This window comes from Scyliorhinus canicula, chromosome 1 (genome assembly GCF_902713615.1).
Source record: "Scyliorhinus canicula chromosome 1, sScyCan1.1, whole genome shotgun sequence".
NCBI lineage: Eukaryota > Metazoa > Chordata > Chondrichthyes > Carcharhiniformes > Scyliorhinidae > Scyliorhinus > Scyliorhinus canicula.
This window is the reverse complement of record NC_052146.1, coordinates 157,115,905-157,187,993: the sequence shown is the minus strand read 5'-3', so window position 1 is coordinate 157,187,993 and position 72,089 is coordinate 157,115,905. Positions and strand designations below refer to the sequence as shown.

Below are 72,089 nucleotides of genomic sequence, written 5' to 3'. Positions count from 1 at the left end.
TGGAAGTGAGGGTTTAAGTGTGTCGGTGCTGATCCGATGGGCCGAAATGGCCTCCTTCGGTACTGTATGTTCAAAAGAAAAATGGAGTTTAATCCAGACAAATGTGAGGTAATGCATTTTGGTAGGTCTAACATAGAATGGAAATGTACAGGAGATGGCAAAACTCTTAGGAATATAGAAACCCAGAGAGATTTGGGCGTTCAAAGTGGCAACACAAGTGGACAAGGTAGTCAAGAAAGCATGTGGAATGCTTGCCTTCATTGGACGGGGCATTGAGTATAAAAACTGACAAGTCATGCTACAGTTATACAGAACCTTAAGGTAAGGCCGCACTTGGAATATTGCGCACAATTCTGGTTGCCACACTATCAGAAAGATTTGGAGGCTTTGGAGAGGGTGCAGAGGAGGTCTACCAGGTTGTTGCCTGAACTGGAGGGTGTTAGCTATGCGGAGAGGCTGAATAGATTCGGACTCTTTTCATGAGAACAACGGAGATTGAGGGGTGACCTGAGAGAGGTCTACAAGAATATGAGAGGCATGGATAGAGTGGATGGGCAGACATTCTTTCCCAGGGTGGAGGGGTCAATCACTTTTAGGTTTAAGGTCCGTGGTGAAAAGTTTAGAGGAGATGTGCGAGGCAGGTCTTTTATGATGTGTGCCCGCAACGCGCTGCCAGGGGAGGGTGTGGAAGCAGATACATTAACGGCGTTCAAAAGGCATCTTGACAAATGCATGGCTAGGATGGGTATAGCGGAATATGGCACAAGGAAGTGCGGAGGGTTTAGGCCAAGGGTGGTATCATGACTGGTACAGACTTGGAGGGCCAAAGGGCCTGTTCCGGTGCTGTATTGTTCTTTGTTCAGAACAAAGTTTTCTGTATCTATTGTTGGAAGTTGGATAAGCAGTCGTATAATTTAGTGCCAGTGGAGGAGTCGAGAGAGGCGGGGCTAAGGTAGAGTTGTGTCATCAGCATACATGTGAAAATTAAGGCTGTGTTTCTGGATGATGCCACTAAGGGCAATCAGAGTGGCTCCAGGTTAGACATGTGAGCGACACCAGAGGTGGTGGTACAGGAGGGGGAATAGAGGTGATTGAGATTAAACAGGTAAGAATGGAGCTGAACAAATGCATATCCATCCAGCCAGAAAGGCAATGGAGAATCATGGGAGGAAAATGGTGTGATCAACCATGGCAAAGATGGACTTCTGGTGGCGACCATGGAGTGAGCGGTCACACATTTGGCAGCTCCTGCTCGTGGTGGTCTTTTTGTGGCCTTCACACCAGTTTGTTGCAGGAATTTTGCAGAGGAAAGGTGCAGAAGTAAGAACAGAGGAAATTGACCCCTAGTTTATGGAGCTGCGGTCCAGAAGTACTGATCCCTGTGGAACACCACTAGTCACAACCTTCCATTCAAAAAAACATCCTTCTACTGCTATGCCCTGCCTTCTGTGACTGATGTACCATCAATTGAACGCGAAACAAGTTGCTGAACAAAAGTATGGCTTTAATATACTAGATGTTAGCCCTGCGGTCGATTAGAGTAGAAGGACGACCGCCGGGAGTACTGGGTATTTATACCCCGCCCTGGAGGCGGGGTTAACTCAGCCTCTCGACCAATCGGGGAGCCGTCACATGACTGGTCTCAACCAACCGGTCGAGAGGCACATGACCGACCAGGGCCAATGGTAAGCCGGTGTTCTGCACCAATGGCAGACAGCTACGCAAATCATACCACCACAGTGACTGAGCCAGTTCTGTATCCATCTTGCCACCTCACCTTTGATCCCGTGTGACTTCACCTTTTGTACCAGTCTGCCATGAGACACTTTGTCAAAGGCTTCACTGAAGTCCATATAAACAACAGCTACTTCCCTCCCCTCATCAATCATCTTTGTCACCTCCTCAAAAAACTCGATCAGACTTCCGGTTGCGGCTATGCGGAGCTAAACCGCACGTTCGGCAGCTCCCGCCAGGAACGGACTTTGGGGCTCTTTTCTGGGCCCCCAGCGGTACTTGATCGACGGTTCCTGACGTGGGAAGGTGTCAGCAGCAGATCCCCAGTTTTCTATGGTCTGGACCAGGAGTGGGGCCAGCAAAATAGCGGTGGCAGCGCCTAGGAAAAAGCGGGGGAAGAAAAACAAGATGGCAGCCGGCGGAGGCCTCGAGGAATGGAGGCAGTGGGCACGGGAGCAGCAGGAGACTCTCCAGCACTGCTTTCGGGAGCTCAAAGTGGAGCCGCTAGAATCGTTGAAGGCTACTACAGACAAGCTGCTGGCGACGCAGACAGCCCAGGGGGTGGAGATCTGGGAGCTCCGACAACAAGCCTCCGAAAGAGAGGATGAGGCCTCGGCCCTCGCGGTAAAGGTGGAGATGCATGAGGCGCTCCACAAGAAGTGGCAGGAGCGGTTCGAGGAGATGGAGAACCGGTCAAGGCGGAAACATTTGCGGATCCTGGGCCTCCGGAGGGGCTGGCGGGGTCAGACCTGGGGGCCTATATGGTCATCTTGCTGAACTCGCTGATGGGAGCTGGGTCCTTTCAGGGGCCCCTGGAGCTGGAGGGGGCCCACGAATACTGGCCAGGAGGCCCAAGCCGAATGAGCCGCCACCGGCGGTGCTGGTGCGATTCCACCGGTTCGTTGACCGGGAGTGCGTGCTTCGGTGGGCCAAGAAGGAGCGGAGCAGCAAGTGGGAGAACACAGTGGTGCAGGTCTACCAGGACTGGAGTGCGGAGGTGGCTAAGCGGAGGGCCGGGTACAACCGGACGAAGGGGGTGCTCCACAGAAAGAGTGTGAAGTTTGGCATGTTACAGCCGGCGTTTGTGGGTCACCTACAAGGACCAGCACTTTTACTTCGAGTCCCCAGAGGAGGCGTGGGCCTTTGCGCAGGCCGAGAAGTTGCACTCTAACTGAGGGTCGGGGTCAGGGTTTGTAGGTAACTGTGTTAAATTTTGGTGGGGGGGGTTCTCTGTTTTATGCTGGTTGTGTGTTGTTTCTAGGGCGGGTGGGGCGCTGTCTTTTTGCGTGGGATCGGTGGATGGGCTCGAGTCGGGGGGGGTAGACGTGGAGTGTGGGGAGCTGGTGGTGGGGGCCGACAATGGGAGCTACCCTAGAGGAGGCGGGGCTGGGCAGGGTGAAAGCGCGGGTTTTTCTCTTGTTTCCTGCGCTGAGGGTTGATGAGGGTGGGGTCGGAGCTGAGAAGCGCGGGCTTTTTTTTCCCCACGCGAGAGTGGGAGTTGGAGCAGCCCTGCGATGGCTGTCCGCGAAGGTCGTAATCTTCGAGTGGTGTAGCGGGTGATGGCCAAGATGGCGGCCCCCGTTGATCGCACGTGGCGGGCGGTGAGGAAGATGGCATCCAAGATGGCCTCCCCCATGATTCACACGTGGCGAGCGGCGAGGAAAATGGCGCCCAAGATGGCGGCCCCCGTGAGTCGCACATGTTGTGTGGAGGCGGAGTCGGCAGACACGCTGCGGGCCTGAGAGTCGGAGAAGCGAGTGTTCGAGTTAGAGTTTGAGTTTTTTGACTTGGCCAAGCAGACCTTAGCGAAGTGTCCTTTTCGCCCGTAGCTGCTGCAGCTCGCGTTGCGCGCCTGGCATTGCTGCCGAGGGTGTTGGGGCTGGCCGCAAAAATGGCATGGTAGTCCTCCGTGGTGGGCGGGTGGCCGCGCGGCGCAGGCCTGGGGCAGCCTTTGGTCGGGGGTCCACGATGGGGTCGCGTGATTGGCTGGGAACGCAGTTAGGCTTTGGAAAGCGACCTCCAGTGAGGTTGCCAGTTTTAACGTGTCCCCTAGGTCCTGGGCCCCTTTCTCAAGAAGACGCTGCCGCACATAATGTGAGTGGACCCCCGCAACGTACACGTCTCGGACGGCGAGTTCCATGTGCTGAGTGGCTGTCACGGCCTGGTAATTACAGTCGCGTGCTGGGGCTTTGAGGTCGCGTAGATAGTCATCTAGCGACTCCCCAGGGCGCTGGCGTCGAGTTGTGAAGATGTGTCGCGCGTAGACTTCGTTTACGGGCCGCACGTACAGGCGGTCGAGTATCGCGAGGGCCTCAGTATAAGAGTCAGCTTCATCAAGTTGAGTAGAAATACGATGGCTCACCCGGAACAAGGGAGCACTGCAAGCAACCACCCAGTACCGTCTCTGGGTGAAGGGAGACCCTGCAGTGCAGGGGCCTACCCACATGACACAGTGGGCGGCCACACTGGGTGCCCCCTGGACAAAGGAAAACCCCGAAATGCAGGGACCCGACTGCATGGAGAGAGTAGTGACAGCGGCCATCCTGGACGGCCCCTGAACAAAGGGAAGCCCCGGAGTGCAGGGGCGCGTCCACCAGGTAAGTATGGCTAATCCCACCAGGATAGTCACCTGGAACGTAAGGGGACTCAACGGCCCAGTGAAAAGATCCAGAGTCTTCACCCACCTAAGAAACATGAAAGCCGACATGGTCTTCCTCCAAGAGACACACCTGAGAGAGCAGGAGCGACTGCGGGTAAGAAAGGGCTGGGTGGGACAGACCTACCATTCCTGTTACGGGACGAGAGCCAGGGGGTGACAATACTGATCAGCAAGAGGACGATGTTGAGGGCAATGAAGACGGTTACGGACCAAGGGGGACGTTTCGTCATGGTCAGAGGGGCCCTGAACAGGGCACCAGTAGTACTAGTTAACGTGTAAGCTCCCAACTGGGCGATGCAAACTTCATTAAAAAGACCATGGCGGAAATCCCCGACGTAGCGACACAGCGACACACTGACTAATCATGGCAGGGGACTTCAACTGTGTACAGGATCCAACGATTGACAGATCAAACCTCAAAACAGGGAAGGCTTCAAACATGGCAAAGGAACTCAGTCGTTTTATGGAACAGATGGGGGCGGTGGACCCCTGGAGGTTCATCCACTCGGGGGAAAAGGAATTCTCCTTCTTCTCCACAGTACACAACGTGTACACCAGAATTCACTTCTTTGTGGTGGGGAAAACGGCGCTTCCATGGTTGATTAAAACAGAGTACTTGGTGACGGGCAGGACCCAACGCTCCACATGGAGGTTGGGCACTGCACGACAAGCCGACAAGGCTTTCAATGAAATGGTATCACAGGCCATAGCGGAGTATACGGAGAACGACCAAAACGGGGAGGTCTCACCCTCCACATTTTGGAAAGCGCTAAAGGCCGTAGTTAGAGGGGAAATTATCACTTTCAAAGCGCAAAGAGTTAGGGCGGAAAGGGCGGCTAGGCAGCAACTGGTCGACTCCATACTGGAGGTAGGCCGTAAATACTCCGAGGCCCCGACCGTAGAGCTCCTGGCGGAAAGGAAAGAGCTACAAAGGAAAGCAGGGCACGAACTCCGCAAGGCACGTGGGAATCTAAATGAACACGTGGACAAGGCCAGCCGTCTGCTGGCACACCAGCTGGGAAAGCAGGCAGCCACCAGAGAAATTGCACAAATCAGGGATACCAGAGGCACTTTACAACCAGAAAAGATCAACAAAACCTTCAAGGCCTTCTACCAAGAGCTGTACACCTCAGATCCCCATGGGGGAGTCGGGGATTAAAGGGTTCCTTGATGGACTGGACATACCAGCCGTGGGGGAGGGCAGAAAATGGGGTCAGGAAGCACCACTAGCACTGGGAGAGATCATGGACAGCATTAGCTCCATGCAGGCGGGGAAGGCGCCGGGACCGGACGGGTGCCCAGCCAACTTCTATAAAACATTTCCACTGGCCCCGCACCTGCGGGAGATGTTCACAGACTCGCTAGCTAGGGGCACACTGCCGCTAACACGAGCACAGGCCTCAATCTCACTGATACCTAAGAAAGACAAAGTCCCAATGGAATGTGGGTCATAGAGACTCATCTCACTGCTGAACGCAGACGCCAAAATATTGGCCAAAACCCTCGTCAAAAGGTGAGAAGACTGTGTACAAGAGGTGGTCGCAGAGGACCAAACGGGCTTTGTCAAAGGTACATAGAACATAGAACATAGAACGATACAGCGCAGTACAGGCCCTTCGGCCCACGATGTTGCACCGACATGGGAAGTCAAAAACTAAAGGCCATCTAACCTACACTATGCCATTATCATCCATATGCTTATCCAATAAACTTCTAAATGCCCTCAATATTGGCGAGTTCACTACTGTTGCAGGTAGGGCATTCCACGGCCTCACCACTCTTTGCGTAAAAAACCTACCTCTGACGTCTGTCCTATATCTATTACCCCACAATTTAAGGCTATGTCCCCTCGTGCTAGCCACCTCCATCCGCGGGAGAAGGCTCTCACTGTCCACCCTATCTAACCCTCTGATCATTTTGTATACCTCTATTAAGTCACCTCTTAACCTTCTTCTCTCTAACGAGAACAACCTCAAGTCCATCAGCCTTTCCTCATAAGATTTTCCCTCCATACCAGGCAACATCCTGGTAAATCTCCTCTGCACCCGTTCCAAAGCTTCCACGTCCTTCCTATAATGAGGCGACCAGAACTGTACGCAATACTCCAAATGCGGCCGTACTAGAGTTTTGTACAGCTGCAACATGACCTCATGGCTCCGGAACTCAATCCCTCTACCAATAAAGGCCAACACACCATAGGCCTTCTTCACAACCCAACTGCTAGGCAGCTCACAGCGAACATCAGGCGCCTGCTGAACGTACTAATGACCTCATCCGGGGAGAGAACACCAAAGGTAATCATCTCCCTAGATGCAGAAAGGGCCTTCGACAGAGTTGAGTGGAAATACCTCATAGAGGTACTGGAGCGGTTCGGGCTTGGAACAAGGTTCACCTCCTGGGTAAAACTCCAACACAACGTCCCCATGGCGAGTGTATGAACAAACATCACCAACTCCCAATACTTCCAGCTGCACAGGGGCACCAGACAAGGATGCCCACTGACCCCGCTGCTGTTCACCCTAGCAATTGAACCACTAGCAATCGCGCTGAGAGCAGCAAAAAGCTGGAGGGGGATCCGAAGGGGAGGCAGAGAGCACAGAGTTGCACTCGATGCAGATGACCTTTTCCTCTACATTTCAGACCCACAAAGCAGCATGGAAGGAATCATCGCGCTCCTGAAAGAGTTTGGCACCTTCTTGGGCTACAAACTCAACATGAGTAAAAGCGAGATCTTCCCGGTACACTTACAAGGAAGGGGGGGGGGGGGGGGTCAGCACTAACGGGACTGCCGTTTAAACAAGCCCGACACAAATTCCACTACCTGGGGATCCAAATAGCCCATGACTGGAAAGGGATTCACAAATGGAACCTCACCAGTCTGACAGCGGAAGTAAAAAAGGATCTGCAAAGATGGAACACACTCCCGCTCTCCCTCTCGGGGAGAGTCCAGACGATCAAAATGAACGTACTGCCCAGGTACCTCTTTCTACTTAGATCTATACCGATCTATATCTCCAAGGCCTTTTTCAAAGCACTGGAGAAACTAATCATGGCGTTCGTATGGGGCGGGGGAGGGGTGGGGGGGAGGGGGGGGGGGGAATGCTAGGATCCCAAAGAAGCTTTACAAAAGACAAAGTCCAGGGGAGGGCTAGCCCTCCCAAACCTACAATTCTACCACTGGGCGGCGATGGCCGAGTGTGTAAGGGGATGGATCATGGAGCCAGAAGCCGAGTGGGTGCGAGCGGAGGAGACCTCCTGCAAAGGGAGCTCTCTCCAGGCCCTCGCCACGGTGGCATCCCATCCCCACCAGAAAAACACTCCAGCAGCCCGGTGGTGATAGCCACCTTCAAATCCTGGAACCAACTACGGCAACAATTTGGCCTGACCAAAATGTCGGATAAAGCTCCCATCTGCAACAACCATAGGTTCGTCCCAGCGCTCACTGACGCCATCTTTAAAAAGTGGAGACAGGACGGGGGGGGGGGGGGACACTGACAGTCAGGGACCTATACATGGATGGCAGGATCGCAACAATGGATGAACTGACGGAGAGATTTCAGTTAGCTAGGGGAAATGAACTAAGGACCTGTAGCTTAAAACCCTCCTCAGGAAGGAGGGGGGAGGGGGGGGGGGGGGGGGGGGAGGGGTGTGGCAAGGGGGGGGGGGAGGGGGGGAAGAAGGAAAAAGTGGAGGCACAGAACAATGGGGGGGGGGGACCTGGGAGGGGGGGGGCGGGGGGAGACGAGGGAACACAAACTGGAAAGAGAGCACAAGAAATGACAACAAGCATGGTAAACACAGCAACAGAGAGTAAGAAAGTACAGGAGGGAGAAATGACGACCGGACGAAGCAGAGGCGAACGCACAACAACAGCAGCGAAGGCCGACCGGGAGAAGAAAGCAACAACATCAGGGGCGCCACCCAGGCGCCCACCCCCCTGCTACCCAGTTCCATTTTTTGTATTGCCGTGGGTATGTTCACTCTCTTTGTACTGGACAAAAAAAATGTAGAAAAATGAAAGAATGCACAAGACGGGCGTACAGATGTATTGTGATTGTCTCCCCAGTACCTAAATGTATATATACCCACCCAGTTTCCCCCCCACGACATGTTTTTCTTTACTTGTTAATCACGTGATTTTGCTAACTGTGTAGTGTTGTTTTTATGTTGTGTACGATATCTTCTCAGTTTTTTATTTCTCTTTTGTGTATATCTGTAAATATACTATGTTTGAAAACCCAATAAAAATATTTATATTAAAAAAATAATTTGTAGATAGATCTGGATGGGCACCACTCTTGGTGCAGCCATGCAGTGTAACTGTTGGTCGGTGCTGTTGTCATCTTCCATATAGTAAGCCCTGTTACGTAGGGGGCAGTCACGCCTGATGGGTCTGAGGGCGGGTAGATTCTCGCAGGGCCTCCCTAGTCAGTGATTGTAACCCTGTTCCTCACGGTCGGGGGAAAATGCCCTGTGGCGTTCATGGCTTCAATTATGGTGGCACGTGTTCCTCCAGTAGGTGTCCCACTGCGGGCGGCCGGCTTCCTCAGGTTGAGCTGAGTGTGATTGGCCCTTGTACAGGGCCCCAGACTGAGAACCATCATCCCCTGGAGTTCCTGGACCCCTTGTTCGAGGTTTTCTCTGGATATGGCTATCTCCACCGCACATTGAAGGCCCAGGTGGGCCTCAGCTACTAATTTCCATTGCATGGCCGCATCATGAAGTCCACTCACCAAGCGGTCCTGGAGTGTCTCATTTAATGATGCTCCAGATTCGCAACTCTCAGCCAGATTTCAGGTCGGGCCAGGAACATAGAACATACAGTGCAGAAGTCGGCCATTTGGCCCATCAAGTCTGCACCGACCCACTTACGCCCTCACTTCCACCCTATCCCCGTAACCCAATAAGCACTCTTAACCTTTTTTTGGACACTAAGGGCAATTTAGCCTGGCCAATCCACCTAACCTGCACGCCTTTGGACTGTGGGAGAAAACAGGAGCACCTGGAGGAAACCCACGCAGACACGGGGAGAATGTGCAGACTCGGCACAGGCAGTGACCCAGCGGGGAATTGAACCTGGGACCCTGGCGCTGTGAAGGCCACAGTGCTATCCACTTGTGCGACCGTGCTGCTCGCAGGAAGTCACTCACCGACTCGCCCTGGGCCTGGGTCTGAGCAGTCGTGTGGAACCGGAAACGACGTACGATGAGCGGTGGTTTCAAGTCGAAATGCTCCTCCACTAGGGTGACCAAGGCAGTGAACGACCGGGTATCTGGGGGGTTAGGGTGAGTCAGGCACTTTATCACACAGTAGGTAGTTCTTCCGCAAGCTGCTAGCAATACTACACTTTGTCTCTCATCGCCGGTAATCGCAGTCATTCAAAACAAATATATAATACGTTCTACGTATTGCCCTTAATCTTCTGTATCTGTGTTCAAATATTCCAGCGTTCCAATACGAGGCATTTTGGTAGTTAGTAATGGGGCCTCCCAAAACTTAAATGGGGTGAACTGAGCGCATAGCAACCGGTGTTGATGGCAGCTCCTTCCCATCATCGTTAACAGTTTTGAATCCGCGATAAGCAAAACGCATAGACGATGATTAGAGATTAACAAACAAGCTTTATGAAAATTAAAATCGCTTATTGTCACGAGTAGGCTTCAATGAAGTTACTGTGAAAAGCCCCTAGTCACCACATTCCGGCGCCTGTTCGGGGAGGCTGTTACGGGAATTGAACTGTGCTGCTGGCCTGCTTGGTCTGCTTTAAAAGCCAGCGATTTAGCCCTGAGCTAAACAGCCCCTTTTATTAAGGGGGCAGCACGGTAGCACAGTGGTTAGCACCGTTGCTTCACAGCACCAGGGTCCCAGGTTCGATTCCCGGCTTGGGTCACTGTCTGTGTAGAGTCTGCATGTTCTCCCTGGGTCTGTGTGGGTATCCTCCGGGTGCTCCAGTTTCCTCCCACAAGTCCCAAAAGACGTGCTGTTAGGTAATTTGGACATTCTGAATTCTCCCTCTGTGTACCCGAGCAGGCGCCAGAATGTGGCGACTTGGAGCTTTTCACAGTAACTTCATTGAAGTGTTAATGTAAGCCTACTTGTGATAATAATGCAGATTATTATTATTATTACAATACAACCCCAAAACTCCTCCACCCCCACAAGGGTCTCCTTCCCCGACTGGCACACAGGCCGGGGTTTTTTAAGGGGACTGCCCTACCCTCTTAAAAGAGAAGCTCATATTCCAGCGAGGTCACGGAAAACCATATAGTCCTGATCCCGGGAACTCCATTGGGGATAGAAACTAGCGATTGGTCTATCAGCAAAATCCCAAACTACCATTCATAGAAACATAGAAAATAAGTGCAGGAGTAGGCCATCCAGCAAATCGAGCCTGCACCACCATTCAATATGATCATTGCTGTATCCCACTCCCACTTTCTCTCCATACCCCTTGATTCTTTAGCCACAAGGGCCACATCCAGCTCCTTCTTGAATATATCCAATGAACCGGCCTCAACAGCTTTCTGTGGTAGAGAATGCCACAAGTTCACAATTCTCTGAGAGTTCTTCCCCATCTCAGTCCTGAATGGCCTACCCCTTATTCTTAGGCTGTGACCCCAACATCGGGACCATTCTTCCCGCATTCAGTGACTATTCCACTATGCCACCCAGTCTCATTGCACCTTCCCCTTTTCCTGAACTTCCACCATTCAGATAATCTGCCTTCCTGTTTTTGCCACCAAAGTGGATAACCTCACATTTACCCACATTATATTGCATTTGCCAAGTATTTGCCCACTCAGCCAGCCTGTCCATGTCACCCTGCAGCCAGTTTGCATCCTCCTCACCGCTCACATTGCCACCCAGCTTAGAGTCGTCTGCAGATTTGGAGATATTGCATGCAATTCCTTCGTCCAAATCATTAATGTGTATTGTGAACAGCTGGGGTACCAGCACTGAACCCTGCGGTACCCCATTAGTCACTGCCTGCCACTCTTTAAGGACCCATTTATTCCCACTCTCTGCTTCCTGTCTGCCAAACAGTTCTCTATTCAATACATTACCCCCAATACCATGAACTTTAATTTTGCTCACAAATCTCTTGTGTGTTGGACCTTGTCAAATGCCTTTTGAAAGTCCAGATACACAACATCCACTTGTTCACCCTTGTCCACTCTACTGGTCACATCCTCAAAAAATTCCAGATTTGTCAAGCATGATTTCCCTTTAGTGAATCCATGCTGACTTGGACCGCTCCTGTCCCCACTTTCCAAATGCTAAGTTATTTCACCCTTAATAATTGGCTCCAGCACTTTCCCCACCACTGACGTCAGGCTTTCCTCACCACCTGCTGTCTCTGCATGCCAACCTTCAGCGACTGTTCCACCATGACACCCAGGTCTCGTACTTCCCCTTTTCTTAAACTGTCAGCATTCAGATAATAATCTGCTTCCTCTTTTTGCCACCAAAGTGGGTAACCTCACATTTACCCACATTATATTGCATTTGCCAAGGTATTGGCCCGCTCAGCTAGCCTGTCCAAGTCACCCTGCGGCCTCTTTGCAAGCTCCTCACAGCACACATTGCCACCCAGCTTAGTGTCCTCTGCAGATTTGGAGATATGCAATTCCTTTGTCCAAATCATTAATGTATATTGTGAACAGCTGTGTCAGTTCTCTTACTCGAGAAGGTAGAACAATTAGTACCATTTTTTCTCTGGATGTATAAATGCTTTACATGCAGAGAGATAGGCTTTCAGCAAGGCTGATAAAATTCAGAGAGCTCTGAGACATCGGACATAGCAACCAAATTGTAAAGGTTTTTTGTCATAGAATCATAGAATTTACAGTGCAGAAGGCCATTCGGCCCATCGGATCTGCACCAGCCCTTGGAAAGAGCACCCTACTTAAGCCAACGCCTCCACCTTATCCCTGTCACCCAGTAATCCCACCTAATCTATTTGGACACTAAGGGGCAATTTAGCATGGCAAATCCACCCAACCTGCACATCTTTGGACTGTGGAGGAAACCGGAGCATCCGGAGGAAACCCACGCAGACACGGGGGGAAAGTGAAAACTCCACACAGACAGTCGGCTGAGGCTGGAAATGAACCCGGGTCCCTGGAGCAGTGAGGCAGCAGTGCTAACCCCTGTGCCGCCCTATCATCGTGATTAATCAGGATTCATTACAAAATCTCAAACTTTGAGCAGCTGATGAAAGTAAATGAGGCAGCTTCCATCTCAAATGCTCATGTATGTTTTGATGTAGATTCTGAGGAACAGAATATGATCGAGCAAGTGGTTGGTGGCGGTAACGTGAGTGACCATGATGCACCTTGCTTCTGGAATGGAGAATCAGAGCCAGGGACTACATGAGGGGTTGTCGTCGAGCATCCAGCACCTTCAGGTGCAGTTGGAGGAGTCCAGCCACGTGCAGGAGCAGGAGATGATGCTGAACATGCGTGCTACCTAGGCCAACACCGCACAGATAGGCCTCCACTTAGGCATCACCAGCCACAGCCGCAGTGGGTAACCCCTGTCACCCAGGAGCCAATCCCTCAGCCAAGTATGCCTCAAACATGTCAGGAATCTTCGAGTGTGTCGCGATGAAGGCATTGTGTACACTGCCCAGGTATGGGATGCAGAAGTGCATGAGGCCCAGCTCATGGTCACATATCAGCTGCACGTTCATCAAGTTGGATCACCTTTCGGTTTGTATAGAGCGGCCTGTCATCTGCAGGTGCTCGTAGGGGTGCATGCATCCTGTCAATCACCCCCTGGACCTGGGGCATCCCGTCGATGGCGGCGAGCCCCTATTCGGGCACCCTGGTTGGCTCGGTCCACATTTAAATGGATGTATTTGTGATGAATGTATTACTATAACAATTCACCATGTGCTTATCTGTATTACGGGGTTGGTTTAGCACAGCGGGCTAAAATCGCTGGCTTTGAAAGCAGACCAGCAGCACGGTTCAATTCCCGTACCAGCCTCCCCGAACAGGGGCCGGAATGTGGCGACTAGGGGCTTTTCACAGTTACTTCATTGAAGCCTACTCGTGACAATAAGTGATTTTCATTTTCATTACGCTGTTGCCCATGTGGGCTCCACCTATGGACCATTGTATGGTATTATCTATAATGTAGCATGCTGGGGCCTGTGTGGGCTCCGCCCCTGACTCCGCCCCTTGAGGGGAGGTATAAAGAGCAGTCGCCCTGTAGGCAGCTCCCACTAACAGACCAGTCACAGGCAGGCACTGTTCTAGTTGATTAAAGCCACAGGTTACTTCAACACTGGTTTCGTGTGAATTGATGGTCGCATCAATTTAATCAACTACAATGCCATTATGGAATAGGCCCTCAAACCTGACCGATTGGAACTCGAACCGCAGGCCGCGGAGGCGAAAGAAATGTTTTCGCACTGGCTCCGCTGTTTCAAGGCCTACCTTGCCACCTCCTCCTCACCTTCCACCTCCGATGAACAGAAGCTGAGTCTCCTCCATGCACGGGTGAGCCATCGAATCTCTGTTCAACTCGAGGCAGCCTCCACCTATGCAGACACCCTCGCGATGCTAGAGCGCCTCTACGTAAGGCCCGTGAATGAGGTATACGCGTGGCACCTCCTCACCACTCACCGCCAGAATTCCGGGGAATCGCTGGAAGAGTACCTACGCGACCTCAAAGTCCTTGCACGAAGCTGCAATTACCAGGCCGTTACGGCCACACAACATATGGACCTTGCCATCCGTGACATTTATGTGGCTGGAGTCGGGTCCAACTACGTGAGATAACGCCGACTCGAAAAAGGTGCCCTAGACCTGGAAGAGACGGTAAAACTAGCCTCCTCTCCGAAAGTAGCGTTCCAAAGCCTTAACGCGTTCCCGTCCGACCACGCGATCCCTCGTGGACCCCTGACCAAAGAATACCCAGGCCTGTGCTGCGAGGCAGCACGGCCACCATGGGGGGGCTACCCTGTTATTTCTGCGGCCAGCCTCAACACCCCAGGCAACGCTGCTCGGCCCGGAACGCGAACTGCAGTGACTGCGGGAGAAAAGGACATTTTGCTAAAGTTTGCCTGGCCAACTCTAAAAACTCTAAATCGCAGGCCCGACCCTCAGGCTGACAGGCCCGCAGATCCCGCAGTGAGGCAGCGTGCCTGCCGGCTCCACTCCCCCGGACGCATCATCGGCCTCGTGTTGCCCGTGGGGGCAGCCATCACCAAGCCAACACAACACGAGCGACTCATGGGGGCAGCCATCTTGGCCATCCTCGCCCACGGGGCCCGCTACGTGCGATTCATGGGGGCTGCCATCTTGGACGCCATCTTCCTCACTGCCCGACACGTCCGATGACGGGGGCCGCCATCTTGGCTGCCATCTGCAACACCACCCGACACATGCGACCAAACTTGGGACCGCCCCAGCACCTTCGACCACACTGGCTACCCGCAACTCAGCGCGGTCACCCTTGACCAGTCGCGACCCAAACACCTTTGGCGCTCTATGATGACCGTCCGAGTAAATGGAAACGAGACACCTTGCCTCTTCGACTCCGGGAGCACAGAGAGCTTCATTCATCCAGACATGGTAAGATGCTGCTCGCTCCCAATCCTCCCGGCGCACCAAACCATCTCCCTCACCTCCGGGTGCACTCGGTGCTGGTCCGAGGGTGCACTACCGCAACCTTAGCAATACAGGGCGCCGAGTACGCTCAATACAGGGCGCCGGGTATTCCTATTTTAAATTATATGTGCTCCCAGCCCTCTGCGCTCCTCTTCTATTGGGATTAGATTTCAAATGCAACCTCAGGAGTCTAACCCTGATGTTCGGGGGGGCCCCTACCCCCACTCACCATATGCAGCCTCGCGACCCTAAAGGTCGTCCCTCCCCCACTCTTCGCAAACCTCACCGCTGACTGCAAACCAGTCGCTACCAGAAGCAGGCGGTATAGCATACAGGACAGGACTTTTATCAGGTCCGAGGTCCAGCGACTCTTGCGGGAGGGAGTCATGGAGGCCAGCAATAGCCCCTGGAGAGCTCAGGTGGTCGTCGTCAGGACCGGGGAACAGAACCGGATGGTTGTAGATTACAGCCAAGCCATAAACCGGTACACGCAACTCGATGCGTACCCCCTTCCCCGGATTGCAGACATGGTTAACCAGATCGCACACTACCTGGTGTTCTCCATCGTGGATCTAAAGTCTGCATACCACCAGCTCCCAATCCGCCCGGAGGACCGCCACTACACGGCTTTTGAGGCAGACGGTCGCCTTTTCCACTTCCTCCGGGTCCCCTTTGGCGTCACGAACGGGGTCTCGGTTTTCCAAAGAACGATGGACCGAATGGTGGACCAGTACGGGCTGCGGGCCATATTTCCGTACTTGGACAATGTCACCATCTGCGGCCATGATCAGCAGGACCACGATGCCAACCTCCAGTGATTTCTCCAAACTGCCCAAACCCTTAACCTCACTTATAACAAGGAGAAATGCGTTTTCAGCACGACCAGATGAGCCATCCTCGGATACGTCGTGGAAAACGGGGTCCTAGGACCCGACCCCGACCGTATGCGCCTATCCTGAAACTCCCCCTTCCCCACTGCCCCAAGGCCCTGAAAAGGTGCCTCGGGTTCTTTTCGTATTACGCCCAGTGGGTCCCCAACTATGTAGACAAAGCCCGCCCACTAATCTTCCCACTGACGGCTGAGGCCCGCCAGGCCTTCAGCTGCATCAAGGCAGACATTGCCAAATCCGCGATGCACGCAGTGGACGAGTCAGTCCCCTTCCAGGTGGAGAGTGATGCATCAGAGGTCGCCCTCACCACTACCCTGAATCAGGCAGGCAGGCCCGTAGCATTTTTTTCACGAATCCTCCCCACCTCCAAAATTCAACAATCCTCAGTCGAAAAGGAGGCCCAAGCCATCGTGGAAGCCGTGTGGCACTGGAGGCACTACCTCGCTGGTAGGAGGTTTACCCTCGTCATCGACCAACGATCGGTAGCCTTCATGTTCGATAATACGCAGCGGGGCAAAATCAAGAACGATAAGATCTTGAGGTGGAGGATCGAACTCTCCACCTATAATTACGATATAGTCTATCATCCTGGGAAGCTCAACGAGCTCCCATTTGCCCTGTCCCGCGGCACATGCGCCAGCGCGCAAGATGACCGACTCCAGGCTATCCACGATGACCTCTGCCACCTGGGGGTCACCCGGCTTCTCCACTGCATCAAGGCCCACAACCTGCCCCACTCCACTGAGGAGGTCAGGGCCATGACCAGGGACTGCTCGATCTGCGCGGAGTGCAAGCCGCACTTCTATCGACCGGATAAGGCCCACCTGGTAAAGGCACCCCGGCCCTTTGAGCGCCTCAGTATCAATTTCAAAGGGCCCCTTCCCTCCAACAACCACAACACATATTTCCTCAACATCATCGATGAGTTCTCCCCTTCCCCTTTGCAATCCCCTGCCCTGACATGACCGACGCCACCCTCATTAAAGCCCTACATAGCGTCTTCACCCTCTTTGGTTTCCCCACGTATGTTCACAGTGACCGAGGCTCGTCGTTCATGAACGACGAACTGCGTCAGTACCTTCTCAGTAAGGGCATCGCCTCGAGCAGGACTACCAGTTATAACCCCCGGGGAAACGGGCAGGTGGAGAGGGAGAACGCGATGGTCTGGAGACCGTCCTCCTGGCCCTACGGTCTAGGAATCTCCTGGTCACCCTCTGGCAGGAGGTCCTCCCTGATGCGCTCCATTCTATTAGGTCCCTACTTTGTACGGCCACAAACGAGACCCCTCATGACCGCTTGTTTGTTTTCCCCAGGAAATCCACCTCCATGGTCTCGCTTCCATCCTGACTGAAGACACCGGTGCCCGTCCTACTCCGCAAACACGTCAGGCGCCATAAGTCCGAACCCCTGGTCGAGAGGGTCCAGCTCCTACACTCCAACCCCCAGAACGCATACATCGAACACCCCGACGGCCGACAGGATACGGTTTCCCTCTGGGACCTGGCACCCGCAGGTTCCACTACCACCCCATCTTACCCCACCCAACCTACGCTGACCATCGCCCCCACCCCTACGTGGCACCCGCACCCCCTCCCGCCCGCCATTCCCCCTTCACCGACCCACAGGAATGAAGCTCCAGAAGGCACGCTCCCGGAGTCCACGTCTGTACCCGGACTGGTGCCCTCACTACTGATGCCAGCACGGATGAGTTTGATGCCCGAGCCAGCAATAACGCCAGAGCTTCGGCGTTCGCAGCGCACAATCCATGCGCCGGGCAGGCTGAACTTATGAACCCGTCACCTCCGCCGGACTTCATTTTCTTAACAGGAGGTGAATGTGGTGAATGTATTGCTGTAACAATTCACCCCGTGATTATCTGTATTATGCTGTTGCCCATGTGGGCTCTACCTATGGACCATTGTATGGTATTACCTATAATGTAGCATGCTGGGGCCTGTGTGGGCTCCGCCCCTGACTCCACCCCTTGATGGGAGGTATAAAGAGCAGTCACCCTGTCGGCGGCTCCCACTAACAGACCAGCTGCAGGCAGGCACTGTTCTAGTTGACTAAAGCCACAGTTCACTTCTATTCCTGGTTTTGTGTGAATTGATGGTCGCATCAGAGCCACCGGGGCACATAGCACTTCCATAATGGCGCAAATTCACCTGTGCACCAAGGTCAGTAAGATCCCACTGGGCGCCTGGAAGGACCCCCTTTATGTAAATGTTCAGGCCGACTGTCACCTTGATGGCCATGGGAAGGGGGAGTTCTCCCCATACCCCCGCGGTGCCAGGTGTGCCATCATATGGCAGATGTGTCGCACTGTCTCCCTGCTCAGCTGGAGTCTTCGGCGGCATGCCCTGTCCAGCCGAATGACAGGCGCTGCCAGTACATGGGAGGCCTCATACGGTGCCTCCTTTGCACCTCCTCCTCCTGGTGTGTTGGACAGCCGGCTCTCCATCCTGGGCAGTTGCCTCCTCTTCCTCTGCAGCACCCTCTGCAGCACCTTCTGACCGACGCCACCCTCATTGAAGCTCTACATAGCGTCTTCACCCTCTTTGGTTTCCCCACGTATGTTCACAGTGACCGAGGCTCGTCGTTCATGAACGACGAACTGCGTCAGTACCTTCTCAGTAAGGGCATCCTTGCAGGGTGCGGCAATAGCGGTCCGGGATTGGACACCGCCCCACTCCCGTGGGGGTGGCCCCGGCCACTTGCCCACCCCCCCCCCCCCCCCCCCCGATGTCCCGGCAGGGCCAGGCTAGTGTCCAGCCCGGCAGCCCATGGTCATGCCTCTCTGTGTCCTGTCTCCTCTCTCTCCCTCATCAGCCATGATGCCTGCTTCATAATTTTTAAAAGCACAAGTGTACTGTGTCATCGGGAACTTGGCCCGATCCATCGGAGGAGGAGGATCGTGGATGCAGCGGAGAATACCGGGTCAGGCCCACTAATGATATGCAAACGGTGTTTACTGTATGTGAGTTCTGGAACGCATTGGCGCCGCTGTTGAGGTGACGGAGAATTGCGATTTGGGTTCAAATCGGTGCCTGCCGATTTTGGCATCGGAACCTATTCTCCGCCCAATCACGTTTCATGATTTCACCATCAGCCGATGGAGAATCGCACCCTCTGAGTCTGAGGAATGAAAGCGGTTCTGTGGAGTTGTCCAGAATGGGGGCCTGCCGAATTGCCTGCACCTTGTCTTCGACTGGGTGAAGCCCGTTTCAGTCCATGTGGTAACCGAGGTATGTAACCTCCCGGGCGTGGAAAGCACACCTCACCCTGTGGAGTCTAACCCCAGCGGCCGAAAACAGCAGAGCACCTCTTATACTTGTTTTCAAATCTGACCCAACATGCCAACAATAGTACTGAAAACTTGTGCTTGAGAATCAGTCACATCCCTCGCTACATTCCAATACATCCACAACACCCAGCAATGTGGAACACTGCCTGGTATGTCCTGCCATTAAAAGCAGGACAAATCCAGTCCGGCCAATTACCACCCCATCAGTCTACTCTCGATCATTAGAAAACGGATGAAAGCTGCATTGACACTGTGTTAGATTTCTTTGTTGCCGCAAAGAGGAAAGATATGGAAGTGCCCACACTCTGGATTCTTGTAAAACACGATGGGAGGTTGATTAAAAATGAAATGAAAATCACTTATTGTCACGAGTAGGCGTCAATTAAGTTACTGTGAAAAGCCCCTAGTCGCCACATTCCGGCGTCTGTCCGGGGAGGCTGGTACGGGAATCAAACCGTGCTGCTGGCCTGCTTTCAAAGCCAGCGATTTAGCCCAGTGAGCTAAACCAGCCCCTGATTAAGAGATGTGGCTCAAGACAATCAATGATGGTAAACTATCCAAGTCCACGCAAACACTCTGCTGATGTCACAACACATCACATGATGCTTTACCAGTGGGAATATATTCCCCGATACATAACACAGCTCTACCAAGTGACATATACACAACAACATCCTGCTCAGTTTGGATCCCGGCAGGCCACTCAGCTCCTTGTCTACATTACAGACTTAGTACAAACGTGGACAAAAGAGCTAAACTGAAAGATGAGGTGAGGCTACATGTGACCAAGTGCGGTATCAAAGAGTTTTAACAAAGTTGAAATCATTCGGATTCAAGGAGAAAACTAACGGCTGTGTTATGGCACCATGGGCGAGTACATGGTCAATTCCAGTCCCACAGGCTCCAGAGTCCCAGCACAAGGGACTTAACCAATAATATCTCGGATGGTTCGGTCAATTCCAAAGTGGTTGGCCTGGTGGGGAATGGCAAAGTAGTTGAGGGTGTGAGGCACGATCAATTGGACAAAGACAATAGTTGAATCCACCTGAGGCTTTATTGCTATAAGATGTGTGGCCTCCCACAGCAGCTGGCGAATTGGCTGCTAGCTGGAGGACACGCATATTTATACAGCAGGCAGGGGCTACCGGCAAACCTGTAGTATAGGTCCTACCTTACATCGCCTAATACAGGTGCAACAGTGGTTTACCACATTCACCTCCAGTTAAAACTGAGTCCGGCAGGGGTGGTGGAGAACTATATACAACAATGAATTAATATTTACAGTATTTGATCAATAAAATGCCTTTTGAAGTCTGGTGCCAGTTAGAGATTTAACCGATCCGGTGCCTTGATGTTCCGCTGGGATTGACATAGCGGAGTCGGCGATATCGGTGCTAGTCTGATGTTCGGTGACTCCGGGAGCGTGCCGAAATCCTCTTCATCCTCGGGCATGGGCTGAGGAAGGACGGATGGTCCTGGTGGGGTTAATGCTGGGAGTGCCGGGGGAGGGGAGGGTGGCACCAGGCTGGAGAGGTGGGTGTGTGTAGAACCTGCTGGTGCCAGGACCCTGAGGGAGACAGTATCTTGGCGGCCCTGGGGTACGCCACGTAATCATACTGGGGGTTGGCATGGAGCAATTGCACCCTTTCCACCAACGGGTGCGCCTTGTGGAGTCGGAAGTGCCTACGGAGCAGGACTGGTCCTGGAGCTGCGAGCCAAGTCGGGAGTGACACCCCGGATGTGGACTTCTTGGGGAAGGCTAAAGGACATTCATGGGGTGTATTCTTAGTAGCGGTGCACAGTAGTGACTGAATGGAGTGGAGTGCATCAGGGAGGACCTCCTGCCAGCGGGGGGGCTGGGAGATTCCTGGACCGTAGGGCCAGTTGGACGGCCCTCCATACTGTCCCGTTCTCCCTCTCTATCTGCCCGTTTCCCCAGGGATTATAGCTGGTCATCCTGCTGGATGCAATACCCCTGCTGAGCAGGAACTGACACAGCTCATCACTCATGAATGAGGATCCCCTGTCACTGTGGATATAGGCGGGGAAACCGAACAGAGCGAAGATAATGTTTAGGGCTTTGATGACGTTGGCAGACGTCATATCGGGGCGAAGGTGAACCTGGAGTACTCATCGACCACACTGAGAATATATGTGTTTCGGTCGGTGGAGGGGAGGGGCCCTTTGAAATCCAGGCTGAGGCGCTCAAAGGGGCAGGAGGGTTTCACCAGGTGCGCACGGTCCGGCCGGTAGAAATGCAGCTTGCATTTCGCACAGACCTGGCAGTCTCTGGTGACTGTCCGTACTTCCTCGACGGAGTAGGGCAGATTGCGGGCCTTAATAAAGTGGTACAACCGTGTGACCCCCAGGTGACAAAGGCTGTTGTGTAGGGCCCGGAGTCAGTCTGCTTGTGCGCTGGCACATGTACCTCGGGATAGGGTATCTGGGGGCTCGTTGAGTTTGCCGGGGTGATACAAAATCTCGTAATTATAGGTAGAGAGCTCGATCCTCCACTGCAAGATTTTATTGTTTTTGATCTTGCCCCCACTGTGTGTTATTGAACATGAAAGCTACCGACCGTTGGTCAGTGAGGAGAGTGAATCTCCTGCCGGCCAGGTAATGCCTCCAATGCCGCACAGCTTCAACGATAGCCTGGGCCTCTTTTTCAACGGATGAGTGCTAAATTTCTGAGGTATGAAGGGTGCGGGAAAAGAATGCCAAGGGTCTGCCTGCCTGGTTGAAGGTGGCGGTTAGGGCGATGTCCGATGCGTCGCTCTCTATTGAAAGGACAGTGTCTCGTCTACTATGTGCATCCCGGCCGTGGCGATATCAGTTCTGATACGGGCGAAGGCCTGTTGCGTCACAGCCGTCAGGGGAAAGTGGGTGGACTGAATGAGTGGGCGGGCCTTGTCCGCATAGTTTGGGACCCACTGGGTGTAGTACAAGAAGAACCCCAGGCAACGTTTGAGGGCCTTGGGGCAGTGAGGGATGGGAAGCTCCATGAGGGGGCGCATGCAGTCAGGATCGGGCCCCAGAACTCCGTTCTGGACCACATAGCCGAGGATGGCTAAACGGGTCGTGCTAAACACGCACTTCTCCTTGTTGTAGGTGAGGTTGAGGAGAGTGGCGGTGCGGAGAAATTTGGCGAGGTTGGCATCGTGGGCCTGCTGGTCATGGCCGCAGATGGTGACGTTGTCTAGGTACAGGAAGGTGGCCCGCAAACCGTACCGGTCAACCATTCGGTCCATCTCCCTTTGGAAGACCGAGACCCTGTTAGTGAAGCCGAAGGGAACCTGAGGAAGTGATAGAGACGACCGTCCGCCTCGAAAGCGGTGTATGGGCGGTCCGATTTACGAATGGGGAACTGGTGGTAGGTGGATTTGAGGTCTACCATTGAGAAGACCCGGTACTGTGCAATCTGATTGACCATAACAGTTATGCGTGGGAGGGGGTACGCGTCGAGCTATGTGTACCGATTGATGGTCTGACTGTAATCCACGACCATTCTGTGTTTCTCCCCAGTTTGAAACGACTACCACTTGGGCTCTCAGGGGCTGTTGCTGGCCTCGGGGGAGGAGGGAGGTCTGTTGGGGAGGGAGTTGTTAAGGGTAGAAAAAAGGGAACAATTATATTAAACTGTATGAGTTGCGATATGTGTTTTGCAAGATTGTGTGCATTTTGTATACTTTCGTTTGGAATAAAAATATATATATTTTGAATTGTTCTGTTTTAAATTGTCCCTTTCAAATTCTGCATTCTGTCCAGCCTGACTCCTTAAATTCTGAAATTTTTGCCCATATGCTTCAGGAAACAATTTATATGCATCCAGAATAGCCTTGTCTCATAATCCTTAGACTTCCACTCTGAGAAGGTAGCTTAAACTTCCCCTGCTCGCCCTGTCAGTTCACTCTGCAGGCGTAATGTCCACTTGGCTTTTGGCCACTCCATTTGGGTTGCTATTTTCTCCAAAGCTCGAAGAAATATTTCTACTGGGAGAAGGAGGTGGTATTTGCACTATGTTAATATTTTCCTTGTTATGTACATTGTTTATTTTGTTGCTCTTACAATGCCAAAGAAATACCTCAATAAAATGTTTATTAAAAAACAAAAAAAAGAAACGTTTCTACTTCCTCCTCCCTTCTCAGGGAGAGCGCGTATAAATGTAAACATATCACCACTGAGTTCCGTTCTAGGATTAAGCTCCCCTCTACATTCTCCCCGTGTCTGCATGAGTCTCATCCCCCACAACCCAAAGATGTGTAGGGTGTCATGTTAGGTGCACTGGTCTAACACTGGCTGCAACAGGATGCAGCTTAGATCAGAAAGATACTCCAGACCTTGAAGTTAGTGCAATCAGGTTTATTGAACTAATAGCACAGTGATGTACCATCAATTGAACGCGAGATGAGTTGCTGAACAAAAGTATGGCTTTAATCTACAAGATGTTAGCCCTGCGGTCGATTACAGTAGAAGGACGACCGCCGGGAGTACTGGGTATTTATACCCCGCCCTGGAGGCGGGGTTAACTCAGCCTCTCGACCAATCGGGGAGCCGTCACATGACTGGTCTCAACCAACCGGTCGAGAGGCACATGACTGACCAGGGCCAATGGTAAGCCGGTGTTCTGCACCAATGGTAGGCAGCTATGCTAATCATACCACCACACACAGTTAGCACAGTTCTCTGTGAGTTCGACTCTCTGCTAACTTAAGTGTGGTTACTCTGTCTGACTGAACCACGTGCTAGAGGTGTGAGATTGTAACAACACCCTTGACTGAATCTCTAGGTGTTCATCAGTGGAAAGGGGTGGAGTGTGTGTTCCTCGTGTCTTTTATAGTCAGATCCCACCCCTGAGTGTCCTGCCTGCTTATTGGTCATGTCCTGTTCTGTATGTCCATTAGCTGCTTGTCTGGATATCATTATATGTGTGTGTGCGTGTGTGTGTGTGTGTCTGCATATGACGACATCTCCCCTTTTTTTATGCTTGGATAACATAAGGGCTGTTTCGCACAAGGCTAAATCGCAGGCTTTGAAAGCAGACCAAGTAGGCCAGCAGCACGGTTCAATTCCTGTAACAGCCTCCCTGAACAGGTGCCGGAATGTGGTGACTAGGGGCTTTTCACAGTAACTTCATTTGAAGCCTACTCATGACAATAAGTGATTTTCATTTTTCATTCATATGTGAGCATATTTACAAGAATAGGCCAATATTAACATATATACATGCAGTAGATGGGAACATATGTACATGTGAAGACAGCTGTCTATGCGACATAGCAAACAGAACAAATGTTCATAAGTCCAGCCTCTGTGTCTTGCGTCTGATCCTGGTCGACTGCCGGAGAGGTGGTGGTGGGGACGACAGTGCCTTGATGGGTGGGATTGAAGCCTGACTGGTGGCCTTGTGGGTCGAGGTATCAGGAGGTGGCAAAACAACAGAAGGAAATGGAGAAGAATGTGGTTGCGGGCAGGCAACTTTGTGCAGTGCCCGTCTGTTTCGTCGCACAACAGAACCATCAGCCAGACACACAACATACGGGCGGGGGGCAGCCTGTCGAACAACGACAAGATCCATCAGGGATCTTTACCTGAACACTGTCTGACGGGGATAGCACGGGCAAATCGGTGGCATGAGAATCATAGCCCTGTTTTTGTCGGTCTTGGAGTTGCTGTACCTTCTGCAGCACCAGGAGGTGATCCAGGTTGGGCACGAGTATTGCTGGAAGTGTTTATCAGGACTTTAGCCAGCGATATGCCAGTGGACAGTGGGGTCGCCCTGTACGCAAGCAGTGCAAGGTGAATGTCAGATGCCGAATGGAGCGGGACAGTGTATCGGCAATGATTAGCTCCTTGCCAGGCATGTAGACCGGGTCAAAGTCGTAACTTCTGAGTTTGAGGAGGATGTGCTGCAACTGCGGCATCATGTCTTTAAGGTCCTTGTGGATAATGTGGACCAGGGACCTGTGATCCGTCTGGACTGTGAATGTCGGCAGGCCGTAGACATAGTCGTGAAACTTGAGAATGCCAGTGAGAAGGCCCAGGCATTCCTTCTCTATTTGTGCATACCTTTGTTCGGTGGGCGTCATTGCCCTTGATGCGCAGGCAACCAGTGCCCAAAATGAAGTGTCATCGTGTTGCAGCAGAACCGCACCGATGCCATCCTGGCTCGCATCTGTCGAGATTTTTGTCTCCCTGTCTGGGTCGAAAAATGCCAACACGGGTGCAGTGGTGAGCTTGGCTTTCAGCTCCAACCACTCTGCCTGATGGGCCGCTTTTCACTTGAAGGCAGTGGACTTCTTCACGAGGTTTCATAGGGCCGTGGTGTGTGAGGCCATGTTTGGGATGAACTTGCCCAGAAAATTGACCATGTCCAGGAAGTGCAATACCGCCTTCTTGTCTTCCGGGACCTTCATGGCTGCGATGGCCTTGACCTTGTCTGTGTCGGGGCACATGCCCTGCTGAGAGATCTGGTCTCCTAGGAACTGGAGTGTCAACATGCCAAAGCAATATATGGACCTGTTCAGCTTCAGGCCATTGGCATGGACACGGTGGAATAACTGCTGGAGATGGGAAACATGCTCCTCAGGGGTCATGGACCATATGATGACGTCGTCCACGTACGAACGAACCCCTGCAATGCCTCCATCATCTGCTCCTTGATGCGATGAAATGTCTCCGACGCCGAGACGATGCCGAACGGCATACGGTTATAGCAGTACCTGCCACATGGTCTGTTGAAGGTGCAGAGCCTTCTGCTGAACTCATCCAGCTGGATTTGCCTGAATCCATGTGACGCATCTAACTTCGTGAAAAACGGTACATGTGCCATCTCACTGGTGAGTTCCTCCCGCTTCGGGATGGGGTCGTGTTCACGCATTATATTCTGGTTGAGATCTTTGGGATGAATGCAGATGCGCAGGTCTCCAGAGGGGTTTTTAACCACCACCATCGAGCTGACCCAGCCAGTCGGTTCGGTTGATCCCCTGCTGCTGCAGCTCCATGAGATGTTCCTTCAGGTGCTCTTTAAGCGGAGCTGGGACCTGGCGTGGTGCATGGACCACTGGCTTGGCATCAGGTCGCAGTAGGATCTTGTATCGATATGGCAAAGTGCCCATTCTGTCAAACACATCTGGATACCGAGCGAGGATGTTGTCAATGCCAGTTTGAAGATCCAAATTGGAGGATGTCGTTGAATAAACCCACTGCACCAGGTTTAGCTTTACGCAGGCATGCGCGCCCAGCAGGGATGCCCTGTCTGGTTTGACACTTTGGAACCTTAGCCGTGCATGGGTACTCCGGTTGGAGACGAGTAGATGGCAGGACCCCAGTTATAGTCCAGGAGCTGGCAGAAGCACCAGTGTCCAGTTTAAACTGGATGGAGCAGCGGTTGACCTGCATCACCGCACACCATTCGTCCTCCGAATCCACAGCGAGGATGGGCTGAATGTGAGATGAGTTAGGTGTGGCATGTTCACGTGTAGCAATGATGCCCACTCAGTAGGCGGATTCCAGGCACTCGTCCTCTGGATCCGCTGTACTGCCAGGATCAGAATCCAGTAATCGTTGTTGCACATTCTGGACGTGCCGTCGTCGGAATTGGGAGCGCTGGCCTGTGACTGGTGGTGCAGACCTGCACAAGGCTGCATAGTGTCCAGGCTTCCCGCAGTTTAAACATCGCCTGCCTCTTGCAGGGTGCTGCCCCTTTAAATGGTCGTTGCCACAGTTCGGGCACGTCATGACGTCGGCGTCGTGGCACAGTGTATGTCACCGCGCATGCGTAGTGCGGTTGGCAGACGTCTGCACCTTACGCAGTGTGGGTGTCGGCCGCTTCGTTATCCCATTCGCATCGCGCATGTGTGGGGCTCCGGGAAAAGTGCGCGAGATGGCCGCTGTCTTCAATGCTGAGGCGCTGCATCTGGGAGATGGCCTGCACACCCACTGCCTCGTGGGAGGTAAGTTTCTTATTTTCAGCCGATTTGTATTAGGAATACCGATTTTTTGAGTGCTCATGCACTGTACATGTTTCAATGGCGACTGGCAGGGTTATATGCTTAATTTTTAAGAGCTGCTCTCTCAGAGGATCAGAGTGAACTCCAAACACGGTTTGGTCTCTGATCATGGAGTCAGCAATATCACCAAAGTTGCAGGACACCGCTAGCAGGTGGAGGTTAGTTAAGAAGGCATTGAAAGATTAATCTTTACCTTGAAGACGTTATTTGAATATATGGCGCTCGAAGATTTCATTGGTGTCCACTTCACAGTGACTATCGAACTTGTCCAGGATGGTCTGAAACTTTGTCTTGTCCTGGCCTTCGGTGAAGTTAAACGAGTTGAAGAGTTTGATGGCTTGATCACCCTCTGTTGAGAAGAGAAGCACGGTCTTTCTTGCATCAGACGCACCCTCGAGGTCTGAGGCTTCGATGTACAGCAGAAACTTTTGCTTGAATATCCACCAGTTGGCACTGAGATTGCCGGAGGTCCTGAGCTGGTGAGGAGCCTGAATCTTCTCCATGGTGCCGGGATACATTTGCTGGTCCTCACGGAATGGACTGAGGTAAGCCACCTTAAATTAGTAGTCTTCTGGTATCATGTCGTGTTTGGTACACTGGTCTAACACTGGCTGCAACTGATACTCCAGACCTTGAAGATAGTGCAATCAAGTTTATTGAACTAATAGCACAGTTAGCACAGTTTTCTGTAAGTTCGATTCTCTGCTGGCTTACGTGTGGTTACTCTGTCTGACCGAACCAAACTAGCTCTTAGCCGTGTGGTGGAGGTGTGAGATTGTAACAACACCCTTGACTAACTCTCTAGATATTCATCAGTGGAAAGAGGCGGAGTGTGAGTGCCTCGTATCTTTTATAGTCAGATCCCAGCTCTGAGTGTCCTGCCTGTTCATTGGTCATGTCCTGTTCTCTGTGTCCATTTGTTGTTTGTCTGTATATCATTATGTGTGTGTGTGTGTGCCTGCATATCATGACACAGGGCAGGTGGATTGGCCTCACTAAATTGCCCTTTAATTGGGGAGAAAAAGAATTGGTCACTCTAAATTTATAAAATAAAAAACACTATATATGAAAAGAAAAACCCTGGGTAACGGGTTGGGGGTGTTGCCCATGTCTGCATGGGGTTGCGATTTCCATGGGTGGGGGCTGTGGAGTGTGGGGGACCCTCAACTTAACATGAGATTTGCACACTCTTTAGAAAGTGTGTCCCAATCTCCAAGGAGCCGATCTTGCCAGTGTCTTTAGTTCCCCAATCCAGAAAAAATTCCCTTCCTGGGGGTATGGAGCTGCCTCCTTGAAATGCTGCAGTACATAATAATAATCTTTATTATTGCCACAAGTAGGCTTACATCAACACTGCAATGAGGTTACTGTGAAAATCCCCTAGTCGCCACATTCCGGCACCTGTTCGGGTACACTGAGGGAGAATTCAGAATGTCCAAATTACCTAACAGCACGTCTTTCAGGACTTGTGGGAGGAAACTGGAGCACCCGGAGGAAACCCACGCAGACACGGGGAGAACCTGCAGACTCTGCACAGTGACCCAAATCGGGAATCAATCTCGGGTCCCTGGCGCTTTGAGGCAATAGTGCTAACCACTGTGCTACCGTGCCGCCCTGTGTACGTACACCCACCATGCTGTTAGGGAAGGAGTTCCAGGATTTTGACCCAGCGACAAAAAAGGAACGGTGATACATTTCGTGATGTGTTGGGCACTCTGGATCAGTAGAGACTGCGTTTACCTCAGCAGTAACACATACAGGCTACCAACACTTGTAATAGTACAACGCTGTCTTATTAAGCTAGGAACTGTTGAACATACTTTCACTGTGGGTCGCCACTATGTTAGATTAAACTGAAGACCTATGCCTTGCCTATCCTGACCAGTCTAGACTATCAGCACATGGTGAAGATCTGTGCTACAAACTGCGAGCTCTGTCCTTCTCAGAGGCTGCATCCCGAATGAGCGGGAAAACTAGTGCCCTCTGGCTTTATAGTGAGTGTGCTCTAACTGGTGATTGGCTGCTGTGTTGTGTGTGTTGATTGGTCTTGCATTGTGTCAGTCAGTGTGTGTCTGCACCATTATATAGTAATGTGTATATTATGACATCCCCCCTTTTATAAAAAAATGTATGGTTGTGGTAATAAATAATGTGTGGTGAGAATGTTCTTAACCACGTGTGGTATGTGAAGGCATATTTACAAGGCTATATACATAAACACTAAACTATTTACATTGGAAGGTGTCTAGTGCAGGTGGACAATATGCAACAAAAGAGTAACTAGATCAACATTATATACAAATCAGTGAATCGATTAAACAAAGCAACGAAACAATTCAGAAAGTCCATGAATTCAAAAAGTTCATAAATTTAGTCTCTGAGGCGGGCGTCGAATTCTGCTTGACCGCCTCAAGGGTGGGTCAAGAGCCGCCGGTTCTGGAACGGGCTGGACTGTGTCAGAGTCAGAGGGTGGCAGAGTGACAGGGAGCTCTGCAAAGTCCATGGCGGGGTCATCATGATGGTGAGGCAGGACCTGAAGATCACGTGGCGAGCGCGGGATGAGACACAGTGCATGCCGATTGCGTTGCAGTAGAGAGCCATCCGGTAGACAAACCAGGAATGAACGGGGGGCCACTTGTCGGAGCACGACAGCGGTGGCGGACCAGCCACCATCTGGAAGATGGACGTGGACGTTGCCATCGGGAGCCAGAACAGGGAGATCAGTTGCACGGGAGTCGTAGGCCGCTTTGTGCTGGGCACGTGTTAGCTGCATCCGGCGAAGGACCGGAATGTGGTCGGGGTCTGGGACATGGATGGACGGCACCATCGTCCGCAGCATGCGATTCATGAGTAGTTGAGCCAGTGACAGGCCAGTGGACAAGGGGGCGGAGCGGTAGGCAAGCAAGGCAAAGTAAAAATCAGAACCAGCATCGGCCGCCTTGCATAGGAGCCGTTTGACGATATGTACTCCCTTCTCTGCTTTGCCATTGGATTGGGGGTACAGGGGAATGGACGTGACATGTACAAAATTGTACCGTCTGGCAAAGTTGGACCACTCTTGACTGGCGAAGCAGGGGCCATTGTCGGACATCCAGGTGATGGTGTTATCAGGCATCTGCTGCCCTTGTCTCTCTAGATAGTAGAAGCCACGGGTTTCGAAGGTGCTTCCGAGGGAGCCTTAGTGAGTTGCTACATTGCATCTTGTAAATGGTACACTCCGCTGCTACTGTACATTGAACATAGAACAGTACAGCACAGAACAGGCCCTTCGGCCCTCGATGTTGTGCCGAGCCATGATCACCCTACTCAAACCCACGTATCCACCCTATACCCGTAACCCAACAACCCCCCCCCCCCCTCCCTCCCCCTTAACCTTACTTTTTAGGACACTACGGGCAATTTAGCATGGCCAATCCACCTAACCTGCACATCTTTGGACTGTGGGAGGAAACCGGAGCACCCGGAGGAAACCCACGCACACACGGGGAGGACGTGCAGACTCCGCACAGACAGTGACCCAGCCGGGAATCGAACCTGGGACCCTGGAGCTGTGAAGCATTTATGCTAACCACCATGCTACCGTGCTGCCCTCAAAGTTGGAGTGAAGGTTTAAGGGCGCAGATGAAGTGTCAATTACATGGACTGCTTTGTCCTGGAGTGTCGAGGCAGAGTATGATCAAAGAACATCAAACCTGTTGGACAATTACAGAGGCTGATACTCCTGCCCTCTGGGTCCCCTTTCTTGCCTCACTTGGAATCATACCCTCCTGTCCTTGACCATTGACCAAATCAGAAAACACTATTGTAAGAGATGTGACTGCCTACTGGTACAAAGCATCGAGATAACTTTACCACCCCCTGATGTGTTGCAGTGTCTGCAGCTCAGCCTCCAGCTCAATGACTCTGGACCAAAGCTCCTCAAGCCACAAACACTTACTGCAGACATGTTTACCCCGGATGACAATATTATCCAGGAGCTCCCACATGCTGCAGCCTTGACATATCACCTGTCCTGCCATCTTTAATGTGTTTTAAGTAATAACTTAATTATATTATTTACTTATTTATGGTGCTTTTTCAATATATTTTATTAACTTTACCACCAGTGTTTGTATTATTTTAAACCTTAGGGATAGGCTGCACGGTTGCACTGTGGTTAGCACTGCTGCCTCACAGTGCCAGGGATCCATTCTCGATTCCAATCTCCAGCAACAGTGTGTGAAGTTTGCACATTCTTCCTGTGCCTGCATGGGTTTTCTCCGGATGCTCTGGTTTTCTCCCACTGTCCAAAGATGTACACGTTAGGTGGATTGGCCATGATAAATTGTGCCTCAGGGTAGGGTTGCAGGAATAGGGTGGGGCATAGGGCCCAGATGGGGTGGCCTTTCGAAAGGTTGTTACAGACTTGGTGCAGACTCAATGGGCCAAACAGTAGGGATTCTATGAGGATTCTATGAGCAAAACTTACCCACTTACCAGATACTTACCAAATAGCTAACTCCTTCCTCTGGAGTAGAATAAGAACCAATTCCTACAGGGCGAAAGAGACAGATAAAGAGAAAGATCTCCTCTTTCTCCCACATTTAACCAAACTCCCTCTCTCGGCAAACTCCAAAGGGGCTTTCTTCTGGCCTCGTTACGCTCTTACTCAAGCAAAACAAAGCCAATAAATAGCGGAAGAGGCCAAAAACGAGAACCATGTCAGGTGCCAAACAGATTGCGATGCAACCGACCTGCTCCCATAGGCAAAATCGGGATCGTGCCGTAGCAAGGCAAGAAACCAATTTTCACCACTTAAGCCCCAATTTCTATACAATCAACGAGAGTCACCGCATATCCAATGGCCTCCCATCATTCAACAGCCTCCCCAGCAAGCACTGACATTGGCGCCGATTAGTACTCCTTTTGAAAAATGTGAACCTGGCGAGAGGGTTTCAGTGGGGAGCTGAGGAGGTGAGTAGCCATGTTTACTCACAGGCAAAGTGCCCGGGGTGTTGGACTTCCTGTCTCTGTGCTCGATGGGGTGTGAGGGACCCTCAGCTAGGGGTGGGGGACCCTCCGCAAGGGTGAGCCGCCATAGGAGGGTGGGGTCGCTGGGGAACAACCGCTTGTGGTATCACCATGCCAACCCATGGATCATTTACCCATTCCAGGGGCAATCCTTGTATCTGCCCCAACGACCACCCATAACCCCCACCAACTGCCGAGGCCTCTGGCTGTGTGGCTGAACACTATTGCTAATAGGGAATTGGCAATCTTGGTTAAATGAGCACTTCACACATCCCAAGTGGATTCCCATGGGTGGGCAGGCCATGTAGCACATGGGAGTCATTGCCTAGCATCCCAATCACACCTTGATGCATGGACACTGTGTTTGAACAATGCGGGAGGCAACACCACACACGCAGCAGCCAACATAGAACATAGAACATAGAACAGTACAGCACAGAACAGGCCCTTCGGCCCTCGATGTTGTGCCGAGCAATGATCACCCTACTCAAACCCACGTATCCACCCTATACCCGTAACCCAACAACCCCCCCTTAACCTTACATTTTAGGACACTACGGGCAATTTAGCATGGCCAATCCACCTAACCCGCACATATTTGGACTGTGGGAGGAAACCGGAGCACCCGGAGGAAACCCATGCACACACGGGGAGGACGTGCAGACTCCGCACAGACAGTGACCCAGCCGGGAATCGAACCTGGGACCCTGGAGCTGTGAAACATTTATGCTAGCCACCATGCTACTGTGCTGCCCCATCTGAACATCCAGGAGATGGGACACCGCTCCTGGGGCATGTCCATGCCTAGGGTGCATGGGTGATTAGGGGAGGGGGGTGCCTCGCGGGATGGGCCAAGGGTTCGTAGGTCACCCCTCGAAAGAACGTGATAGAGGCATCATAATGGTTGTGCACAAATGTGTTTAATATGCTTTACAATCCCTCACTCTCCCGATGGTGCTGCCCCCATTATATTACTTTCCGGAATATATATATCACGCTTTGAACCAGCCAACTTGATGAAATAAATAATAGTCTTCTTTTAAAGATTAACTAATTTATTGAGTAATATAAGTAATATTATGTGAATCCTTTGTACTTAATACTCAACTAATAAAAGAAATAAAATACAGTAAAGATAATTAAATAACTATAGAATGTAATAACCTATAACTTATAACTTCTCTCTTTCTAGGTCATGTCTGTTCACTCTCCTGAAGCACACTCTGTCAGAAAGAGTGGGAAAGTTGTTCTTATATCAGGAAAGTAGGACGAATCTCAAACGCGCAATAAAGAGGGCTAAAAGGGGTCATGAAATATCTTTGGCTAACAGGATTAAGGAAAATCCCAAAGCCTTTTATTCGTATGTAAGGAGCAAGAGGGTAACTAGAGAAAGGATTGGCCCACTCAAAGACAAAAGAGGGAATTTATGCGTGGACTCAGAGGAAATGGGTGAGATTCTTAATGAGTACTTTGCATCGGTATTCACAAAGGAGAGGGACAAGACGGATGTTGAGGCTAGGGATGGATGTTTAAATACTCTCGGTCAAGTTGTCATACGGAAGGGGGAAGTTTTGGGTATTCTAAAAGATATTAAGGTGGACAGGTCCCCAGATCCGGATGGGATCTATCCCAGGTTATTGAGGGAAGCGAGGGTTGAAATCGCTGGGGCCTTAACAGACATCTTTGCAGCATCCTTGACCATGGGTGAGGTCCCGGAGGATTGGAGAATTGCTAATGTTGTCCCTTTGTTTAAGAAGGGTAGCAGGGATAATCCAGGGAATTATAGACCTGTGAGCTTGACGTCAGTGGTAGGCAAACTGTCGGAGAAGATACTGAGGGATAGGATCTATTCACATCTGGAAGAAAATAGACTTATCAGTGATAGGCAGCATGGTTTTGTGCAGGGAAGGTCATGTCTTACAAACCTAATAGAATTCTTTGAGGAAGTGACAAAGTTAATTGATGAGGGAAGGACTGTAGATGTCATATACAAGGACTTTAGTAAGGCGTTTGATAAGGTTTCCCATGGCAGGTTGATGGAAAAAGTGAAGTCGTATGGGGTTCAGGGTGTACTAGCTAGATGGATAAAGAACTGGATGGGCAACAGGAGACAGAGAATAGTGGTGGAAGGGAGTGTCTCAAAATGGAGAAGGGTGAGTAGTGGTGTTCCACAGGGATCCGTGCTCGGACCACTGCTGTTTGTGATCTACATAAATGACCTGGAGGAAGGTATAGGTGGTCTGATTAGCAGGTTTGCAGATGATACAAAGATTGGTGGAGTTGCAGATAGCGAGGAGGACTGTCAGAGAATACAACAAAATATAGATAGATTGGAGAGTTGGGCAGAGAAATGGCAGGTGGAGTTCAATCCAAGCAAATGCGAGGTGATGCATTTTGGAAGATCAAATTCAAGAGCGGACTATATGGTCAATGGAAGGGTCTTGGGGAAAATTGATGTACAGAGAGATCTGGGAGTTCAGGTCCATTGTACCCTGAAGGTGGCAATGCAGGTTGATAGAGTGGTCAAGAAGGCATACAGCATGCTTGCCTTCATCGGACGGGGTATTGAGTACAAGAGTCAGCAGGTCATGTTACAGTTGTTTAGGAGTTTGGTTAGGCCACATTTGGAATACTGCGTGCAGTTCTGGTCGCCACATTACCAGAAGGATGTGGATGCTTTGGAGAGGGTGCAGAGGATGTTCACCAGCATGTTGCCTGGTATGGAGGGTGCTAGCTATGTAGAAAGGTTGAGTAGATTAGGATTGTTTTCATTGGAAAGACGGAGGTTGAGGGGGGACCTGATTGAGGTCTACAAAATTATGAGAGGTATGGACAGGGTGGATAGCAACAAGCTTTTCCCAAGAGTGGGGTGTCAATTACAAGGGGGTCACGATTTCAAGGTGAGAGGGGGAAAGATTAAGGTTCACCAGGATGTTGCCTGGTATGGAGGGTGCTAGCTATGAAGAAAGGCTGAGTAGATTAGGATTGTTTTCGCTGGCTGTCTCGCCTTGGGGTTCCTGCCTCCTCTAGTACATCAGCAGCAGTGTGCTGCTCACCAGATTGTGGCCTGTTCACTAACATGTCCCACCGAGGTGTGTGTATCTGCGCTGGTAGAGGGTGGAGATGACAGCTGTGCTGCGACTATAACAGTTGTATCTCGGAGCTGTCGTCCAATGGTTTTCCTCGGAGTCAGGAGACGGTGCCGCCTGGGATAGGCTAGCGCCGTCGGCTGGAGGACCTGCGGGAGAATGGACATGTGGTTAGTGGGTCAGTCAGTAAGGCAATAATAACTCATGTTTGACAGGTCCTCCATGTGGAGCCGGTGGTTTGTTACCTTTGCGCGTCCACCAGCCTCCGCATGGGGTGACCGATCTGTCCTCGGCCATACCGGTCACCTCAGGGCACCCTCCTCAAAGGAGGTGAGGATTCTTAAGACCGGCACCTCTCCACCAGTCTGGCTCCTCTCCCGATGATCATGGGCAAGTTTTTCCTGAGGAGACGCAGAGGGGGCAACGTTAACCACACGCGTTGTTCACATTGGTGGGGGGGTTGGTGTGAGGGGTGGGTTGGGAGGGTTTAAAGGGGGAGGGGACGGAGGGAGGGTCGTGGGTCGCATGGAGAGTTGAGGGAAGGATGCTCCCTTGTGGGGGGCACAGAGGGGCTGTTGGTGTCTACTCACTTGAGCTGCCCAGTGCAGGTCGTTGACCTTCTTATGGCACTGGAGACCTGTCCTGGTCACACTCCCGGCGCTCACAGCTGCTGCCTCCTCATCCCAGGCAGCACTGGTTGCCCTATGACTGACTCTCCTGGACCCTTGGGGGATCAGGCTCCCACGGCGCCTTCTCAGCCTCTCCAATTCTGCGTCCCCGAATCTTGGGGCTGGTCTCCTCGGTGCCATTATTGCAAGCTGGCTGGGGTTGGCTCCAGCAAGTGCTGCTCGACCTTGTTAGCGGGGGCTGGCGAGTGCGGTGCTGTCGAATTGGCTGGTGAGCCATTATTTGTGGCGAGAAGCCCGTGAGGCCTCATTAAGTGGACCAACTGGTGTTGAATTGCATTCCCGGCCTCACGGGAAGCTCGTAGCAATTCCCGCTCACTTCCACACTTAGAAACTTCTCCAGAGAATCATGCCCCGAGTCTGTCGTCACTTTCTTCAGCTGCACTTCCAATTCATTGATGTAGGTGCAGAAATTAAAGCCCCTGTTTAGACATGAATAAAATATTCACATTTGCTGATTCAAAATGCGAATCCTGAACCTATGCTTGCGCTGAAACTGGAGTGCCAATTTGATGATCGTTTTGTGATTTAAAACTCAAGGTTTAGAAACTGACAGGAAGTTTAACGCAATGGGGCAAATGTATTATTTGTGTTGAATAAGGACCAGTCAGAAAGGTTTCATCACAATTCAATCGATCTAACCCATGACATGTCTTATTCTCGCCATCATAAGCCATTTACTTAATTTAGTTTGAAGGAACGATGAAGAAAAGCCAGTCCAAGAACGGAACCAAAATGAAAATGAAAATCGCTTATTGTCACGAGTAGGCTTCAATGAAGTTACTGTGAAAAGCCCCTAGTCGCCACATTCTGGCGCCTGTTCAGGGAGGCTGGTACAGGAATTGAACCGTGCTGCTGGCCTGCTTTAAAAGTCAGCGATTTAGCCCAGTGAGCTAAACCAGCCCCTAAAATAATTGATACCATAAACTCAGTTCCAGTGGAAGATTTTTTTCAAAAGAATTAGAGGGAAAATAAATGAAACTGCAGATAACCAGTTTTCTAAATTCCACCAAGCAGTAAATTGAAACTGATGTTTTCGGATCAGATTGCCGAAGAGGAACGAGAATGCGTTTCAAGTGCTGAAGTACCTTCTTGCTCAAGATATTTATAGTTGTGGTTAAACTGTTGTGCATGAAAACAAAACTCTGTTAGATTATTGCAGCAGGGGAAGATAAAAGTAGATTTAATAAGTGAAGGAAAGGGTTATAATTGTTAAGCATGGGCGGCACTGTGGTTAGCACAGCTGCCTCTCAGGGCAGGGCACCCCTGGTTCATTCCGACCCCTGGTGACTGTGTTGAGTTTGCACGTTCTCCCCATGACTGCATGGGTTTCCTCCGGGTGCTCCGGCTTTCTCTCACAGTCCAAATGACATGCAGGCTAGGTTGATTGGCCATGCTGAATTGTCGCCATGCCGATCGGGGGCCTTTGACAGCGGCCCCTCCGTCGATTCTCCGGGCACTGATGGGCCGAGTGGCCGTCACGTTTTGCCCAGTCCCGCTGACATGGATTACTCACCTCACACACAGCGGGACCTGGTTGGTAAGTGGGCGGAGGCCGTCCTGAGGGGGAGGGCGGGGAGGGATCCGACCCTGGGGTGGGCCCCCACGGTGGCCTGGCCGATCGGTAGGCCCCGATCTGCGGGTGGGCTGGTTCCGTGGGGGCCTTCTTTACTTTGCTCCAGGCTCCTGTAGGGCTCCGCCATATTGCCCAGGAGCCAGCATGGAGAAGGGAACCCCTGCACATGCGCGGAAATACGCTGGCCGTTCTGCGCATGTGCGGTCCACGCCAGCCGGTTCGCGCATACACAAACACGCGCCGGCCCTTTGGTGCCAGCTGGAGCTGCGGAAACCACTCCGGCGTCAACCTAGCCTCCAAGAAAGTGGAGAATTCCTCACTTTCGGGGGCCGTTGACGCCAGAGTGGTTGGCGCCGGTTTTCAAGCCGGTGTGGGGACATGGCCCCATTAGATAGAGATAGAGAAATACAGCACAGAACAGGCCCTTCGGCCCACGATGTTGCGCCGAACTTTTGTCCTAGGTTAATCATAGAATTTTGGACAATTTGTCATGGCCAATCCACCCAACCTGCACATCTTTGGACTGTGGGAGGAAACCGGAGTACCCGGAGGAAACCCACGCAGTCACGGGGAGGATGTGCAGACTCCGCACAGACAGTGACCCAAGTCGAAATCGAACTTGGGACCCTGGAGCTGTGAAGCAATTGTGCTATCCACAATGCTATCGTGCTGCCCTTAAGAAGTTTATTGAAATTATTGGAGAATCTCGTCCCATTTCCTCCTTGTGGGGATTCAATGGTGAGCGGTCACCGGTTCAGAATTATTATTGAGAGAGAGCAGAGACAGAAGGAGAAATTGAGGTTTGCTGGAGCAGGGAATGGTTGAGGCAGAGAACATTGCATTTTTTTGAAGGAAAGTTGGATAAGTAACGGAAACACAGAAAGACACATGGCTATTGAAAGAGAGCAGGACAGTGGGATTGCTTTTGAATTACCTTCAGAAAGCGCTGGCATAGACATTGTGGGCTGAATGGCCAGCCTTTGTGCTGTTAACCTGTGCAATGCTATAAATACTCAGAATGGAACATCATCAGATTCTGTAAAGAGCAAGATTCCAGGATTGGGAAATTCAAGTTTTCCACAGTTTTTAATCTCATTGTACTTCTTGAGGCAAGTTAAAAAAAGGGTATTCCAGGAACTTAGAACTCTGACGATGAGTCTTACGAACTCAAATTGTTAACTCTGTTTCTCATCTCCACAGAGGCTGCTAGATCTGCTGAGTATTTCCAGCATCTTCTGTTTTTATTTCAGATCCCCATCATCCGCAGTATTTTGCTTTTAGCAGAATATTTGCAAGTCAGTTCTGTCTTAAGGAAACGCTGACTTCAGTCCGTGTACTATGCCACCATGTGATGACAACCTCAAGCTGAAATTATTTTAATAGGGGGAAAAAAATGAGCATTCCTTCAAAGTTCATTTTCCAGAACCTTCGTTCTGTGGCAACCGAACTTAATTCATTCCCGCTCATCAGTTTCTATCTGCTTCAAGAATTTTGCACTAATTGAGTAAGAAATGATCCTATTGCTTGTTTCAGTGCACATCGGTGCAGGTTAGGTGGATAGATCATGCTAAATTGTCCCTTAGTGTCCAAAGGTTAGGTGGGGTAAGGGGTTACAGGGATAGGTCAGGGGCTAGGTAGGGTGCTCCTTCAGCGGGTCGGTGTAGATCCGATGGGCCAAATGGCCTCCTTCTGCATTGCCGTGACTCTATGGATTCAAACAATCTTCCTATCCTTTAATTCCCTTGGACAGTGGTAATCCCCAAGATGTTGGTAAAACCATTAAATGTCAATGGGGGTGTGTAAGATTCTCTCTTATTGGAGATGGTCATTGCCTGACACTTACGTGGTGCAATTGTAGTAGCCACTTGTCAGCCAAAGCCTGGATGTTGTCCAGGTCTTGCTACATTTGGACATCAGTACCTGAGGAAGTGTGAATGGTGCTGAACATTCTTCAATCATCAGTGAACATCCCCACTTCTGACCTTATAATAGAAGGTCTTTGATGAAACAACTGAAGATTGTTTGGCTCAGGACACAACTCCTGTAGTGATATCCTGGAGCTAAGATGATTGACCTCCAACAACCACTACCATCTCTGAATAAGGATCCAACCAGCAGAGAGTTCCCCCCAAATTGGCATTGATCCCAGTATTGCTCGGGTCCCTTCAGTCCACAGTCAATCAAATGCAGCCTTTATGTCAAGGGCAGTGACTTTCACCTAACCTCTGGAGTTCAACACTTTTGTCCATGTTTAAGCCAAGACTGTAATGAGGTCAGGGCCGAGTGGCCCTGGCAGGACCCAAACTGAGCTTCCATGAGCAGGTTATTGCTGAGTAAATGCTGTCTGATAACACTGTTGATGATTTCTTCCATCACTTTGCTGGTGATTGAGAATAGACTGATGGGCAGTAATTGGCAGGGTTGGATTTGTCCTGCTTTTAGTGAACAGGACATAAATGGGCAATTATTCACATTTTTGGCTAGATGCCAGTGTTGTAGCTATACTGGAACAGTTTGACTAGGGGCAAGGCAAGTTCTGGAACATAAGTCTTCAGTCCTACTGCCATTGTATTGTCAGGGCCAAGAGCCTTTGCATTATACAGTGCCTCAGCCATTTCTTGGTGTCACGTGGAGTGAATTGAATTGGCTGAAGACTGACATCTGTGATATGCTCGGCTCCTCCCTCACCCTCACCCACTGAGTTGTTTAACTGTCCAACACCATTCGCGACTGGATGTGGTAGGACTGCAGAGCTTAGGTCTGATGCGTTTGTTGTGGAATCGCTTAGCTCTGTCTATCACTTGCTGCTTCTGCTGTTTGATACGCAAGAAGTCCTGTGTTGTAGCTTCACCAGATTGTCACCCCATTTTTAGGTATACCTGGTGTTACTCCTGACAAGCTCTCCTGCACTCTTCATTGAATCAGATTTGATCCCCTGGCTTGGTGGTAATGGTAAAGCGGGGGATCTGCTGGACCATGAGGTTATAGATTGTGCGGCTGCTGCTGATGGCCCAGTCTTGAGTTGCTAAGACCAAAGAGAAAATGCGAGAAAATTTTGACAGGTCTGGCAGTACCTGTAGGGAAAGAAAATAACTATTTTCTCTCCCTACAGATGTTGGCAGAGCTGCTGAGATTTTCCAGCGTTTTCTCTTTGGTTTCAGATTCCAGCATCCGCAGTAATTTGCTTTCATCTTGAATTGCTAAGTCTGTTCAAAGTCTATCCCATTTAGCATGGTGGTAGTGTCACACAACATGAGGGAGGGTATCCTCAATGTGAAGAGGGGACTTTGTCTTCACAAGCACTGTGGTCACTCCTAATGACATTACCATGGACAGATGCATCTGCGACAGGCAGAGTGGCGAGGATGGAGTCAAGTATGTTTTTCCCTCTTTTGGCTCCCTCACCACCAGTCTGGCAGTTGTGCCCTTTAGGACTTGGCCAGCTCGGTCAGTAGTGGTCGCTCTTGGACATTGAAGTTCCCTACCAAGAGTACATTCTGCACCCTTGCCACCCTCAATGTTTCCTCCAAATGTTTCCTTAAACCTGGAGGAGTACTGATCCATCAGCTGAGGGGGCACTATGTGGTAATCAACAGGAGATTTCCATGACGAAAGGGAAAATTCTGGAAAATCTCAGCAAGTCTGGCAGCATCTGTAGGGAGAGAAACGAGCTTACGTTTCAAGTCCAATGACTCTTTGTCAAAGCCGGCGGGGCGGGGGGGGTCCCGGCGTAGCGGAGTGGCGCCAACCACTCCGGCGTCCGGCCTCCCCAAAGGTGCGGAATTCTCCCGCTCCGCCGACTGGCGCCAACGGCCTTTGGCGCCACGCCGATCGGCATCGGGGCTGGCTGAAAGGCCTTTGCCGGTCAGCATGAGTCCGCGCATGCGCCGGAGCGTCAGCGACCGCTGACGTCACCCCAGTGCATGTGCGGTGGAGGGGGTCTCTTCCACCTCTGCCATGGTGGAGGCCGTGGCCGCGGCGGAAGAAAAAGAGTGCCCCCACGGCACTGGCCCGCCCACCAATCGGCGGGCCATGCCACCGTGGGGGCAACCCCGGGGTTCGATCGCCCCGCACCCCCCCCAGGACCCCGGGGGCCTGCTCGCGCCGCCAATCCCGCAGGCACAGAGGTGGTTTAAACCACGTCAGCGGGAGAGGCCTGACAGCGGCGGGACTTCGGCCCATCGCGGGCTGGAGAATCGCCGCGGAGGGCTCGCCGATCGGCGTGGCGTGATTCCCGCTCCCGCCGATTCCCGGGTGGCGGAGAATTCCGGCCACGGCGGGGGCGGGATTTACGCCGGCCCCGGGCAATTCCCCGACCCTGCAGGGTTCGGAGAATTCCGCCCCTTGTACATGTATCTGGGAATGATTACTGGGAGAGAGTAGTTGTCTTGCCCATTATTACCATAATGTCACTCACAATTATAGCTTTGATGATCACTCGACTTATTGTCGGACGCCATTTGTACTGGATTCAGGACACAGAAGAGGTTGTAATGTACCTGCCTCATTCCAGTACCATTCCCACAAACTGCATCTCTTACTGACAAAGCAAGAGTGAGACCAACATTCTGACATAAAGCAAAGGGAGAATTTGGTGTTGACAATCAAGAGGTGGACATGAGAGCATTGTGAAACTTCACATTTGGAGGATTGGAGAGAGAAATTATAACGGGTAATTTTGGGAGGCCATGCTCTCATCCTGGGGTCTGAACACCTGTGAATGGCATTGCGTACAGCACTGATTATACAATCTGTCCCTTCATGCTGCTGGGCAGTCCCTGGTCATGTGATCCTGTAACCTCCAGGGGGAGGGGCTTATCTGCTTTCTGATGTCATCCACAACTGTTGTGTGGTTGGCTCCTTTGTGATGTCACTTGGAGATAGGTTTGTGTCCCTGGTTACACGCCAACAGTGGCCATTTCTTGTGGGAGGGGCTGGAGATGGCAGAACATATCAGTGAGTTCTGTCCATACCAACATGGGAAAAGAAAGAACATTTAATTCCAAGTAAGTAATGGAATATCACTCATTGAAAATATATTCAAATTAATTAACAATTTATGTTAATCTGACAATTTTGTCTTCAAAGTATCATGGAGTGTGCAACATCTCAGAAAGTTGGAGAGAGAGATGTTGAATCATCTTAACACAAACTGGGAATGGTGAAATATCACCCTGCTCACAGAGGACATCTAGACAAGTATATGATGGTTCACAGGCAGGCATTGATTGACACACAGGTTGACCAATGAACACACAGAACACAGTAGCCAATCACCAGACAGGATACGGCCACTATAAAGCCAGAGGGCACTAGTTTTCCCGCTCTCTTGGGATGCAGCCTCTGAGACAGTCAGAGCCGGTGAGCAACAGCTAGAACATACACCATGTGGTAGTAAGATAGTCTGGTCAGGTTAGCCTCAGGTCTCCAGTCAACTCAGCATAGCGTCAACCCACAGTTAACGTATGTATGATAGTTAAGAGTTCAATAAAAATAGAGTTGCATTTCTTCAAGTGTTGAAGCCTGTCCCTCTCACTGCTGCGACTAGAATTCTTGGTGTGAAAGACAAGATGAGACAGGTCGATTGAACAATATTGCTGAGGTCTAGTGAGAATATCATCATCCAGATTCTGCCACCATGAGAATCTAATATCCATTGGGAACGGTTCAACATCTGTCAAAAAGTTCAACATCTGTTCAACATAATTTTTTATGTGTCTTGCACATTTAACTCACTTGCATGTTTTTGACATTTTTCAGATTTATAGACAGCATTTGGCCCATTACCCGCTGGTGTACTACAGTTGGGAACTGTATGTTATATTCAACATATGCTGTATCTGAGTTGGCTGTCCTCAGTTAACCAATTTAGAGAGTTTGCACAATGTGTACGTAACCTGTGCTGTACTTACTTGGGAGGATTTGACTACTGCAATATCCCATAAAGCCCCAGATTGGGACTGTTTGTACGCTCTACCGACTGGCGTCCCACTTTCCACTATCCATGTACTTGTGCTTATACGAAACTGCCCATATCCTAATTCACACCACTCCCATTTACCCATTGTCTAGTTCATGCGGCAGTTATGGTGGCGAACAAGATTCCCAGTGTTGAAGACAAGATAGAAAAGAAGGTTCCACATGATTGAAAAGGTATGGATCAGTCCAGGATCTTGTGAAGGTGCTTAATCGGCTATTGGGAGTTGATCAACATCTGTCATAAGGCTTTGGGCCTTTCGTGTGGAGAGTTGACTTAATCTGTATTTACCTTCACCATATTTCAGCCAGGAACTCTCAAATAGAGGCACCTTTATTGTGCACTCATCCATGATGTTGCTGGGGTTGGAGTGATTTATTGGTTAGTGTCAAGGGAACTATATATACTGTACTTACATTGTGTTTGTGGGTTAGCTGTGCATGGTAAACCAAATTGCAGAGAATGTTGAATCTCTGTGTGTCTGCCTTGTGGGTGTTTGATGGGACAGTGGGGAGAGATCTAACTAAGCTGCCTGGGGGTTTTATGAGATTATGCAGAGGAAGCTTTTTATGTACCCAATCCATGCATGGGAGTGTTTGGGCATCATGTATCGTCCATTATTGCTCATGGTGCACTCTCCAATTTTTCCCGTGAGGGTCCCCTCATATGATTCTCCACCCCACCCCCACCCGCCCCCCCCCCCCCCCCCCCCACCCCCTTCCTCCCCACACCGTTTGATCCAGCACTTTCTTCTTGTAACACAGAATAGACTGGTACATGATGTGTTGGGTAAGTTGGGTCTGTGAGGAATGCGTTTACTGCAGCAGTGAGAGGGACAGGCTTCAACACTTGAAGAAATGCAACTCTATTTTTATTGAACTCTTAACTATCATACATACGTTAACTGTGGGTTGACGCTATGCTGAGTTGACTGGAGACCTGAGGCTAACCTGACCAGACTATCTTACTACCACATGGTGTATGTTCTAGCTGTTGCTCACCGGCTCTGACTGTCTCAGAGGCTGCATCCCAAGAGAGCGGGAAAACTAGTGCCCTCTGGCTTTATAGTGGCCGTATCCTGTCTGGTGATTGGCTACTGTGTTCTGTGTGTTCATTGGTCAACCTGTGTGTCAATCAATGCCTGCCTGTGAACCATCATATACTTGTGTGTATATTAAGACACCTCCCCCTTTTAAAAAAATGTGTATAGGTCAATAAATAGCGAGTGTGTGTAGGAGCCTGACTATGTATAAAGTATGTGAGCGTATTTACATGGGAAGGTGTCTGGTGCAGATAGAGGGTATGCAACAAATTAGGAAGAAACAATATGTACAGATGTGTAAACGGATCACAAGGTAATGCAACATTCAGTCTATAAATTCAGTCTCTGTGGCGGGCGACGAATTCTGGTTGACCGCCTCAAGGGTCAGGGGCCGCCTGCACTGGAATGGGCAGAGCTGCCTCCAATGTAGAGGGTGGTAAAAGAAGCGGCAGATCGGTGGCCTCATGGAAGGGTGCGTCCTGATGAGTCAGTAGGCGAGGCGGGACATCACGTTCAGGTGGCGAGCGTGGAAGCAGCCGCAGTGCCCGCCTATTATGCCGCAGAAAAGAGCCATCATGCATGCGAACGAGAAAGGACCTGGGGGCCACTTGCTTGACAACCACAGCTGTGGCAGACCAGCCACCGCCTGGTAGCTGAACACGAACCCGGTCAGCTGGGACCAGAGCAGGGAGATCTGTGGCATGGGCGTCATACACCGACTTGCATTGGGCCTGAGACTGTTGCATTCTTTGCAGGACCGGAAAATTGTCAAGGTCCGGGATGTGGATAGCCGGCACCGTTGTCCGTAGTGTGCGGTTCATTAGCAGCTGTGCTGGGGACAGGCCAGCGGATAAAGGAGTCGCCCTGTAGGCTGTCAGCGCCAGGTTAAAATCTGAACCTGAATCAGCAGCTTTGCATAACAGTCTTTTAACAATGTGTACCTCCTTTTCAGCTTTCCCATTCGACTGGGGGTAGTGGGGGCTTGAAGTGACGTGCGTAAAACTGTACTGCAAGGCAAAATCCATCCACTCCTGACTGAAGAAGCACGGGCCATTATTAGCATGACTGTAAGTGTAATGCCATGACGGGCTAAGGCCTCTTTGCACGCCTCGATGACTGTTGTAGATGTAAGGTCAGTCAGTCTGACCACCTCTGGGTAGTTAGAAAAATAGTCCACGAGGAGGATGTAGTCCCGGCCTTTTGCGTGAAAGAGATCAATGCCAACTTTGGTCCATGGGGAGGACACCAGTTCATGCGGCTGCAAAGTCTCTTTTGGCTGAGCCGGCTGGAACCGTTGGCACGTTGGGCAATTGAGGACAGTGTTAGCGATGTCCTGATTGATGCCAGGCCAATATACTGCCTCTAGGGCTCGCCGGCGACACTTTTCGACCCCCATGTGACCCTCGTGGAGCTGGCCGAGGACGAGCTCTCACATACTCTGCGGTATTATTATCCTGTCCAGTTTCATCAGTATGCCATCGACTACTGCCAGATCGTCTTTTATATTATAGAACTGCGGGCACTGGCCCTTTTGCCAACCATCTGGGAGATGGCACACGACCCGTTAGAGTAGAGGATCCCTGGCCGTTTCATGACGAATCTGTACGACCCTTTCATCAGTGGCCGGAAAGTTGGATGCGCAGAATTCAACATGGGCGTCGATCTGACAGACGAAGTCCGACTGCTCACACGGCGTGGTGATAGAACGAGAGAGTGCATCGGCCACAATGAGCTCCTTGCCCGAGGTGTAGACCAGGTCAAAATCGTAGCGGCGGAGTTTGAGGAAGATACGTTGTAGCCGTGGCGTCATATTGTTGAGGTCCTTCTGGATGATGTGAACCAGTGGCCTATGGTCCATCTCGCCCGTGAATTTGGGGAGTCCATACACGTAATCATGGAATTTGTCAATCACCGTGAGGAGGCCCAGGCATTCTTTCTCGATTTGAGCATATCGCTGCTCAGTAGGCGTCATGGCTCTAGATGCAGATGCGACTGGGGCCCAGGAGGAGGATTCGTCCTGCTGGAGGAGTACTGCCCCAATGCCAGACTGACTCGCGTCGGTGGAGATCTTCGTCTCCTTGGCAGGGTGGAAAAACGCCAGTACCGGGGCCTTGGTTAGTGGGTGAGCCACTGGAAGTCGGTGGTTTTTTTAACAAGATTGCGGAGAGCTGTGGTGTGAGATGCAAGGTTGGGGATAAACTTCCCAAGGAAGTTGACCATCCCTAGGAAGCGGAGGACCGCCTACTTGTCCTCCGGTGTCTTCATGGCATTGATCGCCGACACCTTGTCTGCATCTGGCTGCACACCGAACTGCGAAGTATGGTCGCCAAGGAACTTTATTTCTGCTTGACCGAACGAGCATTAACTCGTGGATCCTATGGAACACTCGTTTGAGGTGATCGATGTGCTCCTGAGGAGTTGTGGACCAGTCAATTATGTCATCGACGTACACTCGCACCCCCTCGATGCCCTCCATCATTTGCTCCATTATTCGGTGGAACACCTCCGAGGCGGAGATGATGCCAAAGGGCATCCGGTTGTAACAGTAACGACTAAACGGGGTGTTAAATGTGCACAGCCTTCGACTGGACGCGTCCAGCTGTATTTGCCAAAACCCCTTGGAGGCATCCAGCTTCGTGAAAAACGTGGTGTGAGCAATCTCGCTGGTTAGCTCTTCGCGCTTAGGGATAGGGTAGTGTTCCCTCATGATGTTACGGTTAAAATCTTTGGGGTTGATACAAATGCAAAGTTCCCCTGACGGTTTTTTGACACAAACCATGGAGCTAACCCAGTCCGTGGGTTCCGTGACCTTTGAAATGACGCCCTGGACCTGGAGGTCTTGCAGCTGCTGCTTGAGGCGGTCCTTAAGGGGTGCCAGCACCCGACCCGGTGCATGGACCACAGGGGTGGCATTCAGTTTCAGAAGGATCTTGTATCTGTAGGGGAGTGTGCCCATACCTTCGAAGACGCTGAAGTATTGTGCTATAATGTCATCTAATTGAGTTTGGAAGTTGGCATCTTCCTGATGCCTCAGCGGGCGACCTGGACAAGATTGAAGATTTTGCAGGCCTGAGCACCGAGCAAGGAAGCTTTGTTGGACACTACAATTTTGAAACGCAGGGTGGCTTTTGAAGAACTGGGATACCACAAGCTGGCATGAGCCACTGGCAGCAATGGCATTGCCAATGTAGTTGAGGAGCTGGCAGGCCGGTGGAAGAATGCTCGGCTTGACGTGGATGGTCCAGGTCAGACTTCGAAATGAGGTTAGCTAAAGCACCGGTATCCAGCCTGAAGCGTATGCGAGCCTTGTTGACCGTAAGGGTGACACACCACTTGTCGTCCGGATCAATGCTCATCACTGGGAGTTGTTTAACCTTTTTTGCAGAAAGCATCGTATGCTTGGTAATGATGCCCAACTGGAATGGGGATATGAGGTCTTCGGTGTCGGGATCTGGAACCATGTCTGAGTCGGAGTCTGCAACGGGTTGCTGTACTGACCGGGCGTTCCTGCGCTGCGGCTGGGATCGCAGTGTGTTGGGCAGTTGAGCAGATCTGCACAGGGCTGCGTAGTGGCCAAGCTTGCCACACTGGAGACAGCGTAGAGAGTTCGCGGGACATTGCCGCTTTAAGTGGGCGGAGCCACAGTTGTTGCACGTCATGGCGCCGACGTCAGGATGCTCCGTGTGCCACCACGCATGCACGGTGTGGTCAAATGATGTGCGCACCTGCGCAGTTCGGTCGTCGGCCTCACCGTCCCCTCGATCATTGCGCGCATGCGCAGGAGCCCGGGAAAAGCGCACAAAATGGCCGCCCTCATCCAGACTCAGGCTCTGGAGCTGTTTTATTGCCTGCACCCCTCTGCATCGTGGGGGCCTTGCCGCGCCGTCTCTGCCACCTTGATATGGGAGTACCGGTTATTAGCGTGCTCATGTGGGACGCCGGTCTCGATGGCGATGGTAAGGGTGAGCTACTTAACTTTAAGGAGCTGCTGGCGAGGGGGATCAGAGTGGACCCCGAAAACGATCTGGTCGCGGATCATGGAGTCGGAAGTGGAGCAGGAGTTGCAGGACTGTGCGAGGACACGGAGATGGGTTAAGAACGACTGAAAAGGTTCATCCTTACCCTGAAGCCTCTGCTGGAACACGTAGCGTTCAAAGATCTCATTGACTTCGATGTCACAGTGGCTGTCGAACTTCAGCAGGACTGTTTTGAACTTGGCCTTGTCCTCACCTTCAGCAAAGGTGAGGGAGTTAAAAAAGTGGATAGCGTGGTCCCCGGATGTAGAGAGGAAGAGAGCGATCTTCCTGGCATCTGATGCAGCTTTGAGGTCGGTGGCTTCAAGATACAGCTGAAACTTCTGCTTGAAAATCTTCCAGTTGGCACCGAGGTTGCCGGCGATGCAGAGTGGCGGGGGAGGGCAGACGCTGTCCATGCTACCGGATGGCTGATCGTTGGTCAAAGGCAGACTATCTCAAGGTAGGTCCGTCAAACTCTAACATGACTCCCTGGTACCATGATGTGTTGGGTAAGCTGGGTCTGCGAGGACTGCGTTTACCATAGCAGTGAGCGAGACAGGCTTCCAACATTTGAAGAAATGCAACTCTATTTTATTGAACGCTTAACTATCATACATACTTTAACTGTGGGTTGACACTATGCTGAGTTGACTGGAGACCTGAGGCTAACCTGACCAGACTATCTGACTACCACATGGTGGATGTTCGTGTTGTTGCTCACGGGCTCTGACTGTCTCAGAGGCTGCATCCCAAGAGAGCGTGAAAACTAGTGCCCTCTGGCTTTATAGTGGCCGTGTCCTGTCTGGTGATTGGCTGCCGTGTTCTGTGTGTTCATTGGTCATCCTGTGTGTCAATCAATGCCTGTCTGTGCACCATCATGTACTTGTGTGTATAGTATGACAGTACAGAGTACAGAGGTCTTACGGTAAACTAACCCAACCAAGCACCATTCCCCTAAATTGCCTTCAAATGACAGGCAGGAAACACACTGCCTGATGAAAAGAGCAGGTGTTGGAATGTACCAAGCCATTGAACAAGGAGTGCGGAGGGAGACAGGATGACACAAGCTGCTTCTTGTCTGGTGAACAGAATCTAATAATACACTTTATTAGTGTCACAAGTAATCGGAGACCATGTGCAACTTGAGTGGGTGGGCTTTGTGCAGTTTTATGTCATCATCGTCCTTGACTACACTGATTGGCTCCTACTTTATTTGTGATGTCACCTGGAGACAGGTTTGCGTCCCTGGTTACCCAAACAGTGCAAAATTGGGTGGGATTTTTCTCCCCCTCTGCGCGCGGCGTGTTCTGTAAGCCGCAGGAGCCAGCTTGCCGATGCTGCCAGCGGGAACAGCCAGAAAGTCCCACCCATGATTTTTGAAAATGCAACAGTTGGCAGAACAGGCAATGTAATATAAAGCAAGTGGTGATGTGTTAAAGCACCTCAAGGGGCCTGAGTTTGTGTGACAACATGCTCTTTTATATGTAATAACCTCAGGAGGCTCACACTGACAACCCTGTTTGTCTTCCCTGTGGGGCTCATGGAATATGAGGGGCAAAGGCCTGGCAGCTGGGGTTTGCAAATCAAAGTTCTCTACTGTGTAACACCAAGTTCTCTGCTGTGTAGCACTATACTTATGCTTCACCCAATGTCCATGTCTATGTATTTACATTGCGTACTTTTCGTATTTTCTAAAAATTCATTTACGGGATGTGGGCTTCGCTGGTTAGACCAACATTTATTGCCCATCCCAGGTTGTCCTTCAGAAGGTGGTGGTGAGTTGCCCTCTTGAACAGCTGCAGCCCTAAAATGTAGGTACATCCACTGCGCTGTTAGGGATGGACTTCCAGGCTTTTGCCCCAGCGATAGCGAAGGAAAGGCGATATATTTCCAAGTCAGAGTGGTGAGTGACTGGAAGATGAACCTCTAGGGGTTCCCAGGTATCTGCTGCTCTTGTGCTTCTAGATGGTCGTGGTCGTTGTCTTATTATGCTCTTGGCGTAGCATAAGCGGCTTCCTTGATGTGCACTCTGACAAAGGAAGAGTTCAGACGTGGAGATAACTTCAACATGTTTATTGAACTATTTACAATTCTCCTACTTGGGTTCGACTCAACTGTTAATCCTCTTATAGCTACTCAGATTGACAAACCAGTCTGCTACAATCCACGTGGTGGGTGTGATAGTGAATCAACCCTGTGTCTCTAATCACTGAGTTTCTCCACTGGAAAGAGGAAGAGCATGTGTGCTGCGTCCGTTATATATGGGTTGGTGTAATGCCCCCTGTGGTAGTGTCACCTCTGTGTGTATCGTGAATGCCCATTGGTCGTGTCCTATCTAACTGACCTATTGGTTGAGTGTCTGTGTGTCATGTCTCTGGTGCTCCCTCTAGTGTCTAGCTAGTCTACATGTATTTATATTAACCCCTTGTGTATCTACAGTGATGCATATCACCACAGTTGTGGGTTTGGAAGGTGCTGTCTAAGGAACCTTAGTGAGTTAATGCACTGCATCTTGTAGATGGTACACACGGCTGCCACTGTTCATTGTTGGTGGAGGGTTTGAATGTTTGTGGAAGGAAAAGCAATCAAGCGGGCTGCTTTGTCCTGGATGGCGTCAAGCTTCCTGAGTGTTGTTGGAGCTGCACTCATCCAGGCCAGTGGAGAGTATTCCATTACACTCCTGACTTGTGCCTTGTAGATGGTGTATAGGTTTGGTGGGGCGGGTGCGGTAAGGGGCGGGGGGCAGGGGGGTGGGCATCATGAGGTGAGTTACTCACTGTAGGATTCCTAGCCTTTGACCTGCCCTAGGTATGTTCTATGTTTTTCATGTATGGAACAATCTGCCTGGATTGTACGCAGAACAATACTTTTCACTGTACCTCGATTCACGAGACATTAAATCTAAATGTAGTGCTTAAAAGCTGGCCCAGATTGGGATCGGCAGATTTGGCTGGGACGAGTATGACACATTGCGACCTTAAAATTTTTTAACCAAATAAACCTTTGTTTGTGTCACTTTCTCAGGACTCCTGGAGATTTTATAATATGCAAGCTGTAGTCTGGTGCTATGGATAGTGATGATTGAGGCGCCACTGTTCTTTCAATCACATGGCTGACCAGGAATCTGACTAACTCTTTCTGCCTGACATTGGTGTGTGATGGAAGGATTTTCAGGCTGATTCTCAAACCTGTTTGGCTGCGTTACGAACACACATTCATCAGTCACCAAGTTCAGGGGTGGGACTTGAAGCCAGAGCTTCTGGTTCATGCAGGGGATGCACCCATTACCAGGGAGTAAGACAGCCAAATACCATTGCTTCCAAATGTATTCAAATCATATTCACTAAAACAGTTGTATCTTATTTCAGTTATAGGTTGCAGAATTTGTTTTAAAATTTCTGCTTCTTGAAGTGAGCAGTGTTTCAGTGCTTTGGCAAAAGAGAATTTGAATCATCTTCACAGAAGATCTTCACGCTGGAGAAATGTCGCAGAACTTCCAAAGTAGATCTGGTGGGATCAACTCTTTCACTGTCAAAGGTGAGATGAGACAGGAAGATTCAACAATGATTGAAAGGTACAGTACTTTTTAGAATCCCACAAGACTAGAATTTTTCCACATAGAGGTCTCCGCAACCCACCCTCCCTCATTTCCCATTACCCATCACTGAGGCCAGGATGAGAGGTGGGTGGAGCGATATTCCCGATTCCCCTTTCCCGTCCCATGCCCTGATATGACGTCTGCCACCATTATCAAAGCCCTCAACACCATCTTCGCTCTGTTTGGTTTCCCCGCCTACGTCCACAGCGACCGGGGATTCTCATTTATGAGTGATGAGCTGTGCCAGTACCTGCTCAGCAGGGACATTGTCTTGAGCAGGACGACCAGCTACAACCCCAGGGGAAACAGGCAGGTAGAGAGAGAGAATGGGACAGTCTGGAGGGCCGTCCAGCTGGCCCTATGGACCAGAAATCTCCCTGCCTCCCACTGGCAGGAGGTCCTCCCCGACGAACTTCACTCCATTCGGTCGCTCCAGTGCACCGTGACTAACGAAACCCCCCATGAACGTCTCTTTGCTTTCCCCAGGATGTCCACCTCCGGGGTTTCGCTCCCAACGTGGCTGACAGCTCCAGGACCCGTTCTCCTCCGCAAGCATGTGCGGCTCCACAAGGCGGACCCATTGGTTGAGAGGGTACAGCTACTCCACGCCAACCACAGTACGCCTACGTAGCATACCCCGACGGCCGCCAAGACACAGTCTCTCTCAGGGACCTGACACCAGCTGGTTCCCCACACAACCCCCCCCTGCCCCGGTGCCACCCTCCCTTCCCCCGGCGCACCCCACCGCAGCCCCCGCTCCATGACAATTCGTCCTCCCCTTGCTCCCACCCGGGACAAATAGAATTTCGACACGCTCCCGGAGTCACCGAAGACGCCTGAGTCACCACCATCACTGCGACGCTCTCGACGACAGATCAAGGCGCTGGATCGTCTAAATTTGTAACCTTCTTTGTAATTTTTCAAAGCAATCTGTACGTATATAGTTTTCCACCACCCCCGCTGGACTCATTTTTAACAGGGGGTGAATGTTGTAGTCACCACTGTTGTATTGTATTGTATATATGGGTTTTACGGTAAGGCCCCTGTACTAGATCCCTGCCTGCTGGCTCCGCCCAGTAGGCGGAGTTTAAATGTGTGTGCTCTCCGTACAGCAGCCATTTCGTCAGCTGCTGCAGGAGGCCACACATCTCTCTGCAATAAAGCCTTGATTACATTCTACTCTTGTCTCGTCATAATTGATAGTGCATCAGGGCCTAGACTGGAAGTGAAGCCCCAACCTCAATTTGGAGCCGACCCAGACCTCGGAACTCCCAACCCAGCCTAACAACCGACGCCAGCCCCCGGATCGCCCGGCCCAGACCCCGGAGCTCCCAACCCGACCCCCGGAGACGAGACCCGGCCCAACTCGACCCCGAGAGACCCGCCCAGCGACACAACCTGGAGAGGCCCACCCAGCAACCCGACCTACCTAGAGATGGAAGAAAGAAAAATCCACGTGGAGGGCGGTACCGGGCCTACTACAAGACCCGATCTCAGGAGAGCCCAGCGAGGGAACAGACCATGGGACTCAGCCCAACCTGCCTCATGAAGCCCCTGCCCACGACCCAGGACCCCCGAAAGGACCCGAAAGCGCTGTAAGGTATTCCCGTGCCCGCAGAACGTGAGGACCCATCGGATCGCAAACATGCCCCCCTAGCAACCGTTCTACCTCAACCAGCACCCGGGACCCTGCCAGATGTGACCCCGGAAATGTAACCAGCGCCCTGGTCCCTGCCAGTGCCCTTGACACCACCAGATGCAACCACCTACCTTCCACAAGGTCAGACTTCTCCCATCAGATCCCAGGATCATCCAGCCACATCCTCGGACCGAGGAAGTGAGGTAAACGCGGTGGCCTGCAGATTAGACTGAAGCAACGTGGTTTCAAGACGCCTCTCCCCAGCATACTCCTGGCAAACGTCCAAGCGATCAAAAACAAGCTAGATGAACTTAACGCTCGACTTACCTCTCAGAGGGAAGTAAGAGACATGTCATTTCACAGAGACATGGCTCACCCCTGCCTCACCGGACTCTGCCATACAACCTGAAGGCTTCTCAATTCACCGGGCGGACTGCACCGCGTCATCAGGCAAAGCGAAGGGTGGAGGGGTTTACCTCCTCATCAACCCCTCCTTGTGCTTGGATGTGGTGACCTTGGCGACCTACTGCTCCCCGGACCAGGAATACCTGGCCATGAAGTGCCGCCGATACTATCTTCCACGTGAGTTCACTTCAGCCATTATCACAGCGATCTCCATCCCACCCCAGGCAGAAGTGAGGAAGGCCCTGGACGAACTGTACACAGTCATAAACAACTATGAAACAGAACACCCGGAGGCCTTGTTCATCATGGCCGGAGACTTCAACAAGGCCAACCTCAAGAGTGTACTGCCAAAATTCCACCAGCACATCTCCTCCTGTCCCACCAGGGGCGACAACACTCTTGACCACTGCTACTCAAAAATCAAGGGCGCCTACCGTTCCATCCCCCGACCGCACTTTGGGAAATCAGACCATAAGACGGTGCTCCTTCTCCCGGCTTACAAGCAGAAACTCAAGCGGGAGAATCCAGCTAAGAAGGTTGTGCGGTGCTGGTCCGAGGAGACAGAAGAGCTCTTACGTGACTGCTTACAGACAGTGGACTGGTCCATATTTAAGAACTCAGCAACTAACCTAAATGAGTATGCCACCACCGTCACAGACTTCATCAGCAAATATATGGACGACTGCGTACCAAAGAAAGCAGTACGTACGTTCCCCAACCGGAAACCATGGCGAGATTGACTTCCTACTGAAGGACAGTTCTGACGCATTCAAGTTAGACGACCCTGATCTATGCAAGAAATCCAGGTACGACCTCCACAAAGCCACCCGAGATGCCAAGAGAGAATATCAAACCAAGCTAGAGTCACAGACAGACACTCGCCGATTGTGGCAAGGATTAAACAACATAACGGGCTACAAAGCGAAGCCGAGCAGTATCTCCGGCAGCAGCGCACCCCTGATGAACTCAATGCATCCTATGCTCGGTTCGAGCAGGTAACTAACAATCTACTGCCAAGTGCCCCAGCAGCCCATTACTCACCCACACCCACCATCATAGCTTCCGAAGTCAGGTCGGCCTTCCTGAAAATGAACCCTTGGAAGGCGACGGGCCCGGACGGGATCTCTGGTCGTGTACTCAGAGCCCGCACGGACCAGCTGGCAGAGGTATTCATGGACAGCTTTAACCTGTCCCTACTCCACTCCGAGGTCCCCACCTGCTTCAAGAAGACCACCATTTTACCGGTGCCAAAGAAGAACCAGGCAATGTGCCTCAATGACTACCGTCCAGTGGTCCTGACTTCAGTTGTAATGAAGTGCTTCGGGAGGTTGATCATGAAGCGCATCACCTCCATACTCCCAGAACACCTTGATCCAGTGCAATTCGCATACCGTCCCAACTGGTCCACAGCAGATGCCATTTCCCTGGCCCTACACTCGTCCATAATGCATCTTGACAACAAGGATTCTTACATCAGACTCCTATTTATTGACTACAGCTCCGCCTTCAACACCATAATCCCAGCCAAGCTCATATCAAAGCTTCAAAACCTAGGACTTGGCTCCTCACTCTGCAACTGGATCCTTGATTTTCTGACCAACAGACCACAATCAGTAAGAATGAACAACAACACCTTCTCCACAATAGTCCTCAATACCGAGGCCCCGCAAGGCTGCGTACTTAGCCCCCTACTCTACTCCCTGTACACACACGACTGCGTGGCAAAACTTGGTTCCAACTCCATCTACAAGTTTGCTGACGATACGACCATAGTGGGCCGGATCTCGAATAACGACGAGTCAGAATACAGGAGGGAGATAGAGAACCTGATGGAGTGGTGTAACGACAACATCTCTCCCTCAATTCCAGCAAAACTTAAGAGCTGGTCATTGACTTCAGGAAGCAAAGTACTGTACACACCCCTGTCAGCATCAACAGGGCCAAGGTGGAGATGGTTAGCAGTTTCAAATTCCTAGGGGTGCCCATCACCAAAAATCTGTCTTGGTCCACCCACGTCGACGCAATTAGGCATGTCCACATTAACCCTTACCAACTTTTACAGATGCACTATAGAAAGCATCCTATCTGGCTGCATCACAGCCTGGTATGGCAACTGCTCGGCCCAGGACCACAAGGAACTTCAGAGAGTCGTCGTGAATACCGCCCAGTCCATCACACAAACCTGCCTCCCATCCATGGACTCCATCTACACCTCCCGCTGCCTGGGGAAAGCGGCAAGCATGATCAAAGTTCTTTCCTACCCGGCTTACTCACTTTTCCAACTTCTTCCATCGGGCAGGAGATTCAGAAGTCTGAGAACACGCACAAACAGACTCAAAAACAGCTTCTTCCCCACTGCTACCAGACTCCTAAATGACCCTCCTATGGACTGACCTCATTAACACTACACCCTGTATGCTTCATCTGATGCCAGTGCTTATGTAGTTACATTGTATATCTTGTGTTGCCCTATTATGTATTTTCTTTTATTCCCTTTTCTTCCCATGTACTTAATGATCTGTTGAGCTGCTCACAGAAAAATACTTTTCACTGTACCTCGGTACACGTGACAATAAACAAATCTAATCCAATCCAATCCAAACCCAGAGGAAACCCACGTACACACGGGGAGAATGTACAGACTCCGCACAGATAGTGACCCAGCCGGGAATCGAACCTGGGACCCTGGAGCCGTGAAGCAAATGTGCTAACCACTATGCTACCGAGCTGCCCACCTCAACACAACATATGCACACAAACTAACATGCACGTACATCAGCACTCACTGATGCACCGATGTACGTTGCAACGAACACGCAAACCAACATACACATATGCACCAAATGCAGACATTAAAACACATTGACATACAAACTCACAAACAGACAACACATACAAACCAACGTACAGATACACCAAATACAGAACAACACACACAGCAGCACAAACACACAAATACAAACACATCGACACAAGTACACCAAGCTTCACATACACATCAATACATATAGACTACCGGACCCAGCCAAACTAACACATACAGCAATACACACACATTATTCCAAAATACCAATGCAAACACTAATATGCATACTCAGACTAATAGACAAATACAGTTACATACACCTGCATATGTAGACACACATACACACAGACACACAGACAGACACACACAGAGATACATACAGACACACACACAGGCACACAAAGATTCACACAGAGACACACACACACACACCGAGACAGGGACACAGTCACAGACATACGCCTACAGATATATACATTCAAACACAGACATGAAGTGTTGGGCACTGTGGACTTGTGAAGCAGATAGATGCCACCAACACTGAAGAAGGTTCAACACTATTTTATTAACTCTTATAAAATAATAGACATACCATAACTGCGGGTTTAAGCGATGCTAGTTTAACTAGAGACCTGTGCCTGTCCGAACCAGTTGAATCTCTCAGCATGTGGTGTGAGTTTGTACTGTACTTGATGAGCTCTTGTGCTTCTGAGAGGCAGCATCCAGAATGAGCGGGAACCGTGGTGCCCTCTGCCTTTATAGTGCGTGTGTTCTAACTGGTGATTGGCTGCGGAGTTTGTGCATGTTGATTGGTCCTAGTGTATGTCCATCAGTATGTGTCGGCACCATGATATGCTGGTGTATATTATAACATCCCCTCTTTTTAAAAAATTGACTGTGAAGGTGTGACAATAAATAGTGTGGGTGTGTGAAGAATGTTCCTGACGACATGTGAGGTGCGAAGACATATGTACAAATCTATATACAGAAAAACAAAGCTATATACAAGGGAAGGTGCCTGGTGCAAATAATTAGTATGCAACAAATTGAACAAGAACAGTGCTATATACTAACCAATAGAAAACGATTTAACATAAATTTGCAACGTTCATAAATTCAGTCTCTGAGGTGGGCGACGGACTCTGGTTGACCGCCTCAAGGGTGGGTCAATAGCCGCCAGGTCAGGAGCTGGATGGGCTGCAGCACAGTCAGGGGGACGCAGAGTGACCGGAAGCTCTGCACAGTCCATGGCAGGGTCAGCAGAGGGGCTGGGTGTGCTGCAGCACAGTCAGGGGGAGGCAGAGTGACCGGAAGCTCTGCACAGTCCATGGCAGGGTCAGCAGGGGGAGGCAGAGTGACCGGAAGCTCTGCACAGTCCATGGCAGGGTCAGCAGAGGGGCTGGGTGGGCTGCAGCACAGTCAGGGGGAGGCAGAGTGACCGGAAGCTCTGCACAGTCCATGGCAGGGTCAGCAGAGGGGCTGGGTGGGCTGCAGCACAGTCAGGGGGAGGCAGAGTGACCGGAAGCTCTGCACAGTCCATGGCAGGGTCAGCAGAGGGAGGCAGAGTGACCGGAAGCTCTGCACAGTCCATGGCAGGGTCAGCAGGGGGAGGCAGAGTGACCGGAAGCTCTGCACAGTCCATGGCAGGGTCAGCAGAGGGGCTGGGTGGGCTGCAGCACAGGCAGGGGGAGGCAGAGTGACCGGAAGCTCTGCACAGTCCATGGCAGGGTCAGCAGGGGGAGGCAGAGTGACCGGAAGCTCTGCACAGTCCATGGCAGGGTCAGCAGAGGGGCTGGGTGGGCTGCAGCACAGTCAGGGGGAGGCAGAGTGACCGGAAGCTCTGCACAGTCCATGGCAGGGTCAGCAGAGGGGCTGGGTGGGCTGCAGCACAGTCAGGGGGAGGCAGAGTGACCGGAAGCTCTGCACAGTCCATGGCAGGGTCAGCAGGGGGAGGCAGAGTGACCGGAAGCTCTGCACAGTCCATGGCAGGGTCAGCAGAGGGGCTGGGTGGGCTGCAGCACAGTCAGGGGGAGGCAGAGTGACGAGAAGCTCTGCACAGTCCATGGCAGGGTCAGCAGGGGGAGGCAGAGTGACCGGAAGCTCTGCACAGTCCATGGCAGGGTCAGCAGAGGGGCTGGGTGGGATGCAGCACAGTCAGGGGGAGGCAGAGTGACCGGAAGCTCTGCACAGTCCATGGCAGGGTCAGCAGAGGGGCTGGGTGGGCTGCAGCACAGTCAGGGGGAGGCAGAGTGACCGGAAGCTCTGCACAGTCCATGGCAGGGTCAGCAGAGGGAGGCAGAGTGACCGGAAGCTCTGCACAGTCCATGGCAGGGTCAGCAGGAGGAGGCAGAGTGACCGGAAGCTCTGCACAGTCCATGGCAGGGTCAGCAGGGGGAGGCAGAGTGACCGGAAGCTCTGCACAGTCCATGGCAGGGTCAGCAGGGGGAGGCAGAGTGACCGGAAGCTCTGCACAGTCCATGGCAGGGTCAGCAGGGGGAGGCAGAGTGACCGGAAGCTCCGCACAGTCCATGGCAGGGTCAGCAGAGGGGCTGGGTGGGCTGCAGCACAGTCAGGGGGAGGCAGAGTGACGAGAAGCTCTGCACAGTCCATGGCAGGGTCAGCAGGGGGAGGCAGAGTGACCGGAAGCTCCGCACAGTCCATGGCAGGGTCAGCAGAGGGGCTGGGTGGGCTGCAGCACAGTCAGGGGGAGGCAGAGTGACCGGAAGCTCTGCACAGTCCATGGCAGGGTCAGCAGGGGGAGGCAGAGTGACCGGAAGCTCTGCACAGTCCATGGCAGGGTCAGCAGAGGGGCTGGGTGGGCTGCAGCACAGTCAGGGGGAGACAGAGTGACCGGAAGCTCTGCACAGTCCATGGCAGGGTCAGCAGGGGGAGGCAGAGTGACCGGAAGCTCTGCACAGTCCATGGCAGGGTCAGCAGAGGGGCTGGGTGGGCTGCAGCACAGTCAGGGGGAGGCAGAGTGACGAGAAGCTCTGCACAGTCCATGGCAGGGTCAGCAGGGGGAGGCAGAGTGACCGGAAGCTCTGCACAGTCCATGGCAGGGTCAGCAGGGGGAGGCAGAGTGACCGGAAGCTCTGCACAGTCCATGGCAGGGTCAGCAGAGGGGCTGGGTGGGCTGCAGCACAGTCAGGGGGAGGCAGAGTGACCGGAAGCTCTGCACAGTCCATGGCAGGGTCAGCAGGGGGAGGCAGAGTGACCGGAAGCTCTGCACAGTCCATGGCAGGGTCAGCAGAGGGGCTGGGTGGGCTGCAGCACAGTCAGGGGGAGACAGAGTGACCGGAAGCTCTGCACAGTCCATGGCAGGGTCAGCAGGGGGAGGCAGAGTGACCGGAAGCTCTGCACAGTCCATGGCAGGGTCAGCAGAGGGGCTGGGTGGGCTGCAGCACAGTCAGGGGGAGGCAGAGTGACCGGAAGCTCTGCACAGTCCATGGCAGAGTCAGCAGAGGGGCTGGGTGGGCTGCAGCACAGTCAGGGGGAGGCAGAGTGACCGGAAGCTCTGCACAGTCCATGGCAGGGTCAGCAGAGGAGCTACTCGGAGGATCCCGTTACGACTGTGGAACAAGGCGAAGGGCACGCCGATTGCGGCGCCAAATGGATCTGTCCGGTAGCCGGACCAGGAAGGAGCGGGGGGCCACCTGCCTGAGGACAACAGCAGGCGCAGACCAGCCTCCATCCAGTAAATGGATGTGAACCTTGTCGTTTGGCTGGATGTTGGGGAGATCAGCAGCATGTGTGTCGTGTGTCGCCTTTTGCTGCGCCTGAGACGTCTGCATCCTGTGAAGCACGGGAACATGATTGAGATTGGGGGTGAGAATCGATGGCACTGTTGTCCCGGGGGTGCGGTTCATCAGTAACTATGCAGGCGACAGCCCAGTGGAGAGCGGGGCGGAGCGATAGGCCAACAAAGTGAGATGGAAGTCCGATCCGGCATCGGCAGCCTTGCAGAGTAGCCTCTTAACTATGTGAGCCCCCTTTTCTGCCTTGCCATTGGACTGAGGGTACAGGGGACTGGATGTGATGTGCGCGAAGTTGTACTGCCAGGCGAAGCTGGCCCATTCCTGGCTTGTGAAACAGGGGCCATTGTCCGACATCACTGTAAGTGGGATGCCATGCCGGGCAAATGTCTCCTTGCACGCCCGAATGACAGCAGAAGAAGTGAGGTTGTGCAACCTGATGACCTCCGGGTAGTTCGAGAAGTAATCAATGATTAACACATAGTCCCTGCCCAATGCGTGGAACAGGTCGATGCCCACCTTGGTCCAGCGCAATGTGACCTACTCATGGGGCATCAGGATCTCCCGTGGTTGGGCGGGTTGAAAACGCTGGCAGGTGGGGCAGTTGAGTACCGCATTGGCGATGTCGTTATTGATTCCCGGCCAATAGACAGCTTCCCTGGCCCTGCGGCGACATTTTTCAACACCTAGATGGCCTTCATGCAGCTGCTCTAGGATCAGCTGGTGCATGCTGTGCGGGATCACGATGCGGTCTGGCTTCAGGAGAACCCCACCAATGACCGCCAGATTGTCACGAACATTGTAAAACTGTGGGCATTGGCCCTTGAGCCATCCATCTGTCATTAGGTGCATGACATGCTGTAGAAGGGGGTCAGCCGCTGTCTCACGCCGAATTTGTACCAGGCATGCATCCGATGTTGGCAAGTGGGAGGCTGCAAACTGAACGTGAGCGTCGACCTGGCAAACGAACCCTTCGTTATCGCATGGAGTGATGACCGACCTAGAGAGGGCATCGGCAATGACAAGGTCTATGCCAGGTGTATAAACAAGTTGGAAATCATACCTCCGGAGCTTGAGCAGGATGCGCTGGAGGCGAGGCATCATATCATTCAAGTCCTTTTGTATTATTTTGACGAGCGGACGATGGTCGGTCTCAACAGTGAACTGGGGAAGTCCATAAACATAGTTGTGGAATTTCACGACAACGGTCAGAAGGTCGAGGCACTCCTTCTCTATTTGCGCGTAGCGCTGTTCCGTGGGGGTCATTGCCCGTGACACATATGCAACGGGGGCCCATGATGAGGCCTCATCACGCTGCAGAAGCACGGCTCCAATGCCAGACTGGCTGGCGTCCGTTGAGATTTTTGTTTCCTTGTTCGGATTGAAAAAGGCCAGCACTGGGGCCGTGGATAGCTTGGCCTTCAGTTCCCTCCACTCGTGCTCGTGGGCAGGGAGCCACTGGAAGTCCGTTGTCTTTCGGACCAGGTTACGGAGAGCCGTGGTATGCGAGGCGAGATTGGGAATAAACTTTCCTCGGACATTTACCATGCCCAGGAACCGGAAGACCGCTTTCTTGTCCTAGGGTGTTTTCATGGATGTGATGGCAGCAATCTTGTCTTCATCCGGCCGCACACCCAGACTGGAAATATCATCACCCAGGAATTTAAAGTCCGACATGTCGGGCAGCACGGTAGCATTGTGGATAGCACAAATGCTTCACAGCTCCAGTGTCCCAGGTTCTATTCCGGCTTGGGTCACTGTCTGTGTGGAGTCTGCACGTCCTCCCCGTGTGTGCGTGGGTTTCCTCTGGGTGCTCCGGTTTCCTCCCACAGTCCAAAGATGTGCGGGTTAGGTGGATTGGCCATGATAAATTGCCCTTAGTGTCCAAAATTGCCCTTAGTATTGGGTGGGGTTACTGGGTTATGGGGATAGGGTGGAGGTGTTGACCTTGGGTAGGGTGCTCTTTCCAAGAGCTGGTGCAGACTCGATGGGCCGAATGGCCTCCTTCTGCACTGTAAATTCTATGAAATATTCTCACCTCTGAGGCTACTGGAGGATGACTTACCCATATCTGGCTCTCAGAATATGATTCTATGATTCTATGTCCACTGGATGCATCAGCACAGGTGCAGAAAGTGCTCCCCCTGGTGTTAGCAGCCTCAAAAGATAAATGATCAAAAGAAGCAATAATTGATGAACCGAGAACATAGTTTGGAAATCAATAACAAGAATGGAACAAATCCACACCGGTATTGGAAGTGGCAGTGACAAAGAAGGCTCTTAGCTCAGCCTCGTCCTTTCAATTTACATTATTTTAGTAAGTTGGTAAAAACAAACATCAAAGTACGATGAATGAAATATTTTCTGTGGAAGAAACAATCCCATAAAAGATGCGAAACCACGATGCTGGGCTTCAAAGTTTCATTATTTACCAACAGAGCTAAGCCGGGTTCTTTAGAAAATTCTTCCACACTTCCTGCAGGGTGGGTGGGTTACGTTGTATTCCTGGGGCTGTAGAGAACCTGCATTAATGAATCTACAGTCTCTCTCTCTCTCTCTCTCCAGAAAGACCTGAGAGAGCTGTATTTCTGAAACTACAGAGACCTGAATGAACCTACAATAAAATCACTAACTGAAAGCAAAGATGGAAGAGGAGTTGGGTGACTGTAATTATTGGGCAGCCAAGGGCCAAAGAGTTCAGGTATTTTCTCGGAGTTATTGGTTAATTCACTTGCGTATAACTCCTGGTCAAGTGGGGCTGGAATTGTCCGCACACTTGCTCAGGATGTCGTAACACATGTAAGAACACATGTAAGGGGGCAGCACAGTAGCATAGTGGTTAGCACAGTTGCTTCACAGCTCCAGGGTCCCAGGTTCAATTCCCTGCTGGGTCACTGTCTGTGCGGAGTCTGCATGTTCTCCCCGTGTCTGCGAGGGTTTCCTCCGGGTGCTCCGGTTTCCTCCCACAGTCCAGAGATGTGCGGGTTAGGTGTATTGGCCATGATAAATTGCCCTTAGTGCCCAAAAAGGTTAAGTGGGGGTTACGGAGATAGGGTAGAGATGTGGGCTTGAGTACGGTGCTCTTTGTAAGGGCCAGTGCTGAATGGCCTCCTTCTGCACTGTAAATTCTATGAAGAATTGCTGAGGATCTTAAAATAAACCATTTAATTGTTGTGCTTTGTCATCCTTCCTACACAGCGTAGCAACTTTACCTGGTATCAGGAGCTGGCCGAGATGGCTCAACGACTTTGATGAGAACATTGGTAACAATTGGAAAAAGTTTGAGAAGGAATAGCGTTTATACTGCCATTCTGGTCTCGCCGATAAATCGAAGAAAGTATAAGCAGACTTGCTGTTGAATCTATTGCGCCCGGAGGCGGTTGAAATATCTGAATCCTTCATCTTCCAAATAGAGGAAGGCTAAGAGGACCCTGAGGTACCATTAAAAAAAATTGAGCAGATATGCATGGCTATAAAAAAATCATCATGGACAGAAATGATTTTAACACCAGTAACCAGAAACCTGATGAAATGGTACAATTAGATGCCCCAACATTGAAATTTCAGTCAGAAAAGAACGTATTTGGTACCCACTGATGAACCCGTAAGAGACTACATAGTGTGTGGAACAGCAATGCTGTGCGGAAGCAGTTGCTCTGTGGCAAAACAAATGTTAGAATCTGCCATTAGTCTTTGCATGTTAATTGAGCAGTCCGACTGGAGCACCACGGAATTAAGGAGAGAAACAAATGTTTTCTTGGTACAGAACACACCTGCCCAAACTGCAATGGCCAGCATCCACAGAAAGAAGCGCATGCTTTGCATTTAATAAGTGTTGCAATAACTGTGGCAAATGGAACTCACTTTGCCAAGTGCCGCAGCTCAAAGCCACGGCCACTACCACAAGTCACATTGCAGCCAGCTGTTCCTCTCCAGGGTTCAGGACATGAACATGGAGAATGAGCTGGAGGTAAACCAAAACAAGCAGAGCATTAAACAAACTCCATAAAACGTTCTACTGCCAAAGTGTCGATTTTATCCCGGGAAAAGTTATTCACCATGTTAAACATTGCTTACAGCAATTCCAAATTTAAAGTTAATATTGACACTGGGGAAAAATGCAATATACCATCAAAGGCACTTCTGTGAGATATTGAGCCCTGTGCTGCACCAGATTCCACCCGCAGAGTAAATCTCACTGTATACGCAGGACAAACCATACAGAAGGCATAGTCACCCTGCACTGCACACAGAGCAGGTTTCAGTTCCATGTAGTTGATTAGGATGTCTGAGAATCCACTATCCGATGATGTGTGATGGACTGTCGGCAGAATTCGGTTTAGAATAAGGACATGTCTAAGCAGCAGAAATTAATACATCAAGTGCTTTAATTCAAAGTAGAATAAAACTACTTCAGCAGAAAGATCTTTCAAAAGTCACCACCAGCTGCAAAACCTTCAGCTGACCCCGAGGATCATTAAGCCATCCCAGACAAATGAGGGATAAGGAATTGACACAATGAAAATCGGCAGAAGTAGAAATGTGTCTCAAACAACTCCATGCCCGACCATATATCTTAGACTTCTGACGTTCTAGCAGACACTAAGATCATTAAATCACATTACTGTTGAGAAACCACAAACCTGGTCATTTGGATATAAGAAATTGCCCCGTATGAAAGATAAGACCCAGGAAAAGCCACTCACTCAATAGGGAGAATTATGTATAAAAACAAGCAGAATCAGCACTCACTCTCTCTCTCCTGTTAAGAGTACAGTCAAAATTCTGTTCCTCAGCCTGCTTCATCAAACAAAGACCATCGTAGTTTTTGTAAGTATGTTTCTTTAAACTTCTTTGAAATGTATTAGAAATTGATATGAGATACTTTAGGATTTTCCATGTTTAGATATATCCTTCTGGTAGAGAAGTTAGTTTGTTAGCAGATAACAAAGGACTGTTAACTGATTTATATTTTTAACAGATAACAAAGGACTGCTAGTCAATTTATATTTTGAACTCTGCAATTCTGTATGTATCAATTGAGAGTATCTTATAATAAAAATACTATTAGAATTTAAACTGTGCAATCTCACTCTCAATACGCTTTAGATCCTAGACACTCATAGATTATCATAGAATTTACAGTGCAGAAGGAGGCCATTCGGCCCATCGAGTCTGCATGGGCTCTTGGAAAGAGCACCCTTCCCAAGGTCAACACCTCCACCCTATCCCCATAACCCAGTAACCCACCCAACACTAAGGGCAATTTTGGACACTAAGGGCAATTTAGCATGGCCAATCCACCTAACCTGCACACCTTTGGACTGTGGGAGGAAACTGGAGCACCCGGAGGAAACCCATGCACACACAGGGAGGATGTGCAGACTCCGCACAGACAGTGACCCAAGCCAGAATCGAACCTGGGACCCTGGTGCTGTGAAGCAATTGTGCTATCCACAATGCTACCGTGCTGCACATCATTTAGGAAGTCTTAAATGACAAGGATCCACGACCGACAGAGGTAAGGGGTTTAGTTATGAGTGATGTATCTGAATTTCTTACATTGGAAGTAACCAAAATCCTGTTTAACTGTTTGTGACACAGAAAAGTAACTTCTCCTTGTGAGAGCTATTCTGAGTCTTAACAGAGAAACAGATTCCCTTTTTTGGTGGCTTAACCTGATATAAGTTAGTACGATATTCCCTTCGGATCCGGAATACCTAAACCACTCACAGATGTTGGTGGAACAGGGCATAGCCGACATGTCCAATGCTTAGGTTTCCAGCAGCCTAGAATTTTGCATATCCTGCTGGATAGAGAATCTTCGGAGCTCACTACGTTCATGTCTCTTGATGGGCAGATATAGGTTCCTCCGCATGCCCTGTGGGATCTCCGCTGGTACTGAGGTCTTCCAATGGTCTATGGGACAGCCCTTTTCAGGGTAACCTTGTGAAATCATCATTGATGACATCCCAGTTTGGGGTGGTACAATGCAAGAACGTGATGCATGTCTGAGCTTGGTCTTCGACAGAATCAGTACCACAGAATTGAAGCTCAACCCTGCTAACTGTAGGTTCAGGATCAGCCAGGTGTTCTACATGGGAAGCCCTGCTCATTGTCGATGGTGTGAAGACAGTCCCGGGTAGTCAATGGTTGTATGGTAAATATCCACTCCTCAGGACATGCATGTTCTGCAGTGTTTCCTCAGCATGCTGAATTATGTATTTCCTGTAAACGGTAGCTGGAACCCTCCATCAACCTCTCCACCAGGATGTAGAATGATGTCAGGAGCACCACAATGCTGTTTGACATAGGGGATCTACTGTCAGCCCCTCTGGTGTTCAATACTTTGATGTCTGAGCACCTGTATTCTTATCAGCAGATATCTCTCAGAACGGACTCGGAGCAGTGTGGATACAGAATGATATCAAGGGCTCTCACTGACACTGAAACTTGCTATGCCCAGATTGAGACAGAATCCATGCTCCCGTCTTCATATGTCAGAAATTCTATGATTTTGTCTATGACTGCCCTGCCAACGTTGAAACTGATCACTCATCACTATCCTTCAAAAGCCCCTCCATACTCCATCACCGCGCCCACCATACATGCGTCACCACGCCCACCATACTGCGTCACCACGCCCACCATACTGCATCACCACGCCCTCCATACTGCGTCACCACGCCCTCCATACTGCGTCACCACGCCCACCATACTGCGTCACCACGCCCACCATACTGCGTCACCACGCCCTCCATACTGCGTCACCATGCCCGCCATACTGCGTCACCACGCCCTCCATACTGCGTCACCATGCCCGCCATACTGCATCACCACGCCCACCATACTGCGTCACCACGCCCTCCATACTGCGTCACCACGCCCTCCATACTGCGTCACCACGCCCTCCATACTGCGTCACCACGCCCTCCATACTGCGTCACCATGCCCGCCATACTCCATCACCACGCCCACCATACTGCGTCACCACGCCCTCCATACTGCGTCACCATGCCCGCCATACTCCATCACCACGCCCTCCATACTGCGTCACCATGCCCGCCATACTCCATCACCACGCCCACCATACTGCGTCACCACGCCCACCATACTGCGTCACCACGCCCACCATACTGCGTCACCACGCCCACCATACTGCGTCACCACGCCCTCCATACTGCGTCACCACGCCCACCATACTCCATCACCACGCCCTCCATACTGTGTCACCACGCCCACCATACTGCGTCACCACGCCCACCATACTGCGTCACCACGGCCACCATACTCCATCACCACGCCCTCCATACTGCGTCACCACGCCCTCCATACTGCGTCACCACGGCCACCATACTGCGTCACCACGCCCTCCTTATTGCGTCACCACGCCCTCCATACTCCATCACCACGCCCTCCTTACTGCGTCACCACGCCCTCCATACTGCATCACCACGCCCACCATACTGCGTCACCACGCCCTCCATACTGCGTCACCACACCCACCATACTGCGTCACCATGCCCACCATACTGCGTCACCACGCCCTCCATACTGCGTCAACATGCCCACCATACTCCATCGCCACGCCCTCCATACTGCGTCACCACGCCCTCCATACTGCGTCACCACGGCCACCATACTGCGTCACCACGCCCTCCTTACTGCGTCACCATGCCCACCATACTGCATCACCACGCCCACCATACTGCATCACCACGGCCACCATACTGCGTCACCACGCCCTCCTTACTGCATCACCATGCCCACCATACTGCATCACCACGCCCACCATACTGCGTCACCACGCCCACCATACTGCGTCACCACGCCCTCCATACTGCGTCACCACGCCCACCATACTGCGTCACCACGCCCACCATACTGCGTCACCACGCCCTCCATACTGCGTCACCACGCCCACCATACTGCGTCACCACGCCCACCATACTGCGTCACCACGCCCTCCTTACTGCATCACCACGCCCACCATACTGCGTCACCACGCCCACCATACTGCGTCACCACGCCCTCCTTACTGCATCACCACGCCCTCCATACTGCATCACCACGCCCTCCATACTGCGTCACCACGGCCACCATACTGCGTCACCACGCCCACCATACTGCATCACCACGCCCTCCATACTGCATCACCACGGCCACCATACTGCATCACCATGCCCTCCTTACTGCGTCACCACGCCCTCCATACTCCATCACCACGCCCTCCTTACTGCGTCACCACGCCCTCCATACTCCATCACCACGCCCTCCTTACTGCGTCACCATGCCCACCATACTGCGTCACCACGCCCACCATACTGCGTCACCACGCCCTCCATACTCCATCACCACGCCCACCATACTGCGTCACCACGCCCTCCATACTCCATCGCCACGCCCACCATACTGCGTCACCACGCCCACCATACTGCGTCACCACGCCCACCATACTGCGTCACCACGCCCACCATAATGCGTCACCATGCCCACCATACTGCGTCACCACGTCCTCCATACTGCGTCACCACGCCCACCATAATGCGTCACCATGCCCACCATACTGCATCACCATGCCCACCATACTGCGTCACCACGTCCTCCATACTGCGTCACCACGCCCACCATACTCCATCACCACACCCACCATACTGCGTCACCACGCCCACCATACTGCGTCACCAGGCCCACCATACTGCGTCACCACGCCCACCATACTGCGTCACCATGCCCACCATACTGCGTCACCACGCCCACCATACTGTGTCACCATGCCCACCATACTGCGTCACCACACCCACCATACTGCGTCACCACGCCCTCCATACTGTGTCACCACGCCCTCCATACTGTGTCACCACGCCCTCCATACTGCGTCACCACGCCCACCATACTGCGTCACCACGCCCTCCATACTGCGTTACCACGCCCTCCATACTGCGTCACCACGCCCACCATACTGCGTCACCACGCCCTCCATACTGCGTCACCACGCCCACCATACTGCGTCACCACGCCCTCCATACTGCGTCACCACGCCCACCATACTGCGTCACCACGCCCTCCATACTGCGTCACCACGCCCTCCATACTGCGTCACCACGCCCACCATACTGTGTCACCATGCCCACCATATTGCGTCACCATGCCCACCATACTCCATCACCACGCCCTCCATACTGCGTCACCACGCCCACCATACTGCGTCACCACGCCCTCCATACTGCGTCACCATGCCCACCATACTCCATCACCACGCCCACCATACTGCGTCACCACGCCCACCATACTGCGTCACCACGCCCTCCATACTGCGTCACCACGGCCACCATACTGCGTCACCACGCCCACCATACTGCATCACCACGGCCACCATACTGCGTCACCACGCCCACCATACTGCGTCACCACGCCCTCCATACTGCGTCACCACGCCCTCCATACTGCGTCACCACGCCCACCATACTGCGTCACCACGCCCTCCATACTGCGTCACCACGCCCACCATACTGCGTCACCACGCCCACCATACTCCATCACCACGCCCTCCATACTGCATCACCACGCCCTCCATACTGGGTCACCACGCCCACCATACTGGGTCACCACGCCCACCATACTGCGTCACCACGCCCTCCATACTGCGTCACTACGCCCACCATACTGCGTCACCACGGCCACCATACTCCATCACCACGCCCTCCATACTGCGTCACCACGCCCTCCATACTGCGTCACCACGCCCTCCATACTGCGTCACCACGCCCACCATACTCCATCACCACGCCCACCATACTCCATCACCACGCCCTCCATACTGCGTCACCACGCCCACCATACTCCATCACCACGCCCACCATACTGCGTCACCATGCCCACCATACTGCGTCACCATGCCCACCATACTGCGTCACCAGGCCCACCATACTGCGTCACCACGGCCACCATACTCCATCACCACACCCACCATACTGCATCACCACGCCCTCCATACTGCGTCACCACGCCCTCCATACTGCGTCACCACGCCCACCATACTCCATCACCACGCCCACCATACTCCATCACCACGCCCTCCATACTGCGTCACCACGCCCACCATACTCCATCACCACGCCCACCATACTGCGTCACCATGCCCACCATACTGCATCACCACGCCCACCATACTGCATCACCACGCCCTCCATACTGAGTCACCACGCCCACCATACTGCGTCACTACGCCCACCATACTGCGTCACCATGCCCACCATACTGCATCACCACGCCCACCATACTGCATCACCACGCCCACCATACTGCGTCACCACGCCCACCATACTGCATCACCACGCCCACCATACTGCATCACCACGCCCACCGCAGCTGATGCTGGAGCTCCAATTCTACAACCTCAGTGTCATCTACAAGGGCAGTAAGGAGCTATACCTTGCGAACGCCCTCCACAGTGCTTCCTTAGCCACCGCTGAGCATGCTGATGCATCATGACAGAGGGATTAACTGTGCAAGATGGACTGTTACTGTGCAGCCAAAGGTTCATCATTCCCCGGCTCTCTGCAGGAATGCTACACCCAATAACTCCACCAAGGACACCCCGGGGTGGAAGCAACAAAGTGCAGGGCAAAGGAAACCATGTACTGGCCCTCAGTGTAGGGGGACATAGAGAGAAGTGTCCAGATGTGCACCATGCAACATGGTCAAGCCTCATCAAACCAAAGAACCACTGCAGCGCCATGAGGTCCCAGACCTTCCATGGTCACTCACTGTGGCAGATGTATTTGAGTGGAATGGGGGACAACATCTGGTTCTTGTTGATTCATTCCCAATGTGGAATGAAGTTGATGACTTACTCGACATGCACACCACAGTGATTAGAAAGCCAAAGAGACATTTTGTTGCTCATGGCATTCCACAAAAGCTAATAACGGAGAGCGCCTGACAATCTGTCTTCAGGCAGTTCAAGGTCTTTGCACAGACATAGGACTTTGGTCGCTGTGCAGCAATTGGTCAGCATGTCCAGCTGATAACCGAAAGGTTGGTGGTTCGAGACTATCCAGGGACGACCATTTCTCTGTTAAAAAAGTGGCACGGTGGCACAGTAGTTAGCACTGCTGCCTCACATTGCTGAGGACCCGGGTTTGTTCCAGCCTTGGGTGACTGTCTGCGTGGAGTTTGCACTTTCTCTTTGTGTCTGCATAGGTTTCCTCTGGGTGCTCCGGTTTCCTCCCAATATCCAATGATGTGCAGGCTAGGTGGGATTATGGAGTTATGG

The 72,089-nt window shown here is 51.6% G+C and overlaps 1 long non-coding RNA gene across 2 annotated transcripts; it reads left to right on the top strand.

Moving 5' to 3' along the window:
• The first annotated feature begins 42,503 nt into the window (after positions 1-42,503).
• On the top strand, positions 42,504-65,827 carry LOC119977649. 2 transcript variants are annotated; one of them, XR_005463254.1, is made up of 4 exons: positions 42,504-42,582; positions 51,980-52,185; positions 63,377-63,512; positions 64,010-65,827. It is a non-coding gene; the product is annotated as an uncharacterized LOC119977649 (long non-coding RNA). The 2 variants fall into 2 exon arrangements; XR_005463251.1 differs by lacking the exon at positions 63,377-63,512.
• Positions 65,828-72,089: the final 6,262 nt, after the last annotated feature.